This window comes from Tauraco erythrolophus, chromosome 24, assembly GCF_009769465.1.
Source record: "Tauraco erythrolophus isolate bTauEry1 chromosome 24, bTauEry1.pri, whole genome shotgun sequence".
Classification (NCBI taxonomy): domain Eukaryota; kingdom Metazoa; phylum Chordata; class Aves; order Musophagiformes; family Musophagidae; genus Tauraco; species Tauraco erythrolophus.
Genome location: NC_141488.1, coordinates 4,252,536 through 4,321,442, shown reverse-complemented (window position 1 = coordinate 4,321,442; position 68,907 = coordinate 4,252,536). Strand labels below are relative to the sequence as shown.

Genomic DNA, 68,907 nt, shown 5'->3' with positions numbered 1-68,907 from the left:
CCGCGCAGCACCCGGGGTGCCACCACGGATCCTGCACCCCTCCCACCCCATCGCCAGGTGCCAGGAAGAAACCCAGGCATCCAGCTGCCAAATCCCCCTCCCTTCACAGGGAACCCAGCCTGCCCTTTCCCCACAGGGTGGGCATGCAGCCCACCCCCCCCTCCACCATCACCAGCCAGCAAATATTAATAACAACCCCGCAATAGCCTTTGCTTTTATTTCTGCGCCTTCCTGGCCCCCGCTCTGCTGATCTCAGCTCCTTCGGCTCCAAAAAAATTACCGGAGAGCAGAGACCTCTGCAAACCCCCCCTCCCCAGCTGCTCGCCGCCTCCCCCTCCACAGCGGCACCCACACCGGGGCCAGCAGCACCCATGTGCGATGCGGGGAGCTGGGTGCCATCCGCCCCCGTTATTTAAAAGGCGCCAGGCTGGGTTTGATTAAAACCGAGTGAAAACCAGAGCCAGGGCAGAGAAGGGGGATTAGATCGCTCGGGGGAATGTTAATGGACTCCAGAGCTTTCTGCCCGGCCGGCGGCTGGGCTGAATCCAGCCCGGAATGGCAGGCGCAGCCCTGCGGCGGGTGCAACGAGCGCGCCAGGGCTCAGCTGGACCCCAGCGTGGGGAGCGCGTGGGGAGCCCGAGCTGCTGCTGGCGGAGCGGAAAGAGGATGGGGGGGGGGGGGCGAGAATGGACACATGGGGGGTGGAAATAGCTTCCAAGGGCCTGGCCCTTCCTCTGGAAAAAGCAGGGGTGGTCTGGTGCTCCAGCTGGGCCCCGCGCCGCCTCCACTGCCGGCACAGGAGGCTGATCCTGCAGTGGGGACGCAGCACGGCACGGGCCTGGGAGGACGAGGACAGGCTGGGGTGACAGCACCCATGGGGGGGCTTCGACAGGGCTGAAGGGGCTGTTTGCTGGTGGGACAGTGAGGTCAGTGTTGGGGAGGGGGTGTCAGGACAGGGATGCTGGTGCTGGGGAAGATGTGCTGGGATTGGGGCAGGGGTGTCGGTGTTGGGGAGGGGGTGCTGGGGAAGGGGTGTCAGGACATGGGTGCCAGTGTTGGGGAAGATGTGCTGGGATTGGGGCAGGGGTGTCAGTACAGGGGTGTTGGACAAGGGGTGTCAGGGAAGATGTGCTGGGGTTGTGGCAGGGGTGTCGGTACAGGGGTGCTGGAGAAGGGGTGCCAGTGGTCCCCAGGACAAGATGCTCCCCACCCCGGCTGCCAGACACTCTGGATTGCAGGTCTGACGTGGGAAATCGCCTCCCTTCCTCGTTAGCTTGTGATTAGCATGTCAAGTGGTTGAAGTTGGTGGGTATAAAGGATGCGAGCTAAGAATAATGGCTTCAATTTTCTTCACGGCACAGCCATTAATTTGAAGGAGAAGGGGGTGTCCAAGCCTCCCTGGGCAGCTCCCAGCAGCTCTGCTCGCCCCCGGCTCAGTGGGGCGAGGGCAGGGTTCCGCTGCGGCCCCCCAGCCCCCACCATGGTGCTGGGGTGGGTGACACAGCCCGCACCCTGCTCTGGGTGCTGGGGAGCAGCGGCTGTGCCAGGTGCCGCTATTTGGGTGAGCTTGGCACAGGTGTGGGCACCCTGTGTGCCAGGTGATGGTGCAGCCAGAATTGGATGTGCAACACGTGTGCATCCACACACACCATCCTCTGTCCTGGCACGTTGCCCCTCACTCCCCCTGGAACGGGGCATTTCCCCAGCCTTGCCCCCCCTGGATCCGTCCCCATGCCATGGGCAGGAGGGGAGGGCAGGGGGACAAGGGCAAATTCCATTTCCAAGAGGATGGAGAAAGTTGAAATGGCGGCAAAGCCGCCTTCCCCTGGGCACGTGCCGGATCCCAGCAGTGACACAAGTCTCATTACGGCTGCGTTCCCCACGGCACACGCGGACAAAGCTCTGGCTCACCATGACACAGCGGCTCCGGGGTCAGCCCTGGACCCCTCTGCCGGTGCCGGGATGTGGAGCATCCCTCGTCCCACTGTCCGGCAGTATCACCAGCACCATCATCGCCTGCTCCGGCACCAGTAGCACCATGAGAGGCCAGAAACCTCCTCCCAGCAGAGCTGCTTAATTAAAATAATTATTTCCATCCCGAGGAGGCAGCATGGCCGAGCAGGTCCGGCCAGGCGCCCGGGGACCAGCCGTCCCTCTGCCCGTTCATCACCCTGGGCACCATGTGGCGCCGCAGCCGTGCCAGGCTGGCCCCGGGTGTCCCCAAAACCTTTGATAAACACACACTGCGGAAATAAAGAAGTAGCAAAACGACCATTTTCCCACCAAATTTTGAAGTTTTTTCACCTTTCCCCCCCTCACCACTTCCCCAAGAAGCTTCTGCTGGTAAAAGCCAGGTGAGAGGCGGGTGCGGCGGTGGCAACACTGGGCTGGGCCAATAAACCCCCTGCAATCAGCCTGATCACGAGGCTTTTCAGCCTCAGAAACAGCTCAGGCTGCTCGATGGACTTAATTGAGTCTTAAAAAAAAAAAAAAATAAAAAAAAATTAATAAAATCAATAAAATCAAGCTGGGCTCCAAGCAGCCAGCCGTGCCCAGGGAGGCTGCGGCCGTGCCAGGCGGTGCCTCTCGGTGGGATTTTACCCCTCCAGGGGGAATTTCTCTCCCAGCTCGCCCCGGTGCTGCCGTTGGTCTCATGCTCATTTGCGCCCGCCGTGCCCGGGCACTAATTGTCCTCCCTTGATGCCGCTTTTTGTGACCTAAAGCCAAAGAGAGGAAAAACGGGGGGGAAAAGAGCAAATTTGATGCTTGTCGGAAGCATCACGTTGGAGCCAGAGTGGGAAGAGTCACATGCCCACAAAAGACACCCCCCCAGGAGTGGCCAGGCGGGAGCTGGCCTGGGGATCTAGGCTGTCCTCCCCGTGCCTCAGTGTCCCCACTGAACAACGTCACGGTCAGGGTTGTTTAGTGCCCACAAGGTGAGAGCACAGCATCAAGGTGGCCCCCCCCGAGGGGTCACCTCCCACCTCCACCACAGCACCCTCCCTGCCTCCAACCCCCATCCCCTCCCCACCAGCAGCCTCCCAGCACTGCAGCCACCCTGGGGTGGGGGCTCCAGGCTAGGGGTGGGGGGAATGACACTCTCCAGCTGTGCCAGGCGTGAGCAGCATCTCCCAGATCAGCACCAGCTGGGGGGTTCCTGCAACTGCCCAGCCTGGAGGAGACCCCCCAGGCACTCAGTGTGGCACATTTGGGGTGCAAGTGCCCCCTCCCCCAAACTACCCAGCACCAGGGCGCTTGCAGCTAGCATAGCCAGTCCCCAAGCACCCGTGGGACCCCAGGGCAGAGAGGCAGCACCCTCTTGGGGGGAGCCCCCCACCCTCCTCCATCACCTCCACCCCAGCTTCACCCAAGGGCAGGGGACACTGGGGGTGCACAGAGGAGCAGTGCCCCCCCCCCCCCCCGAGTTCAGCCCCTGCAGCAGTATGGGACTCACCTCACCCCCAGCAGCCACACACACCCCCCAGCCAGATTTGGGGAGGTTCTGTGACCCACCAGCACCCAGAGCCCCCTCCCCTGAAGCGCTCAGAGGCACCTGCAGGGCCCTGGGGGGGGCGGGTGGGGTTGAAATACATCCCCCACCAAACGCCCAACCGCCTTCACCTGGGCCACAGGGACCGGCGACCCCCCCGCGGTGTGGGGGGGTGTCCCGCGAGCCCGGCTCCGTGCCCGGCTGGGTGCTCAGGGTGCCCCTCACCCTGTACCTGGGCGGGGGGAGCTGCATTAAACCAGGCTCCCTTGGCGGGGGGAGGATGCTTTACTGATCCCCCAGCCCAGCAAAGAGGGGGGGGTCCCCCAGCACCCCCCACCCCAGCACCGACATCTCCCGAGGTTGTGGCAGCGCTGGCAGCCCCGCTCCCCCCCCCCCCCACCCCCCCCCCCCGCCATCAGTATGCATCGCGTGTTCTTCTCCATAGCAACCTCCTGCCGACCCCCCCCTTCCCGGACCCCCCCCCCAGCGCTGCACAAGCACTTCGCTGCAGCAGCCCTGACCCCGCCGGGATCGCTGACCTCTCCCACCCACAGGTAGCTGCGTCCCCCCCCTCCCCTGAAGCCCCCCCTCGCCCGGAGGATGCTGCAGCCTTCATCCTCCTGCTCCTGGAAGTCGGTGGATTTTTTTTTAATTGTGGTTATTTTATTTTATTTTATTTTATTTTATTTTATTTTATTTTATTTTATTTTATTTTATTTTATTTTATTTTATGTTATTTTTATTTTGTTTTGTTTTATTTTGAATTTATTTTGATTTTATTTTGATTTTATTTATTTTATTTTAATACTATTTTCTTTTATATTTTACATTTTGTATTTTATTTATTTATATTTTTAATTTTTTTTTTTTGTTGCTTATCTTCCTCCCTTTCGCCCCTTTCCGGTGCTGGCGCTTTTCCCACCCGTCCCCCTGAAGCTGCCCGCAGCCCTCTGTGTGTCCCCCGCCCCCCCTCAAAAGACCCGAACCCAGGGTGCTCCATAGGTGCCAAGGAGGAGTGGGCACCCACCCTGCACCCCTCCCAGCAATGCCTCACGCACTCACAGAGCATGAGGAGATTGGGGCGGGCAGCGGATCCCTGGGGTGCTCTGGGTGCCCCCCCAGGACCCCCCGTTGACATTCCCCATCCCGGGGAGAGCCCCAGGACCCTCCCCTCCTTGTGCCATATCACACCCCGATTTGCCCCAAAATTCAGCTTTCTCGCTACAATCCCCCTTAGGCCGGATCCTGGCATCCCACCCCCCATCCGAAGGGGGGGAGGGGGGGGTCAGCCTCCCTCCAGCCCCCCCTGCCCCCCCCGGGCACAGCCAGGCTGTGCCACCCCGAAGAGAAGCACGAACGGGCACGGCTCGATGGATCCGGGTCTTTTTAATATCAAAAAAGTGCCTCGGAAAAATTCCGCCCTGTAGAACACAAAAAAAAGCAGCCGGAGGGAACGGGGGGGGGGCCCGGGGGGGGTGGGGGGTCCGGGGGGGCTCACCGGGGCTGGGGGGGGGGGGGGGTGTCCGATCCAGCCAGGGCACAAGCACTGCCCGGGGCAGCTGGGGAGGGGCAGCACAGGAGGGGGTGGGGAAGGGGGTGGGGGGGCTATTTCGACCGAGTGGGGGGGCCCTTTTTTTTCTTTGTATTTCACCTTTTTTTTTTCAATTTCGGGGTGAGTTTTTCCTTTTTTTTTCCCTTTTTTTTCTCCACAATCCACAAAGCTGAACAGAAGTTGCCGAACTCGGGGCGTGGGGGGACACACACGACACACCGGGGACTCGGGGGGGGAATAGGAGCCCAAAGGCTCCCCGGGCACCCAGGCACGCACCCACACCCTGAGCTCATCACCACCGCCGCTCCGGGGGCCGCGGAAAAGCCGGTGACCCCCCCTTTGCCCCAGCCTGCACCCCAGCACCCCCCATCTCCCCCTCCCCACCAACAGGGTGTGTGATTGATTTCTCTTTTTTTCCCTTCTCTTTAATTTATTTTTCTCTTTAATTTCTTTTTTTTTTTTAATTATTTTTTTAATTATTTTTTATTTTTTTAATTAAGTTCTTTTTTTAAAACTTTTTTTTTCCTTTTTTTTTTTTTTTAATACAAATTTGGATCTTTGGGTGTGTACTGCCAAAACAAAAAAAACCCTCCCGCCTCCTCCTTCATCAGAATAAAAAATAAAACTCAAAAATCATCGGCATCGGCATTAAAAAAAGGCAACGGAAACCCACGGAACCCATGCGGAAGTTGCACACCACAAAACCACAGCAGATGTACAGAATGCAATATACAAGACACGATTTATAATAAAACATTATATACAATAAATAGGTTATTGTTACTTTTTTTTTTCTTTTCTTTTCTTTTTTTTTTTTCTCTTTTTTTTCGTCGCTCGATCTGTAAATAAATTTTTCTCAGTGCATACTGGTGGGTTTTTGCTCTTTTCTCCTGCATATTCACCTCTCGGTCGTTTTAGGTCTCTGTTCTCGCTCATTTTTTGCTTCTCCCTCCGGTGCGTGGCTCTCCTTTTCTATTTTTATTTATTTTTTTGTGTGTGTGTGAGTTTTCAGCTTTTTTAACTTTATTTTTTCCCCTTAAACTTTTTTTTTTTTTCTTTTAACTTCTTTTCTTCAAAAGTATTTACAATTGCTGGTTTTTGTGCAGAAAATGAAAATTAATCAAATAAAAAATAAAAATTCAAAGAGTCCCTCTGCTTCTGGCCGGGAGGAGAGAGAAACGCGGCGCCGGCGCCACGGCCGAGGCGGGGGCCGGTGGGCGAAGTGGGGGGTGACGGAGTTGGGGTACCCCGCCGGCGGCAGCCCCCTCCTCTCCTCTCTGCTCCGGTGGCCGGGATGGGTGGGGGGCGCGGGGCCGAGGGTGCTGTGGCTGGCAGGCGGGCTGTGGGGGGAGAGAGGGGTGAGTGACCCACCACTGGGGCACCTTGTCCCGGCTGGGGGTGTCGGGTGGGAGGTTGGGGTTCGGCACGTGCCCTCCAGCTGGCACCCATGTACCCGGGGATCTGGGGTCCTGCCCACCCCCTGTCTGGCACCCACATACCCAGGGGTCTGGGGTCCCGCCTACCCCAGGTCTGGCACCCATGTACCCAGGGTTCTGGGGTCAAACCCACCCTCCATCTGGCACTCACGTACCCAGGGGTCTGGGGTCCCACCTACCCCAGGACTGGCACCCACATATCCAGGGGTTTGAGGTCCTGCCCAACCCTCATCTGGCACCCATGTACCCAGGGATTTGGGGTCAAGCCCACCTCCCAGCTGGCACCTATATACCCAGGGGTTTGGGATCCTGCTCATCCCCTATTTGGCACCCATGTATCCAAGGATCTGGAGTCCTGCCCACCCCCCAGCTGGCACCCACATACACAGGGGTCTGGGGTCCTACCCACACCCTATTTGGCACCCATGTATCCAAGGATCTGGAGTCCTGCCCACCCCCCAGCTGGCACCCACATACCCCGGGGTTTGGGGTCCCACCTATCCCAGGACTGGCATCCACATACCCAGGGGTTCGGGGTCCTACCCACCCCTCTCTGGCACCCACGTACCCAGAGATTTGGGGTCCTGCCTACCCCCCATCCGGTACCCACATACTCGGGGGTCTGGGGTCCTGCCCACCCCAGGTCTGGCACCCATATACCCAGGGGTCTGGGGTCCTGCTCACCCTCCAGCTGGCACCCATGCACCCAGGGGATTGGGGTCCTGTGTACCCCCAGTTTGGTACCCACATACCCAGGGCACTGGAGCACCCCACATTCTCCAGCTCTGGCACCCTGGGGTCTAGCACACGGCACCCCACCACCCTGGGCTCCCACATCCCACCACCCTGGGGTCCAGCACCCAGCACCCAGACCAGACCCTGCGCCACGCAGACGGGGATCCCCAATTTGATGCTTGGCCATGGGGCAACACCCGAGGCAAGCACTCGCAGCCCAAACAGGGCCAGGGGCACCCACTGGGTGAACCTCACCAGGTGCATTTGGGTGAGAAACTCCACTGGAAAGCGCGGAGCACCCAGCGCACCCACGCTGCCCCCCGCCCTCATCTCCCAGACCCAGCCCTACAGCACCCTCCCAGGGGATGGGCAGCGAGGGGGCTTGGGTGGCACTTACCGGGTGACGGTGGCATCTCCGAGCCCTGCTGGCGAAGCTGCCGGAGCCTGGTGGGGGTCACCTCTCCCGAACACCCATCGCCATCCATCCGGCAAGAAAAACACCCCCAGCAAGCGAGCAGGCGGGGAGGAAAAAGGGAAAAAACCCAAAAATCCCCAACCAGACCCCCCCCGGGGGGAGCCGAGGGGGCTGCCCTCACCCCCTGGGCGGGCTGCGGGCAGGGGGCACCGGCTGCTGATCCCCAGGCCCCACGGCTGCCTCCTGTCCCCCCTGCCCTGGGCTCGGGGTGGGGTGGGGGGTCGGTGCCATCCGTCCGTCCGTCCAGCTGTCCGTCCGTCCGATTGTCCTGCTGCGGGGCGGGAGGGGGGGGCGGCAGTCCGGAAAGCAGAGCCAGGCGCTTGGCAGGTGGAGCGGGCAGGGGGTGAAAAAACAGGGGGGGGTTTCTCTCTTCGTCCATTATTATATTTTTTTTTTCCTTTCGATTCGCTTATTTTTTAACTTTTTTTCTTTTTTTTTTTTCCTTTTTTTTTCTTTTCTTTTTTTTTAGAAAACAAACAAACGGTTCCAATCCCAGTTAAATACAGAACTTGAAAAGTGTTCCAGAAAAAAGTGCTGGCTAAATTACCTCTGAAAGAGAAACACAACACGGAGAGGAGTTGGGGGGGGGACACACGCACGATGACAAGGGTCCGCGGGTGCCCACCCTACCACCCACCCCCTCGCCCCGAGGGGCTCCCCCACCTACCCTGTAACAAAACCTCGTTGTCCGGTTGGCACGTCAGCAGATACTACAATGAGGTGACCGTAAAAGTGTCCTCGGGGTGTTGTTGCTCTACCATGGGGCCCAAAAACCCGCTCTTCTGGGTGGGGGCCATGACGGGGTGCCCTTGGGGTGCAAAACTGGGGTACCTGTAGTTGTCCTGCAGCTGCAGCATTGAGTCCCTCGGGACGGGGGAGATGTTCAAGTCATTGATCAAGGGACAAGCGTAGGGTGCTCGGTGGTGAGCCCGGGCCATCTCCAAGGGTTCCTTCTCGCCCTTGGAAGGGTGGGTGCCGCTTGGGCTGCCCAAGTGGGGGTTGAGACACGGGGGGTCCGTCCTACCCATGAAGTCCACCAGCATCCCGGCCCCCGCTTTGCCGTCGTACGAAGGGCTGCGGGTGCTGGCGTTGGGGGAATACCAGTACGGGGGGTTTTTGCAACTGGGGGAGTCGTAGTGCGGTTGAGGCATGGGGAGATCGCGGCAAGTGAGGTGGGGGGCGTGGGGCAGGGCCCCCCCCTGCATGCTGTGTTTGAGCGAGTCGCAGGCGGGCAGCTTGCGGAGGTCGCCCGCCCGGAGGTCCTCCTTGAAGGCCAAGGTCGGGGAGCAGTTGGGCGAGAAGGCTTTCTGCAAGCCGGCCTCGAAGACAGTCTGCTGGCCAGGGGCCGCCAGCTGGGGCGGGAGGGCGGGGAAGTGTTTGCTCTCCAAATCCGGTTGCCCCAAACCGGGGGAGTCGCTCTGAAAGCCCTGGCCGAAGGTCCCGTCCGAAGGGGTGGAAGGGTTCATGGAGTAGGGGCCAGCGTAGTCGCAGGGGTCCCGCTCGCCCACCCCGAAGCCCCGCGACTGGGAGGGCAGGGGGGACATGCTGCTGTCCCCGCTGTAGTAGTCCAAGCCCAGGTCCGTGCTCTCCTGGAAGAGGGGGTTCACCGCCTGCGACTTGGTGGGGAACTTGGCCTTGCCCGTCCCCCTCTCCTTCTTGGAGGCACAAGCCCCCCGGGACCCCCGGGGCTGTCGGGGCCCCGTGCTCCTCTTGGAGGGGTACACGGAGGAGGAGGAGGAAGAGGAGGAGAAGTTGAGGTGGGAGGTATCGAACATGTCCACCTTCTTCCGTCGGCCCCGACCGGGCTTGGAGTTGCTCTGGAAGAGGACGCTCTGGTTCCAGTTGTAGCCCGGGGCGGAGGACGCCTCGTTCCAGTCCATCATCAGCTTCTCCAGGCTGGAGAGGCTGGACTGGCCCTCGCTGGAGGAAGCCTCGCTGTTGGCACGCCGGTAGCCGGCCGGCTGGTTGAACTGGGTGCTGTCGGAGGAGGACTCGGAGAAGGTCTCCGAGACCGTCTGCTGCTTGGCCTTCTGCGGGGTGTAGTTGGAGATGTCCAGGATGACGTTGGGCTCGTTGAGGTGACACTCAAAGCCCGGGTTGTAGAGCTGGCCGAAGGCCTCCGAGCTCCAGTCCAACGCGCTGTAGCCTTGCCGGAAAGCCCACGGCGCGGCGCTGGGGAACTGCCGGCAATTTTCGGGCGAGGGCTGGAAGGAGGCTGAACCCTTGGGCACCATGTAACCGCCGGGCGAGACGGTGCTGGCCCGGCTGTCGCAGCGCAACGGCGTGTGCGCCGCGCTGGAGAACTGCCCCCCTTGCTCGGCGCTGTTGAAGAAGGCGGCTTTGCCCAGCGGCAGGCTGGGACCCGCCGGCGGCGGCGCGTAACCGGCGCTGTGGGCGCTGCTGGGGGAGGACGGGAGGCTGTTGCCGCTGCCGTAGGCGAAGCTGCAGTCCTTGTTGTTGGGACAGTCCTGCGCCGACGGGTACTGCTTCCCCGGCGGGAAGACGCTGGCGGGTGCCACGCTCTGCCCGGCACCGTAGCTGCCGTACGGGGAGTAGCCGGGGGTGCCGCTGGCCGCTGGGTGAGCCGTGGGGGACCGGGAGACGGCCGAGGGCGGTGCCAGCTTGGGGAATGCCTCAGCCCCACGGCACTCCGACGACGCTTGGGCCACTCCGTAGCCGGCGGCGGCAGCGGCGGCGGCACGGCCAGGTGGGAAAGCCGGCCGGCCCTGCATGGCGGCGTGGAAAGCAGCTTCGGCGCCGGGGGTGGCGGCGGCCACCTTGCCGCCACGGGCTGGGTACGCGGCCATGCCTCGCTGGCCCGGCAAGGCAGCCGGTGGAGCCGTGTAGGCGGCCGCCGACTTGCGGGACTCGGAGCGGGATGCCGAGAGGGCGAAGTCCAGCAGGTCGGAGGAGTCATCCGAGTCCAGTAAGGAGCGGAAGTAGCCGGTGAAAAGGCTGTGCCTCTCCGGGCCGGACTCCGTCTGCGAGGACGGTGCGCTCCCGGCGTAGAAGCCGGCGCGGCCGGAGGAGCCTGACTCCAGCGCGGCGGCGTGGAACGGCCTTGCCTCGGCCCCTTGGTAGCCACCGTTCCGGCCGGGCTGGCCACCGGGGTGGCTGTGGTGGGGGGCCCAAGGGCTGCCCTTCTCTCCGCCGCCCCACTCGGTGATGCCGTCGCCGAAGCTCTGCCCGGCGTCGGGCTCGGGGAAGAGCGCCCCGTTCTTGCGCGCCCGTCGCTTCCGCTTGGGTTTGCCCACGGGGTCGGGCTCCGGCCGGCCCCGCTTGCGCGGGTGGACGGCGTCGGCGTGGAGGGCGGCGGTGGGGGCTTTCTTCTTCTTCCCGATGCCCTCGAAGAAATCGCTGAAGGAGCAGCGGGCGGCGCGGGCAGCGTGGCCGCCCCCACGCCCGCCGAAACCCCCCGCTTTGCCACCGCGCCGGCGGAAGCCCTGGACGCGGTGCAAGAAGTGGGAGATGCTCTGGGTGTCGGGGGCTTGGTGGATGGAGTCGGGCTCGCTGGGGGTCCAGCAGCGGGGTGGCGAGCAGCGCCCCGAGCACTGGCTCTGCCGGTTGAGGAACGCCAGCTTGGCCAGCACGTCCGAGTAGTCCGCCTTGCTGTCGTTGGTGTCAGCGATGTAGGAGGGTTGGGGCGAGGCCAGCTTCTGCTTCCTCCTTCTCCTCTTCTTCACCTCCGGGGTGGGCTCCTTGGGCTTGGCTTGGCCCAGTAGCAGGTTCTTGGGAGGTCTGCCCCGCTTCCGCTTCAGGATGATGGGCATCTCGCCGGGGGGGAAGACCACCACCACGTTGCGCCCGTTGTTCTTCATCTTGAGCAGCGGCGTGGGCTCCATGGAGCTGCTGGCCGCCAGCTCCTTGCCCTCCAGGTTCAGGTTGCTGCTGAGCGATGACACCTTGTAGGTGGTCTTGTTCCTCCTCCCCAGGGACACGGGGATCTTGGCCATCTTCACCACCATCTTCCTCACCCCCCGGCATTTGCTCTTCTTCCCCGTCGCAGGGGCCTTGGGCACCTCGTCGGGGTCCAAGGCGATGGGGGGTGACGGCGGGGGGGCCAGCAGCGGGGCGCCGGGCTCTTCGGGCCCAGGGGGCACCTCGGTGGGTAGGGCGAGGGGGGACAAGACACGGCTGTCGGAGGTGATGTCCACCCGCCGCCCTCGCCCTGCCCTCCTCCGACGGCACAGCATCTTTGGCTTGTCTGTCCGGCGCAGGGCGTACTTGCGGTGGTCCTCGCCGCATCGCCCGGCCCCCCGGCCCCCGCAGGGGCCTCGCTTCACCGCGCTGCCCAGGGGACACCCGCCGAGCCGGGGCTGCAGCCCGTGGGGCCGCAGCGGGTCCCCGGCACCCGCTTGTGCCTCCAGCAGCTCCGAGACGGGCCCCAGCGGCTGCGTCTCCAGCAGTGAGGGCTCGGCGGGCAGCAGCGGTGCCCGCGCGTCCAGCAGCGGCGGCTCCAGGGCTCCGGGCAGCGGCTCCAGCGTCTGCAGCCCCAGCGGTTCCGCCAGCGGCTCCAGCGACTGGAGCTCCAGTGATTCGGATAAGGGCTCCAGCGACTGCAGCTCCAGCGACTCGGAAAGCGGCTCCAGCGACTGCAACCCCAACGGTTCCAGGTTTTGCAGTTCCAGCGATGCCGGCAGCGGTTCCAGGCTCTGCGAATCGAGCAGCTGGGGCTGTGACTCCAGAGACTGGGAATCCAACAGCCGGGACTGGGAGTCCAGCTCTTGGGCTGGCAGCAACTGGGGCTGCGGCTCCATCGCCTGCGATTCCAGCAGCTGCGTCCCCGGACACGCCAGCGAGGCCAGTTCGTTCAGGATGTCCGCCTCGGCCAGGTCTGAATAATCACCGGCATCGGGCTGGGAGCAACCGGCTTCCTCCGCCGGCGCTTTGGAGGCGCCCCCCACGCCCCCGCTATGGCCGGGGGGCTGTGGGGCGCTCCCCCCGCCACCGTCGGCTTCTCCGTCGTGCACCGGGGGCCGGGGGTGCCGTGCCGGTTCGGTTTTGCAGAGCACCCCCCGCTCCTCAGGGCTGCGGATGCTGTTGGCCAGGGAGGGCGAGGAGAAGAAGCTGTACTGGAGGTCGCGGTCGGCGGGCAAGAGGCGGCCGTCCTCGTGGCCACCACCGCTGCCGCGGAGGTTGCCGCAGTCCAGGTGCACCCCGCTGCTCTTGAGGTCCTCGGAGAGACGGTTGAGGTCCTTCATGATGTCGATGAGCTGCACCACGGGGTGGAGGTTGATGTGCCCGTTGCCGCACTTGCTCCGCAGCAAGGCGAGGATGCCGTCGACGTTGCAGCGGCCCGAGGCCAGCGTCGCGTTGGGGAAGGTTTTAGGCGCCCGGTCGTGGGCGGCTGCTTCCTCCGCGCTGCCCCCCAGGATCCGGGGCTCACCGGCACAGCCCAACAAGTCCTCCGCCGCCTTGGTGCCCCCGTGCACGCTCTGGCACCGGTCAGCCGGGTCGCCGTGCAGCAGCGAGCCTGCCTGGTGCTCCCGGCCGAGTGCGGGGCACGAGCCCTCAGGGAAGCTCAGCACGCTGCAGGATAAGGCCTTTTCCGCCGGACAGGCCGGAGGCCGCTGCGCCGGGTGCCCCGGCGGGTAGAACTTGGGCTCTCGGACGTAGTCGGGCGAGCCGCGCACAACGCTGGTTGTTACCACTGGGCCCGGGGGCTTCACGCGCATCCTGACCTCCTCCTCCCCCGCGTGCCGCTTGGCCGAGCAGTTGCTGACATGGGGGTCGGGGAAGGTGAGACCGGGACCTGCGTGGGGCAGAGAGGGGGCACGGTGAGGCTGGCACTGCCTGGCTCCATCCCCACCACCCTCGGAGACGGGGTGCCCGCGTTCACCCACCCAGCTCATCTCTGCACCATCACCAGCGAGAACACGGCCAGCACCGTGGGAACCTGCCCCCAGCCTCCTCCCTCGCCCACCGCAGTGGTGGGGAAATGGGGTCCAGCCCCCTCCCCTGCTCACAGGGGGCTGGATGCCCTCCGCACGGCAGGACCACCCGTGCCAGCCCCAGGCTCGCCCTGGTGCAGAGCCATCTCCAAGGGGAAGCAATGTGGCTGTGTCCGGGGGGGTGTCTGGGCTGCCCCGTCCCCCCGTGGGGCAGGGCTGGGGGGTCCGGGGGAGTCGCGGGGGGGGCGGGGCTCGGAACTTACCCTCGGCTTTGCTGCTGCTCCTGCTATTGCACTTGAGCTCTCTGCAAAGGAAGGGGTGCGGGGGGGGGGTTAGCCCCGAGCGGGGAGGGGGTGACCTGGGGCCCCCCCACCCCCACAGCTGCCGTAGCACCGGTCCCTACCAAGGGACGTACCAGGGGCCGATCCTCCCGAGCTCCCCCAGCCGAGAGGGCAGCGCCCGCCCATCACCCTGGCGTCGGGGCTGCGAGCGGGGCGGGGACCGGGGCGGGCGGGGGTGGGATGAGGGGGGCGGGGGGAGGCTGCCTTCGATCTAGGGGGACAGAGGGGACACGTTTACCCCCCCATACACCACCCTCCCCCCAACCCCTCACCACCACCAACCCCTCCGCGGGGCCGGGGTGCTGGGGGCGGTGGTGGCGGGGGGGGGTTCGGGGGGGGGGGGGGTTCGGCGGGGGCCCTGCGGCCGCGCTGCCACTAGGTGTCCCCGGTGAGCCACGCGCCCGCCCGCCGCCCCGGCCCGGCCCCCGCCGCCCCCCCGCCGCCCCGGCCCGGACGGACGGACGGACAGACGGACAGCCCGGGGCTGGGGAGGGGACGGAAGCTCTTTCCCCGCGGAGGTGGCTGAGTGTGTGTGTCGTGTCCCCCCCGCCCCCCCCCCAGCCCACCCGGGACACCCCGCGCGCAGCTGCTGTCCCCACTCGAGGTGACGCTGCCCGGTGCCAGCAGCCCCCGGGGACCCCCCTGCATCGCTCCTGCCTCAGTTTCCCCTCCTTGGTAATGGGGGCGCAAGCGAGGTTTGCCGGGGGGGGGGAGTGTTGCACAAGCACTGATGGTTGGGAAGGGGTGCCCAGCACCCACTGCACTGCCCACCCTGCACCCCATGGGGCACTGCAGGCACCCCTATTTGCCCCCCACCCCCCCAAGCCAAGGGCTTTGCAAAGCTGCGGAGCCCCCCCTCCCATCCCCAGGGATGCTTTGCAGCCCCTCCACTCCCACCAAGGCAGGGACGGGCAGAGCGGAGGCACCCAGATTTGCTGCCAACTCCTCTCTACACTCCCCACCACCCCACCCCCGGTGCAGCCCCCGCTCCCCGTTCCCGGGGCGAGGGCCCCCCCGGGGTACCTGGGCCGGGGGTGTTTGCAGTGCAGGTTCACTTTGAAGCTCCTGCCGTCGCCGTCGCTGCCGGGCTGGCGAGGGCCCGAGCCCTGGGCACGCGGGAACCACTCGGCTGGCGGGCTGGCACCGTTCTCCAGTGCAATGGGCTGGCAGGCGACTGAGCTCCCATCTGCTCGAGCAAGAACAGAGACCCCCGCATGTCAACCCGGAGACCCCCTCGCCAGGGACAACTCGTTGCCCGGGTTGACATGGGTGCCCGCGGGGCTGGACATGCTGTGTGCCCCCAGTTCGTGCCTCCCCCTCCAAGCTATAGCTCCTGGGGACACCGAGGGACCCATCCCGTTCCTTCCGCTGCACAGGATGGGGGCCATCATGGGATGCCCAGGCACGGGTTGGCATTTTGGGGCAGGACACCCCTTTGCAGCCGTGCCTTTAGCCAGGGGTTGCCCAACCCAGGCAGGACACCTCCCCACCGAGCTGCGGGCGCATGTGTGTGTGCCCACATGTGTGTGTGCCCACACGGATGTGCGTGTGTCCACACGGATGTGTGTGTATCCACACCGATGTGCATGTCGCACACACGTGTGCTTGCAACTCTGCCTGTTCTACCCCCCACTCCCCTCCACCCTGCGGGTCCAGGCACCCGCAGCAGCTGCCTGCCCGCCATGGGGATGCACGGTGGTGCCCCCAACCCATCACAGCCCCCCCCATGCCTGTGTGCCCGCCTGGTCCCCCCCGACTCAGAGCCACGTGTGAATCCCCGCTGTTGGCTCCCTCCCCCAGCACCCACCCGCAGCTGCTTGGCCGCTTTTCCCAGTCGCTGGATGAGCGGGACAACTTATCAACAAGGCAGGGAAAAAATTCCAACCTGTCAGTCCATCTGCATCCCTCCCCTCCCCATCTCCCTGTCAGCCTTTGGGCACCGAGCGGACACGGGCACCGAGGGGATGCAGGCACCTCTCCGGCAAACGCCACCGTGTTGCCTGCGCGGCGGAGAGTTAAGCCAAGGGCAATGTGGAACGGGAAAATATGTGCTGGTCGAGGCTCTGCCGAAGCTCTAACGTGCCCGGAGAGCTGGTGGTGGGGAGGCAGGCAGGAAGGAAGCAAACGGGAGGTTTTCCAGAACAGCCGCTGGGAACCGGTCCCCGCCGCACACGCTGCGCACGGCTCGACGGGGAGGACCGCGGCGGCACGGGACACGGGGCGCGGGTGCCTCGTCTCTGTGCCGGTGTGCCCCCCAGGCGCCTGTGGCACACAGAGTTGCGGAGGCATTGGGAAACCCTTTGGGATGGGCGTGGGCTCCTCAACGGGGTGTATGGCACCCATCGGCATGCACCCATGGGTGCTGGAGGCACTGGGCATGTCCCCCTTGCCTCATCCATCCAGCTCTTACCCCACGCTGGCCGGTGCCAGGCTCCTGCCCTTGGACCCACTGCCAGCCCCACCGCGGCCACGTGTCCGGTGCCAAGGTGGGGGATGCTCCCCGCACCGTGCCGGTGCTTCTCCCACCCCTCAACTGAACCGCCACCATCACGGCGGGGACCACCTGCGCCCCCCACCCAGCACCCACCACCTCACGCCATGGGGACGGGCAGCACCCACCGACCCCACACCACCACCCACCCGCGCGCGGCAGCGGGTGCAGGACAGGAGCCTGGCGCGGGGTCGTGGGGAGGGGGCTGCGGGATGGGGGCACCGGGGCGCGCCGGGATGCTCGCCACGCCGCCGCGCTCACTTTCACCTCCCCGCTCAGCCCCAGGCAGCCGCCACATGTTTCACATTAGGCTCTCCGGACTTCGCCATTCCTGGCTCCCTCGCCAGGGGTAGGGCCTTTTTCCTTCGGATTTTTTTTAATTTTTTTTCTTTTTCTTTTTTTTTTTTTTTTCCCCTCCTCGCTGGTTACAAAACACCAGCCGAGACCACACAAGCGAAGAGGGATGGAGGGAACACGACGGGCGAGAGGCGGCGAGGCTGGGTGCTGCGGCGGGGCTGGAGGAGGGGGGGGGGGGTCTGAAACAAAGTGGGGGGGGGGAAGCAGACGAAATTGCAGTCACCTCCGCTTCCCACCTCCTGACCCCGCAGCCCTGCAAAGATAACAGCCCCCGAAGACTGCTGACTCGCCGCGCAGAAATCCAATATCCTCGCCTGGTGAACTAATCGACTACCTGGGCTGCCACCTCCCCTGCCCGGCCTTAATCCTCCTGCTGCAAAGCTTTAATTAGTTTAACGGTTTCGGGCTTGACGGAGGGTTGGCGGTGAGCGACGTGGCCCGTTCCGCCCCCCCCCTGCACCCAGATGGCTCCCGCTTGGGTGGCAGCGGTGCCGTGCGCTGGGAGAGGCGGCACCCTGAGGGTGCTGGAAGCTGCTGTGTACCCCCCTCTCTGTCTCCAGGTCCCCTGGCACCCAGGCCTGACCCCCAGCTGGCGCTGGGGGGGGGGGGGGCGGCATGGAAGGGTTTGCTTGGCACCGGCATGGCGGCAGCTCACAGCGGTGGGATGGACCCGCAGGACACGGATGTGGTTTGGTGCCCAGCTCTGAGGCCACCCAGGCGTCAGGGTGGGGTTGGAGATGCCACCGGGAGACAGGGAGGTGGCGGGGACCCAGCCGCCACGCAGATGGGGACACGCCGGCCCACTGCCAGCCCACCCCGCCGGGGTGCCACGCCGAGCCGCCCGCGGCGGCAGCGCCGGGGACAGGGGGTTCTGCCCATCCCTGGGCACAGCGGGGTGTCGGGAGGGGTCGGAGTGGCCCTAAATAGCCCCAGGTGGGTGCAGTGGGGTCTCCGGACACCCCCACCACGCGTGTTCTGCATGCACAGCTGTCCCTCGTGTGCATGCACACATCTGGGGCAGCACGGAGGTGCCCCCCCACCCCTCCACCCAGACAATGTGGCATCGGGGGGTGTCCCCCTTCTGCCTCTGCCCTTGCACGAGCGTGGGGCTGCCGTGGCGGTGCCTCCCCCTTGCACATGTGCTCACACTCGCCCACAGCCGGGACATGGCAGAGATTTTTCCCCCCTTGCACCCCCCCTGCCCAGCTGCTGCTGTCCCCTCGCACACTCCCACACCCCCCTTGTTTGCTCCCACGCCCCCGGCCCCCCCCGCCCTGTGAGTCCCCCTGTGCCCGTCCCGCGCCTGCTGACACCAGTGGAAAATCCCCTCCAGTGACAGCTTCCTGGCAGGCGCTTTCCAAGGGTTTCCGTGCTCCCCCCCCAGCCCCCGCCTCCCTGCGCCAAGCGGGGGGCCGGGCAGGCAGGAGGACCCCCCCTCCCCTCCGCCTTCACTCCTGCCACCGCAACCTCCACATCCCCGTTGGGTCGGCGTCGCGATCTCCCACCCCAAAGCACGCAGGTCCTGCACCCTCCTCTTCCTCTCCATGCCTTGGCACCCTGCCTGCACCCCACTCACCGGGCATCCCCTGCCTGCCTCCACAACGGGGGCACCCACCAGCACCGGGGGTGCTTGGGATCCCACCCAGAGACCCTCCCAGGGCACCCACCCACCTTGGGGACCCACCGCCCCACGATGCCGCTGGGGACCAGGGCAAGAGCCAGGGGTCCAGCGGGGTGGGCATGGATGGGTGCTGGGGCACAGGGTGTTTGCAGGCAGGGGTGCAGGGTGTGTGTAGGCAGCCCTGACCCCCTCCTTCGGTTGTCACCCCGCTCCCGCCGCGGTTTGGACCCGGCCATCGCCACGTCCCCCCACCGCCCTGCCCTCTGCCACGCTGGTAATTAGGAGACGGAGCAGATGGCGCCTGGGTTTCATCTTAGGTAACGAGTCCAGCCGAGCTGCTTTGCTGCCGGTTCCCTTTGCGGGGACGTTGGTTGCTGGGGTGGAGGTTTTTTGGGGTCCCCTCGCAAGGAAGGAGCTGGGTGGGGGACACATCCGCCCCAGCATGGTGCCAGGATGCAGCACTGCTGCAGGAGGAGATGGTGGTGCCGGGAAGCGCTTGGCTGGAGTCTTGGGCAAACGCACCCTGGAGATGCAGCCTCAAGGAGAGCCGGGGCTGGGAGTCACCCTCCCACGGCACCCCAGGGTGCCACATCCCCAGGGCAGGCTCTGGCACCTGCCCTGGCACCAGGGAGAGGGCTCTGGGCTATAAGCAGGGGGTACCTGCAGGTCTTGGCATCCCCCAACTGCCCAGTGCTGCACTGAGGTGAGGTGGGAGGCTCGTTGGCAAAACAGCTCCGAAATCCTGGCTGGCCCTGGAAGTGGGGATCCCGGGGGACCCCGATGCCCCCACGCTGCTGGGGACGACGCTTAGCCGGGGGACACAGCCCTTCTCCTGGGCCTGGCCCTGGGCGTGCTGGGGTCTCCTGCAGCAGTCCCCACTCAGCTGGTGGCACCTCCCAGCCCACTGCTCCCGGAGCTGGTGGGACCCGTGATGGGGTCAGCCCTCAACCCCGTAATGTGTTACAGTGCCCTCGAGGTGGGCAGGGCTGGGAGTGCCTGGACCAGTCCCAGTCCCTACTGCCCCTGCTGCAAGAGACCATCTCCCCTGCAAGGACCATCTCCCCCACAAGAGATCATCTCCCCTGCAACAACCGTCTCCGCTGCAAGGCCCATTTTTCCCCCAAGAAACCATCCCCCCTGCAAGAGCCATCCCTCCTGCAAGGACCTTCTCCCCTGCAAGGACCATCTCCCCCACAAGAACCATCTCCTCTGCAACAACCATCTCCCGTGCAACCACCACCTCCCCTGCAACCACCACTCCCCTGCAGTGACTATCTCCCCCTTCAACAACCCTCTCCCCCCACAAGAAACCATCTCCCCGTGCACGGACCCTCTCCTCCCCGTCCCCATCTCAGACCGGGCTGACCGCAGCCTCCTGGGGGGCATGAACGCGGGGGTCACGCTTCCTTCCACGCCAGGTACCCCCAACCCCAGTGCCACCATCCAGCATCAACGCACCCCTCCTCCCACCCCAATCCCCCCCTTGGCCCCAGAGGGGTCTGACCCCCCTCCCCAGCTGGGAGGGGGGCAGGAGGCGGTGGTGGTGATGGGGGGGTCGGGGGAGACGGGGCGGCGAAACCGCTCGACAGATGGACGGCAGAGACGGTGGCACCTCGGCCGGCTGGAGCCCGGAGCCGCGGTTCAGAGCGAGCAGGGAAACGGGCTAAATTTAGCCGCTTCCCTCGGTGCCAGCTTTGTTCCCCCGCCCCGCCGAGCCGGCGCGGGAGGCGAGCAGCCAGCTTGGCCCCCTCCCCTGCCCCTCTCTCCCTGCTGGGGGGGGGGGAGACACCCCCAGCCTGCATGCCAGGTCAGGGTGCTGGGGGTGCCCCTCGGGCTGTCGGGTATTTTCACCCATGCGTCTCGGTGTGACGGGTGGCACCGGTGGCGCCGTGGGGTGTTTTGCCCCAGTGTGGCGAACGTGATCCCCCCCCAAAATAAAAAAAAAAAAGCAAAAAAAAAAGCATCGGCAGGCCTGAGGCTGCGCAGATGGTCACGGCCCCCCCTCTCCCCGCTCCCCGTTATAGCCACAGCGTGAGTCACAGCCCCGGTGCGTCCCTGCCCAGCGCCGGCCACGCCGGGTCATGTAACACCCGCAGCCGCCCCGGCGCGGTGAGGGGCTCCGTCCCCCGCCCGCGGCACCCAGGCAGCTCCGCACCCCCCTGACACCCTGTTAGGGGACCTCCAGGGTGGGCACAGAGGCGATGCCGAGCACCCCCCAGCCCATCCCAGCCGGTGCGCTGCGGGTTAACGCCGAGCGAGGCCGGGATCCTGCGAGGCCAGGAACATTTGGAAGGCGCCAGATGGCCGCGTGCCCGTGCCGAAGGCTTGCTCGGCACAGCCACGCTCCCCCGGCGCTGGAGCTGGGGTGGTGTGAGGGTGGGGGGGCTGCCCAAAGTAGCAAAGGGGCACCCGTCGGGATGCGGCCCTACCAACTACCTACCCACCGCGGGGGTCCTGCACCACCCTGGCACCCACCTGGCACCGGACACCACCCTTCGCCAGGGAATGGCGGCGGCGGGGTCCAGGTGCAGCGGGTCGAGGCTCCGGCATCACCGCTGGCACCCCTACGGTGCCAGCCCCACGCCGGGGCAGCCAGGTGGGAACCGGGGATGACGGAATTAGGGGGGGGGGGTCCGGGCACAGGGTGGGGGAGCAACCAGTTGCCTCCCTTGGCCAATTTTAGAAACTGGCTGGACGAGAAACGCCGGGCAGGATTTACAGCCGGGTTTGTGTCCGGGTGGTTTGGTTGTTTTGGTTTTTTATTTCTTTTTTGTTCATTTTTTTCCTTTTTTTTTCCATTTTTCCCCTTTTTTTTCTCCATTTTTTCCCATTTTTTCCCATTTTTTTCTTTTTTTTTTTTCCCTTCTTCTTTTTATTTTTTTTTTTCCCCCCTAGTGGGAGGCACACACGAGTTGAGCGGCAACTCCTGGCTCGGGATCCTGTTTCCTGGGAGATGCGGCATTGGTGCGAGGCCGGCTGGGGCCGAGCTGGGGTGTGGGAGCCACTGGGGACGATGCCAGCGCCGGCGTGGCGGGGCAGGGGTGCCGGGGAGGGGGAGGGCAGCCCCTGGGGCTGCCCTCCCCCTCCCCGGCACCCCTGCCCCACCACACTGGCAGCTTGGCACCCTGCTCACACCCATCAAAGGGAATGGGTGCAGGTGTGCATGTGCACGGGGCTGCACATGCACGAGGTGGTTGTGCACGTGCAGGGGTGTGCACAGGTAAGCGCATGGCGGAGGGAGGATTGTGCACCCATGGGAGCACCCATGGGGGGGACGATTGTGCAGCCACGGGAGGAGGATTGTGCATGTGTGGGTGCACCCACAAGGTGAGGATTGTGCACAAGCAAGTGCACCCATGGAGGAAGGATTGTGCACACATGGGTGCACCCATGGGGAGATGATTGTGCACAAGCGAGTGCACCCACGAGATGAGGATTGTGTACACGTGAGTGCACCCATGGGGGGAAGATTGTGCACATGTGGGTGCATCCATAGGGAGGACTGTGCACAGGCGGATGCACCCGTGGGAGAAAGTTTGTGCACACACAGGTACACCCACGGGGGGAGGATTGTGCACACGCGGGTGTGCCCATGTAGACAGGCACAGGTACAGGTGCACATGCACACCCGTATGGGTGCAGGTGCACACACAGGTACGGGAACATGCCCGGGCACTGCTGGGCACACGGGTGCACATGTGGGTGCACATAGGTCCGTACAAGCAGATGTGCTGGCACAGGGATGGGCAGCACTCAACCCCTGTGCACCCACAGGATCACATCCACTCGGGGGTACAATGCCCCAACAAGCACCCTCTGTCTGAGGGGCATCCAGGCAGCACCCATGGGCTCCCACAGTGCAGGGACTCCCTGGCCCCCCAGTACGGCTCGGCTGGCACCGTGGCCCCCCATCCCACACCCCAGCAGCAGCAGAACCAGGCAGCCATGGACGGCCCGTGCCAGGGGTGGGGGCACGCTGGGTTCCATCTTGATCAGAGCAGGGGACCTCAAAACACGATTCACCCTTCCAAAAAAATGGGTGGCCCCCCAAAAAATCGGAGCATCTGCATGGCAGAAAGGTGCAAGCAGATGGAAAGCACCGGGGTCTGGCAGCGAGACGCAGCGGGGGCATGGGTATGCATGGGGGAACTGAGGCAGGGAGCAGGGCGGGCAGCACCTGGCGTGCGGATGGAAACACAGAGCTGCAGCCAACAATCCCAGAGCACCCAGGCGGCCCGTGCCACCCCAGCCCCCCTCCAGCTCCGCTCCCACCCACCTGCCCTCCCGGCTCCGGTTACCGCCGCGGCTGGGCCAGGCTGTGGCATGACGTGTCCCACAGGGAGGGTGGATCAGGGCACCCATGTCTCCCCCCACCCAACCACAACCCACCACCGTCGCTGATCCAGCTGTATCCAAGCCTCGGAGCACAACGCACCTATAGACACGCGTATTTTATCCGCCCCCCCCCCTCCTCGCCGGGGAGTTTTCCATTAAAATTGGAAGAACGCGAGTTGCCGGCACAGCCCCGGCGCGGCGCGTACACAGCCTGTCACTCACACATCACTTTGTAGATGCCCATAAATTGCTTCATTACCTCTTCTAATTGAGGAGAACGCAGCTGCTGGGGGGCGGTGATGGAGCTCCTTCCCTTTGAAGGATGCCTCGCTCGCCAAAGCCGGGTCCGGCAAAGCCGCAGAGCCCCATCGACATCCCAATAATAATAATAATAATAATAGTCATAATAATGCTAATAACAGTATCCAAGTGAAATCCCTCGGCAAAGGGCAGCGGGGGCTCACGTGTGCCGGAGCCCGCTGGTGGGAGGGGGCTGAGGTGCTTCTTGCGCCGGTGGGGAAACTGAGGCACGAGCATGGTTGCCCCACGTACGGCAAGAGGGCGGAGGTGCGAACCCCCCTGCATCACCCCGAGGACCTTTGGGCGGCGGGGTGGGGTCTACGCCAGGATTTAGGGACAACCTAAATCGAAGCATCCCCCAGGCCTGCGGCGGGAATTCGGGGTGGACGGCTGTGGTGGGGGGGAGCATCCCTAGAGAGTGGGGGGGAACTTCCCACCCTGCTCAGAGGGGCTACATCCTCCCCGGCTTCGCCGGCACGCCACCCTGGGTGCCTGCCACCCTCCTGACGTCCCCGGCCCCTGCACCCTGTCCCCCCCCCGGCTTTGTCTGGCAGGCGGCGAGCGGCTGCGGCTGGGCTCGGGCCCCTCGCAGGATACTGCAGAAGGATTTACTGTATTGCAGCTTGTGCTGGCTGCAGCCCAGCGCACAATAGATTAGCTGTAGCCCAGGGCAGCACGTTGCGGGGGGGGGGGGGGGTGGAAAGGAAGGTGGGATTCGTTGGGCTGCGGATCGCAGGGCATTTGCTGCAGTATCCTGCAGGATCCAGCCACTGGCTCAGGAACCCCCCCTGCCTTTGCCACCATCCGGCTCCAGCCCTGGCAGAGGGACTCGGAGGGGTTCACATGTCCCCTCCTTCTTCCCCGCGCTGTCGCCTTCGCTCAGTTTTATGGTACGGATGGTTGGTGCGGGCACGGGTGCCCGCGCGGGCTGGGGGACAACTCGCTTGGCCCCTGGCCCCATCCCAGGGGGTCCAGAGGGGCTGTGGTCCCCGATGGTGCCTGGGTGCTGCTGGGGACCCTGGGACCCCCCTCGGCGGAAGACGACGGCACAAAGCTGGCGCAGGGAGGGAGCCGGGGACTGCAAGCAGCACTAATTGATCGCGATTAATTCAGCTCCTGTCTCCCCGGGTGGCAGCGAGAGATGCTGAGACACAAACCCAGCCCCACAGAGCTCCGCAGACGGGCTCTGCTCTGCCCCCCACACCCACTCCTTCCCCCAGTGTGGCCACCCAGGCCTGGGGAGACCCACATCACCCATCCCCGGGGACCTGAGTGGGCTCTGGTGGGTGCCCGGCTCTTGTTGCCGCCCTAGAGGTGCTGGGTGCCTGCGGGCATGTGGTTTGGGGACAGGTCCTTGGGGTGGACCCACCTCCTCGCGGTGCTTTTGGCTGCTGGGGTGTGTGTGTGGGCGTCTCGCTGGCACCCCACACCTCTCTCCCCCCCTCCGGGGGGGCAGCACGGCAGGAGATGATGCTCAGGCAATGGGCACAGGGGAGCGGAGGTGCCAGGGGTCATCAACGGCCTCATGGTGACATGGTGGCACCTTTGGCAGCGTCACTGGCTGGTGGGTGCAAACCACCGGGACCCAGGAGTGCTGTGGCCACCTCTGGCACCTGGCCACCGCCCCGCCGGGGACAGCAGCACAGGTTGGCACCACCGTGGGCACTGCGGGCAGGGGGGCTGGCGCAGAGGGTTGTTGGGGGAGACCCTGGTGACCACCCGGATTTCGAGGGGAGTTCAGAGCCTGCGGATTCCGGCTCCATAATCCTCCGGGGGATGCAGTTTCCACAGCAACAGCGGGTCAGGGGGCAGCGAGGGGAGCCGGCTGCTGCGCTCAGGATGGCGACCGTGCCGCTGCCACCGAGAAGGCGTCGGGGCGAGGTGCCGGGCGAGGTGCCGGGCTGGCCGGCGAGGCCGTGGCGGCGGTGCGGGGGCCGCGCGGGGCGCGGGGGCGGCCAGGCTGGTGCTGCCGGGGAGGCGGCGAGCGGCTCAGTGTGGCGTTGTCAGCAAAGATGTCACTAATTGTCTGCAGGAGCAGCAAACTCTCGTTAACCCTTGGGCAGCTGGCGGCGGGCACATTGCTGAGGCTGGCGGCACCCAGGGACCCGCTGTCGAGCATCCTGGGGCGGTCCCACCTCCGCCACTGCCCCACTTGCACAGCCCTGGGCAAGTCACCTTGATGGTCCCACACCCACTTTCCCCCAGGGTGGCTACTGGGAGTCCAGCGCATCCCAGTTGGTGACCATGGGCAGTGGGGTGATGCCAAGCAGCCCCTCTCCTTGTCCCATGGGCTCTGGCTTTGCTCCCGCTGCCTGCAGAGGCAACAGCACTTGGCCAAGGAGGAGCACAGAGGTAAACGCTGGCAGCAGCAGGGCCACTGGGGCAGAGCCACCTCCATCCCTGGCAACCTCCATCCCTGCCACCTTCACCCATGGCCACCTCTGTCCCTGGACACTTCCATCCCTGGCCACCACCCATCCCTGGTCACCTCCATCCATGGCCAACTCCATTCCTGCCACCTCCACCCATGGCCACCTCCGTCCCTGGACACTTCCATCCCTGGCCACCACCCATCCCTGGTCACCTCCATCCCTGGCCACGCCCACCTGTGGCCACCTCCGTCCCCAGCCACCGGCCCCACTGGCACCCCCGGCAAGCACAGTGCGGCACGGGTGCGTGCAGAGGGGGACACAGCACCCACACCATGGCCACCACCCAACCCACGCCACGCTGCGCACCCCACCACGGCTCTGTCCCCGTGGCAAAAGCGCACGTGGCCCCGCAGTGATGCCCGGGGACGAGGCACGAGCACCCACCCTGCCCAGGAGGCTTTGCCATGGCTGGCAGAGCCATAAGTGCCGGGGAAGAGGCAAAAATGGCTTTTCCATCTCCCGGCCGGCTCCTCTACCTGGGAGCGCTGCCGGGAAGCGCTGACGTTGGCAGGAGCGGGTGGGGGCCGCGGGGGGAGGCCGGGGCAGCCGGAGCAGGGTCAGCAGAAAGCCTCCGGCTCCGCTCGCCCCTGCCAGCCACCCCGCAGACCTTTTGTTCCCATTCAGCACCTTTCCCAGCACCTCTCAGCTCCTGGGGCTCCTCTCCAGGGTGAGGGGTCCAGGGCAGGGCCCCCCCACCTCAGTACCATGGTTTTCAGGGAGCAGATGCGTCCTGGGCAAGGCGGGAGGTGCCCAGTGTGGCTCACGGCACGGGGGAGCCATGTGGCGATGGGGACGTGGGCACATCCTGCCCCAAGGTGGGGGGACCAGGGGGACGTAGTGGCTGCTCCGCGTGGGGGGTTTGGACCCGAACCCGAACCCGAAAAAATGAGCCCCCGATAGCACCAGGATGCGGTGGAGGGAGGGGGTGAGGGGAGGAAGCTCCCCATCCCCACGTCCCTGAGCATCGCCCGGGTCCTCAGCTACTGCGCTGAGCCCAGGGGAGGGGACAGATCCTGCCCTGTGCTGGGGAATGGGTACAAAACCAGCGCTCTCACCATGGCACTGGGAGGGCGCAGCCCGCTGCCCTCACCCCCTGGCACCCCAGCACCCCAGCAGCACAGTGGGGACACCGAACCGCCATCCCCAGTAAAGCCCAGCCGCAGGGTGACAGCACCGGGGACCCCAGGGGAGCCGTGGTGGGGTGGTGGGTGCAGCTCTCCCGTCACCGCCCCCCGCAGCTGCTGCCAGTGCCCGGGCAGGAGCCGGGGCTGGGCAGGTCTGTACAAGGCTGGGGACTCTCCCAGCCTCCAAGGACTTTCGGTTGGGATTTCCTGAGCGGGACGCGCGTTTGCGGATGTCGCAATGTTCCGCCATTTCTGCTCTGCGACCTCCTTGGACCCACGCACACAGCCAGCAGCCTGGCGGGCACCCATGGGCGAGGAGTCCCGCGGGTCGCACCCGTGGCCACCCAACCTCTTCCCTTTTGCTGAATGCCCAGTGCTCAGCGAGCACCAGTCCCAAACTCCTGGGGTAGCTCTGTCAGATAGGGCTGCGCCAGCAGCACCCGGCCCAGTAGGGCTCACCAGTCATACTGGGCATCCAGTGGGCACCAGCTCTTGGCAGCTCCCCCAGTGTCAGCACAGCCTGGGACCTCTTGTGCCCCGGCGTCCCACCATGCACCCTCCAGCTGGGGTGCAAACCCACCCCTGGATGCAACTTGTCCTTGGGAGCAAATGCAGCTCCAGGTGCAAAACCCTCTCTGGGTGCAAACCCCTTCTGGGTGCAAACCCACCCCTGGGTGCAAAACCACCCCTGGATGCAAACTCATCCTCGGGTGCAAATGCAGCTGCTGGTGCAAACCCCTCTCTGGGTGCAAACCCATCCCCGGGTGCAAATCCATCCCTGGGTGCAACCCCCTCACCCCGGGTGAAAATCCAGCTACAGGGTGCTGCACCCATCTCATCACCTTTCTGCCAAGCCCCAGCACTCCTCTCCCTCCCCGGCTGCCCCATCCAGCCCAGTGCCACCCCGTTCCCCCCACAAAGTGCCGCAGGTCTGTCATCCCCCCCCCCCGCCAGCCTCGCCCTCCGGATCCAGCAGACAGGTCTCTTCCCCCCAGGCTCCCCGCTCGGCGTCTGGCTGAGCTAAGCGTATTTAGCGCTTTTAATTGTTCTTAATAAATCAATCCCGCCAGCCCCTTAAATCATTTTTGTGGCTTCCCTCTCAGCCGTCCCCGCGGCCGCGCTGCCGTGGAGCCTGCTGTCTGCAGTGCTGCCGGGGGGGCTGGCCGGCAGCGGGCTGGGGGGACTGGGACACATCCTGCCCACCCCAGCACCCACCTCGCTGCTCTTCACCCGTGGGTGCAGCCCAAGGGTGGCTGCGAGACCCCAGCAAGCGGAGCACCCACCTGGGAGCTGGGTGATGGGGTGCCGGTGCCTCAGTTTCCCTTCCCTGCATGGAGTGCTTTAGGGATGCGCCTCTCCCTGCTCTGCATCGGTCACCCCAATATTGCTGCGTTTTGGGGGACGCTTTGGGAGCACAAGTCCCTTCTTTTGCTGTGGTTATGGGCTGGCTCCACACCCCATGCCCGGTGGGGCTGCAGCGGGAGCCGTGCCAGCAGCACTCTGCCCATGCACCACGTGCCTCAGTTTCCCCAAAAGACGCAGCCTCAACAGGATAAGCCCTCGGTCCCGGCTCTCAGGCAGCAGTACCAGGGCTGAGCAGGGGCTGCAGGGGGACCCTCGCCGAAGCTGAGGTGGTGACAGTGGATGGCACCGATGTGGCACTTCTGTCCCAACCTGGTGGTGCCCGCTTCACCAGCATGGACGGATGTGCGCCTCCCCCTCCGAGCCCCCCAGTGCTGCCGCGGAGCCCAGGGCCATGTGCCATCCCCCTGCCCTTGGCTGGCCATGGGATCACCCAGTGCTGAGCCACCAAGGGCACAGGCTGAGGCCAGCAGCACAGCCCCCAACCACCTCCGCGTGACTTCCCGGGTCTTGGTGCGCGCAGGGGTGACGGTGACACCCAGCGCTCCTATTTTTAGGGACACTCCACACACACTCCCCACAGCATCTCTCAGTGCACTCAACCCTGTGTCCGCCCTCCATCCCACCGTCCGACCCCCTGCCCCATCCCACCACCCCACCACTGCTTCAACCCCGCCGGCATATTTTCCTGGATTTGAGGGCTGGAGCACCTCTGCTATGGAGACAGGCTGAGAGAGTTGGGGCTGTTCAGCCTGGAGAAGAGAAGGCTTCGGGGAGACCTTCCAGCACCTTCCAGTACCTAAAGGGGCTACAGGAAAGCTGGAGAGAGGCTTTGGACAAGGGTGTGGAGTGACAGGACACAGGGTAATGGCTTTAAACTGAAAGAGGGGAGATTTTGATGAGATCTAAGGAAGAAATTCTTCCCTCTGAGGGTGATGAGACACTGGCACAGGTTGCCCAGAGAAGCTGTGGCTGCCCCATCCCTGGCAGTGTTCAAGGCCAGGTTGGATGAGGCTTTGAGCAACCTGGTGTAGTGGAAGGTGTCCCTGCCCATGGCAGGGGGGTTGGAACTGGACGATCTCGAAGGTCCCTTCCAACCCAAACCATTCCGTGATTCCAAAGGACGAACACCCAACGCCCAAAGCCGGCGGGGAGGGGTGAGGAGATACGTCACCGAAGAGCCTTTGGGTGCAAAGCAGAGCCGGCGGGGCTGGGAGGCAGAGCGCTAACCTTGACACAGTTGCAGCAGTCACTAATCGCAGGCAATACGCCTGTTCTTGGGGGACTGTTGCAGTTGCTAAGATACTGGCAGCCGTGTGAATGGAAATGGGTCAGTAAACCTGTGGAGAGATAGTGTGACACTGGAACCGGCACAGCTGTTGCAGCCTACATCGAAATCCCACCCTTTCAATATTTATCACTCTCCGCCTTCGGTTCCTTCCTCCCAGCAATTTTCCACATTGTTGTTGTTGTGTTTTTTTTTTTTCCTGGGGTTGGTGAAAACATCTCCCCCCAAAAAAATAGGGGAGAAGAGGTGGTGGAGATGGGAGATGGGGTGGGGAAGGCGATGGGGAGGGAAATCGAAGTGTCCTCCCGCCCCACTTTGGGTTCCGTGAGCAGGATGGAGCCAGTTCTTGGGAGAGATTGCACAGGAAACAGGCTGTAATCCCCCTGGTAGGAAAAACGGGTTAAAAGGTCAATTTACTGCTGTCCCTCGTTCAGGCACTGTGGGGAAATTACACACTCGCAGGAGCCGCTGCGCGTGGTTGGGAGAGGAGCGAGTGGGCGGCCATGGCTGTCCAGCTGTCCGGCCGCGCTCCCCGTGCCTTCCCGGTGTGCCCCGGAATGCGAGTGGTATCCACGCAGCATCCATGCAGCATCCACGCGGCCCCACGAGTGGCACCTGCACAGCACGGTGGCTCACTCCGCGTGGCTCGGCACGCGCGGTGCACATGCACGTGCACCCGCAAGGGACCCGCGGGCACACGCGGGCACCATCCCGATCTGTCTGCCCGCGGCACCACCAGTGCGGGAATTCGGCTCTGCTGGCTGCCCTGGCACTGGGGTGGGTGTAAACCAGCAAGGAGCACTGTGTGTCTTCCACATGCTCCAGCATCCCCCCCAGGGCCCCAGCACCCCCACCCCAAATGCTAAAGCACCTCCCTAAATGCTCCAGCAGCCCCTCTAAGGCTCCAGCATCTCCCCAAGTCCTCCAGCATCCTGCCAAATACTTCAGCAGCTCCCTAAATGGTCCAGCGCCACCCCAGAATACTCCAGCATACCCCTATGGCTCCAGCATCCCTCCAATACTCCAGCATCCCCAAAAAAAATGTTCCAGCATCTCCCAAAATGCTCCAGAATCACCATCTAATGCTCCAGCATCCCCCCAAATGCTCCAGCATCGCAATACTCCAGCATCCTCCCTCCCCAAAATGCTCCAGCATCCCCCCCATTGCTCCAGCATCCGCCAATACTTCAGTATCCCTATCCAATGCTCCAGCATCCTCCCAAAAATGCATCCCCCCCTACATACAAGCCCCAGTGCCACAATCCCATCTCCCATGTGTTGTCCTGGCACACATGGGACCGAGGAGCTCCGGCCAGGCTCAGCTCCCTGCTGTGTTTGGAGTTGCCACAGCCCAACTGGGGTGGGACAGGGGGATCCTGGGGAGCACGGGGAGCCAGGATGCAGCCACGTGTCCCCCATCCCCGGTCGCCACCCAGGTGCGGGGCAGGAGGAGGGCTGGCGGTTGGCAGAGTCCGTCTGGCGCGGCCGTGGTGAGTGGGCTCTGGCCCGGACCCCACCAAGGGGGAGGAGGGTGAGAACATCTGGTCGCAGGGAAGAGCGACAGTCCAGGGAAACGTGCAGAGCTGTTGGAAGAGGCCCTCGCCATGGAGACTGGGGTGCAGAGAGTCCTGGCATCCTTCCCGTGCTGCAGCTGTGCCAGGGCTCGGCAGGGAGCAGAGGTGGCCAGTGGGCACAGGGGCACCAGCCCAGGCAGGGACTCGCTGCTCCCCAGTTCGTCCACCGCGGCGAGGGGAAACTGAGGCATGGCAGAGCCAGACGATACGATTCAGGGTTGCACGCGCCACCAGCACTGGAGTCACTCCCTCGTCTCCCAGCACGTTCCAGGTGGCTGGTGCCTGTGCCACCGTTTCTAGCCTGGGGTCTCACACCCCGGGGGCGAGCAGGGAGGGGAAAGGGGGGCTGGAGGTGAGCGAGGGCGAGCAAGGGCTCCTCCTCCCCAAAGGCCTCCCTGCCACCCCCCTGCAGGTGGCTGGAGCAGAACGGTTGATATGGAGACAGGGAAGCACAGACTGTCTGGGTAAGGTGACATTCGACAGATGCCAGGTTCAGACTTGCTCCAGCCAGTATCCTCCCCCCCGGCCCCCCCCCCACCACCGCCACCATCACCGCCATCGCCTGCCTCCGGCCCCCATGACCACGTGGCCTCGCCGCCAGCCAGCCCCCCCAGCAAAGGCATGGGGGCGCAGGGGGAGCTGGGGAGACTGGGGCACCCCGCAATCTGCTGATGGGAGCACAGTGACACCCCACCCTGTGCCCATCCCGATGGTGGGTACCGGCAGCCTGCCTGTCCCCTCCTGGCACACTCTGGCTAAAGGGGCGGTGGAGGAGCATGGCTGGACCCCGTGGTGCAAGCGAAGGTGCCACATCCTCCCCCCACCCTGTGGGCAGCCCACAGGGTGTTTGTGCCAGGCATCCACCCAAATCGATGGGGGACACTGCCCCATGCCAGGCAGGCACAGTCGGGATGGGGCAGATCTGGAGAAAGCACGAGGAGGACCCCCCCCCTCATTGCTCAACTTTGCAGAGGGGCTAATTAGCGGCCGACACCTAACGAGAAACACCCCAACCTTGGGGTGAGCATAGGCTCAGCGTCTCCTGCCCAGGCAGGGTGACACTGTGCATGGCAGCCCCTCATCCCCATGTTTGTTAGCCAAGAGTGGGGGGTCCTGGAGTGTCCGACCCCCCCCAGCCTGCAGCCTCATTGCTCTGTGCCCCACTTGGGCCCCTCTAACCCCAAAATCGCAGGGCCGGGAGGGATTCCTGCCATGCAACGGGCACTGGGGTGGGCATGGGCACCCACCCACCCACCCTGCACCCAGATCAAGCCTCCAGCTGCCCTCCCCCACCACCCCCCGCCCCGGGGCTGCTGCTCCGTGACCCCCGGTGCTGGGGAAGCTGGCTCCTGCTAATGAGCTCAGCCCCTTCTCAGCCCCTCCAGCCCCGGGGGGCCCTGGCAGGTGCGAGGTCACCGCTTGCCCCGGGATGGCGGTGGTGGGGGACACGGGGCGGCCTGGAATCGGTGGAAACCAGAGGCCAAGCGGTGCAGGGGCTGCAAAGCCTTCAGCGTCGCCTGGCCGGGCTCCAGCATCGCTCAGGGAGTGATGCCTCCTCTTCATCACCCTTCAGGGTTCCCTCCCCTCTACCCAAATGCCTCCGATGTGGTTCGCTGTGACGCTCGGTCGGGACACTGCATCTACCTGGGGACACCCAGCACCCCAAAATGGGGGGGGGGGCTGCAGCCCCTCTCCCTCCCGCTCCCTTCGCTGCCTCTTTCTCCTTCCTCTTCCTCCTCCTCCTCCTCTCTGCCCTAAAGCCAGGCGTTTTTTCCCCGCTCTGCTGAGCTTCAAACTCCACTTCCAGATTTTCAGGGCGACCTTCTGGCTACCTGGATCCAGCACTGCAAGATGCCCCCTCTGATCTCCGCCCCCCCCCCCTCCCCTCCGGCCTCCCCCCCCCCATCCCCGGGGGAGCCGGCGCTGGATGCAGCCAGGAGCTGGATGCAGGGGGGTGGCCGAGAAGGAGAAGGAGGAGGAGGGAGAGGTCGAGCTGCACCTGGATGCGGTGCTGGCCCCGGGGGCTCGCAGCCTGCCAGGGGACTTGGGGTCGGTTGTGTTTAACCCAGCTGAGCCCAGGGAGAAGCAGGAGCCAGGACCGACGGGCGCCTGGCAAACTCGTTACATGTGTGAGAGGTGCCACTGCGGCTCCTCGGGCAGCGTTTGCCCTCGCTGCCACCACGGCGGGTCGCCCCCTGGAAGGATCCCCCCTGGAAGGGTCCCCGCTCTCCCGTGACACCGTCCCTGTAGGGATGTGCCCACCCTCCACGCTCCTCCCGGCTCCCCCAGCCCGGATCGGGCCCCACGGGAGAGGCTGCGGGCCCCCACACCCCACCGTCACCCACCCGTGCGCCCCCCCACACCCCGCCAGATAACCGGGGGGGGCAAGAAAGAAGGGAGGAAAGCTGTAAAACCCCCCAAAATACACCAAACCCTGGGCACAGGCGGCACTGCAGGGCACCTTCGAAAAAGCAGCAAAAAAATAAAGCCAAAAAGCTAGAAAAACCCCCAAAGCATCAGTTTCCCCCCCCACTCCCACGCTACCCCCTGCCCTCACTGCTGTCCCCACCGCTTATTTCAAGCCCTTTGCTTGAAGCCCCCCCAAGTCCCCCCGTCCCCCCCCGCCATCCCCGGCACCCCGCTCTGCTCCGCTCGCTCTCGCGTTCTGGTATTCGGCGTGTTCCTCAGCTGCAGGAAATTCCTGATGCTCTCCATCATGCAGCCTGCGCTCGCATCCCCCGCCCTGCCCAGGCTCCCCTCCAAAGCCCGGCCATGTGCCGGACAGCCAGCACCGCCGCCGGCATCGCTCCCCTCCCCGCTGGGAATTTGCTTCTCCCCCCCTTTTTTTTTTTCACCTTCTTTTTCTCCTTCAGCTCTTTGGATTCCAAACTCTAACCCTACCAAACAAGCCTTTCCCCCTCCTCCTCCTCCTCTTTCTTTCTCCTTCCCTGCCAGGGGTCTGAAGCCGCCCAAGCCCCGGCCGTTCCCCTCTTCGTCTTCCTCTCTTCGCCGCGACCGCTCCTGATCTTATTTTAATTCGTCTCAGACGGTGTTGGAGTGTTATTTTAAGAGAGAGGATATGCACAGACATTGTGTTTTCTGCTTTTTTTCCTGGCCCCGAGCCAGGCTCTCTGGGCTGTCAGCTACCCACTGTGTTGCAGTCACGTGTGGGAAGAGGCAGCCAGAGCCAGCCTCGCAACTCCTGGTAGCAACATGGAAATCAAGTGTGCACTTTCTTCCCTCTGTATGTGTCTGTATTATTAATAGCGTCTCTCTCTGTGAGTTATCCATAATGTATCTTAATACCTGTCCGTCTGTAAATGATGTATTACGGTGCGTGCGCGCGCGCAACGGCGGCGGGTGCCCGCGCCGGCGGGGCGGGGAGGGGGGAAAAGGCGTCGCGACAATGGTGGGTGTCACCCCCGGGGGATGGCGTGGGGATGGGGGACGGGATGCGGGAGTCGGTGTGTGGTGCTGGTTGGGCGCCAGCGTGCTTGGGCTGTGGGGAACGGCGGGGTGCTGCGGGAGGATGGGGCCAGCCGGCGCCAGGACAGTGCTGAGCGATCCGCATCAGTGGCCAGGAGGTGCTGGGGGACACCGATGTCCCACCCCATGGACACCAGTGCCAGGTTCTATGAGCTCACACAGGAACACAACACACGCACCTAAAGGACCACCCAGCGATGCTTGCACACGCGTGTGCAAGGCGAGCACATGCAGGCAGGACATGGGTGGGCGGCGGGGAAGGCGCAGGCTGGATGGACACAGCTCGGTACGTGGAGGGCTCAGGGTTGGCTTTAGGGGACACAAACGTGGCCCATGAGACTCTGCTTCAGCTGGGAGGGATGGGCTGCCCCGAGCGATGTCGGGGCTCCCAGCCCTGGGGGGCCGAGCAGGGCCTCGCCCCACAGCCACACGCCTGTGTTTGTGCATGGCACCCAGCACCCAGGTCCCCATGGACATGGTCAGCTAGCGCTGCCCGTCTCCGGGGTGCTGGGGTCCCTTGTCCCCTCCACGTCCTGCGGATGGGGACGCCAAGGCAGAGACAGCACGGGAAAACACTGCAGGACTGGGGTCCTCCCAGTGTGCACCAGTAACACTGAACATACAGACTATACACTACCAGTACACACGGTGCCCACACTCCCCTTACACCTACATAGCGCACGTGTCCGTGCAGGAGTGCATGTACACGTACACCACACGCCCACCCTTGTGCACCATCGAGACGCACAGATGTGTGCAGATGTTGTCTGAACTTGCCTGTGCACGGTGATGCTTGTGGTACCCCCTGCCCACGGTACCCCCTGCCCACCATGCACCACTGCTGCCCTCACCATGCACATCCCCGTGTGCTGGGCACCGTGCATGGGTGCTGCAGCGTGCAAAGACACAGGAGCACCCCAACCCCACGAGGTGCCCCGCTGGGCCAGCCCCGCACCCTGACATGGCGGGAGCAGCATGGGTGCCCCATGGCCAGTGCCCAGCCGGCGTCCCGGGGCCGCGGGGAGCAGGAATCCAGGAAGGCAAACCGGAGCTTGAGGCTTCGCATTTCTGGATTCTGGTTCCCGTTTCTGCTCCCGGCTGTTTCCATGGAAACTGGCGTCGGACCTGGGAAAATAAGGTTAGGGTTTGCAGAGGAGGCCCTCCACCAGCACCCGCCCACCTCCGCGCCCCGCCGGGGGCACGCGCCCTGGCACCCACCCGCTCCCTCGCCCAGCAGCCATGCTGGGGTTCGGGGGCTGAGCAGCACCGGCACCCACCGGCATCTTCCAGCATCCACTGGTCCTTCTGCCCAGTGACCCCTGGGAGCCCAGCACACACTGGCTAATTTGGAAAGTGGCACCGCCGTGCCGCTCCCTGGCACCCAGGCGAGGGGTACCGCTCTCCTCGGGTGCAGCCAGTGGTGGCCCCCAGCGCATCCATGGCCCTTCCCCACCATCCTGCTCTCCTCCCTGACACTCCGAATCCAGCACAGCTCAGCCTTGATGGGAACTTTCCACCAATGCCTGTGAACCCACGACACCCCATTGGCCCCTCTGGGATGGGGGATGCCAGGATGGTCCCCAAAAACCCCGCTGCCACGTCCTCGGGTTTTACAAGGACCTGGCGTCTGCCAGCAGCATCACCCTCCCCTTTCCCGGCTCAGGATCCCCAATTGCTCCAGGGAAGGTGGGGAGTCGGAGGGGGGAGAGAACCAGGACACGACACCTCGGGGGAGCCGTGAAGACTAATGAATGGAGGCTTTTAGAAAGCACTTTGAGTGAGAAGTGCTATAGTAGGAACTAATTATTCCTCCCGCCCGCGTGCACACTCGTACGCACACGCGCGCACACGCGAGCTCGGGCGCAGGCGCGCGTCTCGCTCCCTCCCGGACTCGCAGCTGCAAAATCCCAGCCAAGCCCAGCGCCCAGCACCGCGGCAGCCACTGCCTCGCCAACCGGCACCGTGGAAGATTTCCTCCGAGGCTCTGGTCCTCCTCGTGCCCCCCGTGTTTCCGTCCCCCGCTAGTGTGGCTGTGAACCCCCACTTTGCTGCCGTCACCCTCCCGGTAAAGCCGGTGGCGCTGGGCCAGGGGTGCAGGGAGATGCTCCCCCTCCTCCTCCTTGTGCTGAGGTTTTTGGGAGTTTCCTTTTTTATTAAAAAGCCACCATTTTACAGCGATGGAAGGCCGGGCGGCGGTCTCCAGAGCCGCTTGGCGACAGACGGCACCTGGTGCGGTAGGGTGGGTGGCAGAGCCGGTGTGGCCCCCCCCCAGCCCCTTGCAGGTGTGACCCCGAGCCCTGGCACAGCCCGGCTGCACCGGGCCAGCGGGACCGACCCTTCGGCAGTGCAGTTAGGGGCTGGCTCGGAACAGCAGACGCACATGGGGGGCTGAGCCCACTCCCCACGCACCGCCCCACATCCTCAGCCCCACTAAACCCAGAGGGTCCCGGTGCCACCAAACCCAGAGCTTTGGGGTGACTCTGCCGTCGCTCCCCATCCCTCTTCAGTCCTCCAGCAGGACCCGGAGTGAGCCCGTCCCGCCGTCCCGGCTCTGTTCGCTGCACCATTTTGCATTCTGGTGCTGGCCGGCCCCGCTGCCCTCCCACTCCCACCCCCACCCCGGGCTGCGTTTCAGCTGTTCTTGAAATCTGTCCAGGCTGGATCCATCACAAGGGCCCTCAAGCGGCTGCAAACAAACAGAAAAAAAAAAAAAAAAGCGAGCGGGAGCGAGCAGAACGATCGATCGGTGCTGGTGGGGGGGCCCCGAGTCCCTTCGGCGATGCCGAGCCCACCCCAAATTTCACCTCTTCAAAGAGAAAAGGGGCTGAGGATGAGGGGGATGGAGAACACAATGGCCACCAGCTCCCGGCGCGCGCCGGCGAAGCCCTCGCTCACGGTGCCGCGGTGATGGGCGGCAGGGTCGTGGTGACGCTCGTCCTTCCCAGCGGAGCCGGGCTCGTACCGCTCCGAAACTTCCCTCTTGCGGTTACCACAGTTAAAAAAGCAAACAGGAGGCTCGGGCGCATTAAGAAAGAAATAGGAAATCCCGCGGGGCGGATTGGATCAGAGGGCGGGGGTGCCCGCGGAGACGGGGTTCGCCCAGCACCGGCGGCACCCAGGCCAGGATGGGTGCGGGATCGGAGTGCTCATCCCCGGGGCTGGGCGAAGGAGCCCACACCCCAGCAGAGGGGGAGGTGAGGGGGTCACCTCGCCTGGGACCAGGTGCTGGGGACATGGTGGCCCCATCTCCCAGCCAAAGGATGGCTGGTACCAGCGAGGGAAGCGAATGCCAACACCGCGCCGGTGGGAATTGCCGTCAGTGGAGCCCGTGGGGTCGAGTTGCTGCGCCTGGGTTTTTAAGAGGGGCTGGATAATTTTTACCACCACTAACGATCCCATCTGTGCCTGACACGCTCCAGCTCCGAGCCCCGTGCTCCGGCAAGGCTGCCCCACCTCCCTGCCCAGCCGTGCCGATTCGCCTCCCCCTGCCTCGACTGCTGACGGCATCAGGGCACGGATACGGGCATGAATACGGCCCAGGCACGGTGCCGGTGGCTAAACAACGGCACCAACATGGCAACATGCTGGGCACCGGGCAGGAGGGCGGCTACAAAGGTGCCTTCAAACAGGATCCTCCCTGCTGGCTGTGCCAAACCCAGCTCTGGCGAGCTGGTGAGCGGAGATTTACTGCTGATTCCCGGCACCGCGGTTGTGCTCGCAGGCCTGGGCAGGATCAGGGCACGGTGGGGCTGGCGGAGGCACGAGGGGCAGCCAAGCACCCAGCTGGGCACAGCACGCTCCCGGGACATCTGGTTGCCACTGCTGTGCCTACACATGGTGCTCTGGGGACGGTGGGTGACAGTGGGACCTGTGGGGTGTGCAGCACCCAGCGGGGACGGGGCTGCTGTGCAGTTGGGGGACACTGAGGGACCTCTCTGGGTCACATAAGTGAGATGCAGGTAACGGGGGCCTGATTCTGCCCCCCCCGCCACGGCCAGCCCTGCACTGGGCGCAGGGTGCCACCAGCCGCCCTCCCTGCCCAGCGATGAGGAGCCCAGGATGCGCCGGCACTGAACAAAGGCCCACCGGAGGACGGTGCTTTTTTTGGGGACGGGGTTTGCAGCACCCTCTGACCTGCCGCAGGAACCCCCAGCCCACCCAGCCATGGCCCGGGCAGGAGCAGAGGGGCACAGGGGGCCGGTGCCCGCAGCGCGGGGCTCCTCTCCCTGCAATGTCAACCTGCCGCTCGCCGCATCCGCCAAGGCTGCCCTTGGAAAAGCTGTCGGCTGCGCCGGCTGCTTTGCCAAGCCCAGGACAAGCTCTTTAGCTTGACTCTGCCAGAACAGATGCCTGGGTGACCGTAATTCTTCCTAGCATGGACTGGGGCGGGGGGGAGTGGAAAAAAATCCCCCCAACCTCATTTAAGCATTACAGCACGTAACATCGCCCACCGCAGCACCGCGGCACTGCAGAGGGTCCCCCAAAAGCTGGGGAGGGGTGACGGAGGGTGGTGGGTGATAGACCGGGTGATGCCAGGAGGGGTGATGCACGGCAGGACGGCCGGTGCCCGGGGGGCAAACGTGGCTCTGCTGCCAGCTGGGGAGGAGGGAGCGACCGGCTGCAAGGACAAGCGGGAAGCGCAAGGTCCGCGTGCCACCGGTGTCCTTGCGGCCGCTCGCCGGCTCCGTGTCGACGCTCCCCACCAAACGACGCTCCCGTTCTCATGGCGATGTCCTCTGCCAAGAGCGCGGCGCGGGGAGGACGGCACCGGAGGAGCCGCGGCCGCCGTCGCGCTCGGGAGGCTCCACGCTCCTTCTCACGCTCTCTGCAAGTTTCTCCTTACGCCAAAAGTCTCCCTTTGCACCCAAACCCCCCTCCCCAAAAGCCGCCTGGTAGCGGCGGGCAGGAGCTGCCGGAACAGCCCTGGCACTGCGCGGAGGAGGCCGGCAGCATTTCCACACAGATATTTTCTTCCATTGGCTGCAGTGTGGGGCTGCCAAAAGCCAAAACAAGAATGGAAACATCCCATTTTTTTGGCAAAAATTCAACACAGGGTTTTTTGGTTTGGGGTTTGGGGTTTTTTGTTTTGTTTCTTTTTTTTTTTCTTTTTTTTTTTCTGTTGTCTTTGGTTAGGAACGGAAATTCCCTGCCACGAAAACATGACGAAACCCCAAACCAAAACACAGCTCGGACCGAAACCTTCACCCCATTCCCTGGGGATCCCACATGGGGCAGGTCCTGGGGCTGGGGCTCACCCCTATACGGCCCCGGGACACAGGACCGAGCCTGGACCCCAACGCCGGCCACATGCAAGGCGAGGGGACATTGTGCTTTGGGATCTTTCTGGTGACCTGCTGTGATTCCCACCTTGGGATGCACCACTTCCTGGCCCTGCGCTGCACCACAATGGCACGCAGGAGCCAGCACCGGGCCTGGCAAGGCACTAGTTTGCTCATGGGGAAGCCGGTCCCTATGCATGGTGCCAGGCAGGGACCGGGACTCATGGTGCCGGTGGCTCCGAGCACAGAGTTACGGCAGCGTTTGCTCCCGGGAAGGTGCCCGTGCATGGCTGCCCAGAGCTCCCTGCAGGTCCCAGACACCTTTGGGATCCTTCGCAAGAGCAGTTGCTGGGAACAGCCTCATCCAGCCCATCCCAGGAGACCGGAGCTAGCCGAGCCTCAGGGCTCATCCCTGTGGCACCCCCAGCATTCCCCCCTCCCCAGCCCAGCTTCCCACCAGATGTTGGGGTCAGTGGATGAAACGGCTCTTCCCACCCCAGTCCATGCCGTGTCTCGCTCTGGCTCCTGTTCCAGAGGCTGGATCCGACCACGCTGGCTGAATAAGGCTCTGCCTTTGTCCAGCTGCCCCTGTCGAGGGAGGTGTTAACTCTTCTCCTGCTCCCACTCCAGAAACCCCCGGAGCCGCCGTCGCCCCTTACAAAGCACCGCCAGCACCTTTCCTCCATCCCTGCCTGCTCCCCAAAACCAGGGCACCCTCCCTCATCGCTCGGTCCTGCACCCCAAACTGCCTGGCTGGGCACCGCAGCACCCTCTCTGCATCCCCCATCTGCTTCTCTACCCTGAGGGGGTCTGAGCATCCCCGGGGGGGTCCGAGCATCCCCGGGGGGCACAGTCAAGGCAGGGGCTGGGCGAGGCGGGTGTCCCGGGGGGGGAACATGGAGCCGGGCGATCTGTCTGCAGAGCTCGGAGCGCAGCAATTAACCTCGAGAGAGCAGCCGCGGCTCCTGCCAAGAACCACATTAGGTGTGTGTGGCAGCGTCTAGACATGCGAGAGAGCAGAGGCCTTGATCTGGAGGAAGGCGGCTCCATTCCTTCCCCTTCCTCACCCACCTTCCTCCAGGGACCCCCTCGTAGGCGCCCGGCCAGTCCTGGGGCTGGAGCATCGAGCAGTGGGGTGGGTGGGATGCGGGACGGGAGCGTGAGGTTGAGGTCAGCCCCTCTGCGTGGGTGTGGGTCAAAACAGCTCCATGCTTGGCACTGCATGGTGTGGCACAGCATGGCATGGCATGGCATGGCATGGTACAGCACAGCATGCCATGGCATGGCACAGCTGTACCACCACACATTGCATCTCCATGGGCACCAGATCCCCAGGTCCCCTGCCATGGGAGGGAGAGGAGGAGGAGGAGGAGGAAGGTGGCTGCACCCCAGCCATCTCTCAGCCAGATGAAACGACCAACCTGGGGAGCTGGCAGCAAACCCTGGCACAAGCCCTGGAGCCAAGGACGGAGCTGTGAAGAGACTCAGCTTGCCACCTCCCTGTGCCCATCCTGGTGAGCAGGCGGGTGCCACCAGCCCGTTCGCCCAGGCAGGTGTGGCAGAGCCGGGGGGACATCGTGGGGGCCAGGCTCCCTCCTCGCCGGTGCCCTTCACACCCGCGACACCCCCTTGCTCTCATCTCCCGGGTGCAGCCACCCCAGACGGCTGCAGGATGCTCAGGAGAAGAGATTTTCCCGACGTTAATTAATTAAAATAAACAGCAAATTAAATACAGCAAAATTAAAATAGCTCCGGAAATTAATTTTCAACAAAACCCACCTGGAAAGGCTGGATATTTAAAGAATTAATGGAGCCCTCTGAGACCATAAAGAACCGCCGAGCTCCCGGCATCCACCAGCCCCCTCCGAGCCCCCCCAGGGACTGGGGGCTGTGGGGAAGCCAGGTTGGGACCCCCGATCACAGCTGGTCCCCGAGCCCAGCTCCTGCGTCCCCATGCTGGACACCTCTGCACGCTGCCCGCGCGTCCCTGCTCGCAGCCGCCTCGTCTCGTCACTGCCCGCACGTGCCTGCATGTGGCCATGCCAGCGCGCCACGGTGATGGAGGGATGCAGGCGAAGGATGTGGGCACGCTGCTGTGGGCACGCCAGAGGCAAGCACCACCACCAGCCCTGGCATGGCTTGGCACCAGGCTGCCAGGCTCCTGGTGGTCCCCGGTTGGTGGGACCCGCTCCGGCGCGGATGTCCCTGTCACTGTCCCAGCCAAAACCCGCTGCACCGAGGGAAATCCCGACCTCCAAAAGCCGGCTGCCCGCCCCGGACCCCCACAGCTCTCCCCAGGCGTAATCCCCCCGGCCAAGGCGGGATTACCGAGCAAACAGGCTGCGGGCAAAGCTCCTTACCAAGCACGACGGGCAGATCGACGGGTTCCCGAGGGCCCCGGCGTGGCACAGGCAGAGCACCGGGATGGCAGCAGACGGGGCAAGGTGCCGGGGAGCATCCCCGTGCCCGGTCGAGCTCCAGCCCGAGACCAGGCACAACTCGTTGCACGGTTGGGGTGTGTCGAACCGACCGCGGCGGGAAGTCCCGTCCGGCGCGCGCCGGCCCTCCCACGGCACCGGCGGCGTTTCCTCTCCCCGCGCATGGGTGTGTGCACAGGCGCAGCGACAGAGACACCGGCGAGTGAAAAAAGGCTCCGGAAGGAAATGGAGAAAGCGAGAAGAAGCCGGCAGGTGGAGAGCAGGAGGGGCTGCCACCGCCCCCATCCCAACATGGGGTGCAAAGGGGCACCCGGGGCTCCCCACCTCACTGGGCTGCCCTGCTGTGCTGCCGGCACCGGGCTGCTCTGCAGGCAGTACTCCACCTGGGGAAACTGAGGCACGGCGGCACACATGCAGGAGCTCCGCATGCCACGGTCCCTGCGCAGCCCCTCACCCAGCTGGGGAGGGAAACGCTTCCCCTCGCCGTGGCCGGGATGACACCAGCTCCCCGGTCTCCTCCCGCTCCACCCTGTTCCTGCAGGAACCCAGGAGTCCGGGCTCCGGGCAGGCAGCCAGCGCCGCGCTCCTGCCCGCGCCTCCCGCCCTGCCCGCACCACGGGCGCCCGCCGCCGGCTCCGGCCCTCGGCACCCACATCCCCAGCCCGGCTCGCACCGGCCTCCCTCCCCGGGCACACACCTTCCCGCGGCGTGTCAGGGCGACCTTGGAGCGCTGCCACGGCCGCTCCGTGCCAAACTTCCTGGCGCTCGGCGGCGATGCCCGCGGCAGAGTGGGGGGGTGACGGAAAGGGTGGGCAGGGGGATTTTAATTTTTTTTTTCCCCCCATTTTTTTATTTGTTGGGTGAGTTTTTTTCCCCTTGCTGGAGACAAAGGCAGCCCGTGCGCCCGGCCGCGGGGTTCAGTGGGTGCTGGCGGTGCCGGGACCTGGCGGCGATGCCGGGCCAACCACGCCGGGGGCTCTGGGTGGCCGGTTTCCTCTGCACACAGATGGCTGTTTCGACTCAGTCGAGCGCTTGACCTAAATCTCCTCCTGATCCACGGGAGCTGCAGTCCCTCAGCAGCACAGCTCAAGGCGAGGAGGAGGAGGAGGAGGAGGATGAAGAGAGGGAGGGGGGAAACCGAGGCCAGCTGCGGACCGGCAGGAGGGTCGTGCCGAAGGGCCCCCCCAAGCCGGGTTTGGCAGCGGGGCTGGCGGAGGCGGTGGTAGAGGGAAGGAGGGAGGGAGTGAAAAGGGGAGGGGGGGGGGAAAATCTCCCACGCTTCAACCTCCAGCGCCGGCCGCCCGCGCCTGCGTGCTGCATCGCCGGGGCCAGGGCAACCGCCCCACCGGGCTCGACGCCCCGGCAGACCACTTCCTCGGAGAGGGGCCCCGGCGGAGGAAGCTCCAACGGCTCGAAAGTTTCGGCTGTGACTCAACTGCTGGCTGGGGTGACCAAACCGACCCCGGCAAAGTGGGGGCCCTGTGGGACCCCGGGGCTTCAGGCAGCAGGGTGGGGGATTTTTATTATTATTATTATTTTTTTTTAATAAATTTTTTTTTTTTGGGTTCCCCAGACAAGGGTTTGTCTGCGAAGCATCGCGCTCCACCCCCAGCGTCGGAGCAGCCCAAACCGGCTTCCCAGCGACAGCAGAAAGCTTTTAAAATCCCCTACGCGCGGCATGACTCACTCCGGAGCCAGTGCCCAAAAAACAAGCTCCGACACGGAGAGGAATGGCGAGAGGAGAGATGCTGGGGGCGGGCAGGAGGGGCTGGGGAGGGCCGGGAGGGGGGAAAGGGGGAGCCAGAAGGAGGGAGAGAAAAGAGAAAGAGGCAGAAATAACAGCATCTGAAACTCTGCCTGCTGGAGGCTAATTGGTTCCGGCACAGCCTGGTTTGGTTGGCAATGTTTCCTCTAATCCTTCAGGCTCCCAGCTCCCAGCCCCAGGGACGTGGGGGCATCTCGTCGCCCGGCCAGCGCCTCTGCAGCACTCCCGGTTTTCGGGGGGGGGGGGGGGGGGGGCTGTGTCCTCCCCGTCTCACCACCCTGGGATGCAGCGGGGGTGATGCTGGGAGCGGTTCGGTCCACCCTGGGGTCCTCACTTTGGGGTTGTACCCTGCCATGGTGACAGCCCAAGGATGGGGTGTGTGTCCCCCACTTACGCGGTGCTGGGTGCGAGGATGCTCAGAGGACTGGGAGGACCGGGCAGGCGACGGCAGAGGGAAGAGAAGGGACGGGAAGGGAGGGGAAGGGAAAGGGGGGGCCCCCACGGCCCAGCATGGCCGAGCCAGAGCACTAGCCAAGAGTCGGCAGCTTTGTTCCAGGTGCCGGCTCCCTTTTTTTCATTAGGCTAATGGGATGCGGATGCATTATTCCATTCCACATGCTGCTAATGAACCACTCAGGCCAGTGCATTTGCATTAATGTGCAAAGCACTGGAGGAGGGTGGAGTGGCTGCATCTGGCCAAGGCTGACCTTCCCCACGTCACCCAGCCTCCCCGCAGCCCCCCGAGCCACCGCCGCTGCCTCGGACCCTCCATCTCCCTGGGACGGCTCCGACACATTCCAGGACACATTAACCAGCCCTGAGCAAGCCCCAGCAGCTCGCTGCCCGCTGCCTGCGCTGCCTTCGTGCCCGCCCTGTGCCCCACCAGCTCCCCCACTCCTCCCCATATGGATCCCGGATGACACCCCGCTGCCTGCACCCCACTGCGCACCCCAACCCTGACACCCCATAAGCAAAGGGGACTGCAGCATCCCTCCTGCGCGCCCCACCGCTCCCCAAAAAGCCATCGCCCCCACGTCCTGTGAAGAGCCGCGCTCAATGTGTCCCCCCCCTCCCCAGTTATTTTTCTGGGAAGCTCCCAGCACCACCCCAAACCTCCTCTCTGCACCCCAGGGGGGTGGGGGGCTGTCTCCCAGGGCCACCCCTGCCCCCCCAGTGCTTGCAGGCAGCGCCGGGCGCGGGCGTCATCGGAGCCCTTGGGTTGTTTGTTACGGCTCCCAACTGCCTCCGTCCCCGGAGAGGTTTCGAAGGCGAGTGACCCACGAACTGGAATGCGCAAAGCCTCCAGCAAACAGAGCCAGCTGCCTGCGCCCGCGCAGGGGGGGCGGCGAGGGGAGAGCAGCCGGCCCCGCAGCACGGCACAACACGGCACGGCACAACACGGCATGGCACAACACGGCACGGCACAACACGGCACGGCACAACACGGCACGGCACAACACGGCACAGCACGGCACAGCTCCGACGTGGACGCTTGGCCCCGACACGCTCTCCCAGGGTGGGCAGCCGCTCAGCTGGGGTGTGATGAGAGCAATCCGTTGGCCTTGGCATGTCCCCAGAACTCACAACATGTCCCCTGAACCCCCGTGTCCCCCTTCCCACCTTCCTCCCATCCTTATTTTTGGCACCGTGACACAGTGCCCGGCTGCAGGGGAGCTGTACCAGGACGATGCTTCGCCCCTCACCTGGCTGCAAGACACGCATCCTTGCGTGGCCGAAGGACCTTGAGGACAGGGGACAACACGGTGGCAGCGCCATGTTCCCCCACCTTGGCCAGTGCCCCCCTCCCCAGGTGCTGGGAGGGCTCCTGACCAGTGGCAGTGGCGACGGGCATGGCCCTGCCTGCCCTGGGGGGCACAGCGGGGTCTCGGGCAGCTCCATGCCCGACGAGCATGAGAAGCCCCCGCGCCCGAGCGCGTGCACGTGGGTGTCTGGGTTTGTCACAGCCTGGTGAGCAAGTTAATCTCAGGCTCCCTGACACGTGGAATAAAATCGCGATCCCGTAATGGAATTCATTCGTCTTCCTGTCCAGGCGGAGAACAAGCCCCCCGCCACTCGCTGGGGCCGGGGCCGGGGCCAGGGCAAGGCAGTTGGTGGGCCAGCACCCAGTTGGGGGTGTCCCTGCCTGCACCCACTCTCCTCCCTACAACGGGACCCTACCAGTGCAGGAGGAACATTCCTGAGAGCGTCTGCCCAGGGATGCGCAAAATACTGGGTGATGCAACGTGTCCCCTTCCCAGGGCACCTCAGCCACGTCCATGGCAGCAGCTGGGGTCACCGAGGTGGGTTGAACCCCACCAGGGTGATGTGGGGTCCCACCATGCCGGACGGCAGTCACGGTGCTCACAAGGAGGGAAAGGGAAACTGAGGCAGATGGCAGCGCTGGGTGCTGTGGGAAGGGCAATCATGGTGGCACGAAGAGGACAGGGAATAACATCCCTCTGTCCCTGTGGTGTCCCTGTGTCCCCATGGTTCCTTCCTCACTCCCAGCGGGGAGGACACATCCCAGGGACCCCACAGGGGTGGCACTGCCTGGGGCACCCACGGGAGAGCCCAGCGCATCCCCAGGGACCGGCTCACCCGCAGCATGTGGTCCCTGCCGATGCCACGGGTGTGAGCGACGGAGAAAAGCCCTTGCGGGAGCCCAAGCAGGACACGAGGCCACGGGGCTGCTGTGCTGTCCTGTGCCTCAGTTTCCCTCCAGCACCCACAGCAAAGCCACCCCCAGGCAGGAAAGCGGCCCCGCAGACGGGGAGAAGGAGGAGGAGGAGGAGAAAAAGGAGGAGGGCTGCTCCTTCCCGGGCACACAAAGCCCCTTTCATAGGGGCAGAGTTTGGATTTCCTCCGCCAACCCAGCACCTCGCTGCCTCCTGCCCTGCCAGAAACGCTGCGGTCGGGCTGGGGGGCTGGCGGGTCGGACGCCTGGGGTAGGGTGGAGGCGGGGACCGGGGACCTTGGGGTGGCTTCATCCCTCGCCCCGACCATCCCCGTGATTTTTCCCCTCCTGTCAGCTTTTAATTACACCCCTAATAAAAGTCGCTTTGCAGGGAAACGGGAGCTTTGTTGCTCGGGAGCTCATCTGCTCCCGCTGCTCCTTCCCCGCTTTAAACCGTAATCCTCAGCTGGGGACACCGCAATTAGCCACCGCCGAGCCGGGCACCATGGCACGGAGGATTAGGGCTCCCTTTGGCGGGGAGCTGGGGGACCCCAAAGGAGGGGGATGAGCCGAAAGGTTCCCCCCAGCCAGGCAGCCCCCAGCCCCGCTCCTCCAGGGTACCCGCAGATACGCATCCCTGCACCGCATCAGTGCCACTGGGTTGGTTTTGGGCTACACAGGAGCCACAGACCCTCGACCAACCCCCCCTCCCAGAGCCCCCCAGTGCAGACAGAGCCAAGGAGGGCTCCCCAAGTGTCGGGTGGCTTTGTACAACGTGACTACGGGGACAAAAATGGGGCTGGGGGACCAACATGAGCCTCAACCTGCGTCCCCACGTGCCCGCCCAGCCCCGGCACCTACTGCCAAGGGTGCTGCGTCCCTGGGAGGGGAAACTGAGGCACAGGGCACCAGGTGCCCGTGATGCAAATCCCTCAGCAGCCCCGCACTGAGGAGCCGGGCGACACGTGGCGCTGCCATGTCTGCGCTTGCCTGGAAGGCCGGTGCCAGCCTTCAGCCCCCTCCCCAGGTACGGTGCTCTGCGGGCAGGCAGCTGCTGTGCCACCAGTGCCCACTCTTGGGCTGACAGATAACGGGGCCACAAGGGCTGCACAAGCCGGCGGTGCTCCCCAACACCAAGCTGGGTGACCACCTGGCACCGGCACAGTGACGGTGACGCGGGACCCACGCGCACGGCGCAAAGGCCACGGCAAAGGGACAACGGACGTGGGGGTCACTCGACCCCTTCGAGTCCCCCCGAAAGGAGCCCGTGCATCGCTGCCGGGTGCCTGCTCAGCAATGAGCCTCTTCCTGGGGTTGGGGAGGCGAGGGGGGAGCGTGGGAGCTCGTTAGCAGCCGCTCATTAAGGGCCCTCCGGGAGAAGGAAGGTACCCGGGGCACCTGCACCTCTGTTTAATGAGCTGCAGCGCCATTAAACGCTGGAGGGGACCATGGGCTTGGGGGGGCTACTGGTGCGGAGGGCTGACCCCCACCCTGACCCCCACCCAAACCACGGTGTGGGTCTCTGTGCCGGCATGGCCAGAGAGGGGAAAAGGAGGGATGGGGGGAGTCGAGTCATGGTGACAAGCGCGGGCAGCAGCGGTGGCGGGGCGGCGCGGCACCTGCTGCCAGGAGCACCCCGAGCTCCCCACCAGCCCCAGGGGGAACCCGGCTGTGGCTGCATCCCCCCCTCACACACCTGCACCCACGGGTGCTGCACGGGGAGAGCGATGGTGGCTGGTGCTGGACAGCGGTGCCATGCGCTGCACCAGTGTCCGTGCGGAGGTGGGACAGGACTCCTGAGTCCTCGGGGTTGGGATTTTCCCACCATGGGCATCCTCAAGCTGGGGAGGGGATCCCGGCACCCTGTCTCCAAGGACCCTGCCCAGCACCCAGAGCTCCCACTCTGGCCATGAACACGCAGCCTCATGCAGCACCCGGAGGGGACCCAGGTGTCCGGAACGATGCTCCCACATGCGCCCTAAGACACATGGATGACCCCACGACCCCCATCCCAGCACCCAGTCCTGTAGGCTGCCTGGGGCCCCGGGGCCCCCCACCCTCCCACCCACCCGGCATGGGGCTCTCCCTCGTTAATGTTTACTCGGGTTCGTTAGCAGCACATCGCCATGGCAACCGTGCAAGCTGCGCGCCGCCATCGGCGCCACCGCCACGAGACGCGGGGACGTCCCCGCGCGTGGGGTCACCGCGGGCATCCACCACCGCCAACACCCACCCCGGGCACGTGGGGCTGGGGGATGGCATGGGGAGCAAAGGGGTGCAGGGACACTGAGGCTCACCTCCTCCCCACTGGCACGGCGTGGCTCGGTGTCACCCAGACAGGGTGACAACACCCGCCGCTCGCCCCCAAAGCGCCCGCCGCCGTGCCGGGGCTGCAGGCGTGTGCATGGCGCTGCCAACACGCCTCGGCACTGCATTATTTATAAACCGGAGGAGCAGAGGCCTCGGCAGCAGCTGCAGAGCCCTCGCGGGCCACCCTGCCCGGCGTCACGCAGCCACCGAGCCTGCTGGCATGGTGGCACCGCAGCCCCGGCGGCTGGGAGGGACAACAGAGACAAGGCTGCCCATGGGGCTGGCAGAGCCATGGGGTGCCCAGATGCCACCCTGGCGTCCCCGTGGGGACATTCAGTGCGTCCTTGTGTCCCCCGCGCCGCCTTGGCACCCTGAGCCGCCTCCTGCCACCGCACAAGCCCATTGCGGATGGGTTTGGGTGATGGCCAGCAAACGGGTACCCTCACCCAAGACCCAGCCCGCCCATTCCACCCAGGACAGTCCTGGCCATACCACGGCACCATCTACCCAGAGCAGGATGCAGCCCCGGCATCCGCTTGGCACCACTGGGCTCGGTTTGCTCCGGCAAACAGGTTTTCCTTAAGCTTTGCAGAATCCTTTCGCCTCCTCCCCCCGCTGCGAGTCCCACCTCCGGGCTGGGGTGGAGTGGAAGTGGGGGGGGGAAGGCGAGAAGGCTGAGTCGGGGGCTTTTAATTTTTCATTATTAATTTCTCATCGGCGCCGAGAGGCAGCGGGGCTCACCGAGCCGCCCCCGGCATCGCCCCCCGCGCTCTCCTGGAGCTCTGCACCGGCTGAAGCCGAGCCAGGCTGCCGATAGGATTAATTCTGCATGACTGCCCAGCTCCGCGGGGGGATCCGAGACCCTCAGGCCTGCAGCAATCTTTAAAATTCCTCCAGCCCAACTTAATTCCCTCTTCCTGCAGAGCTGGCGCATCTGCTGCAGTCAGGCACGGAGAGAGGGAGACGGAGGGAGAAGGCAAGGAGCAGGGGGGGATGAAATGCCGGCACCCAGGACTGCAGTCGGCTTCGGCGTCGGGTGGTGGCCCCACTACGGTGGTCGTGGTGGGGGTCAGCGTTGTCAGCATGGGGGTCAGTTGAAGCCATGTTGGTCACCCATCCCAGTCCCATGGGTAGTGGCGTAAGGAGAGGGTTTGTGCTGGGGATGGGGAAACTGAGTCACGCTGAGGGGGACAGCAGCTGGACCTGCACCATGGTGCCAGAGTGCCCCCGCCACGGCTGGACTCCCCAAACCAGGATGCTGACTTAAAACCAGGGGTTTTCAAACACCCACAGGCTCTGTCTCTCCAGGGGGGGCTTTTCCAGATCCCCCCCACCCCACTCTCACCCCCCACAGCCCTGAGGGACAGACACCCGGGGTCAAACATCACCGGGGGGCACTTGGAGCCCAGGGTCCCTGGATTTTGGGATGGATTATGGACACACCACTGCTGCTTGGGAAACAGCCCCGCACCCCTAAGCACAGCCCGGGGGGGGAGCAAAGCCCCCCCCATCCCCTCTTCCAGGGGACAAGGGCCCCAGTGTCACCCGGGGGCTACGCACACCCAGAGCCGGCACCGCGGGACCCCCCCGCCAGCGTGAGCCGTCACCGAAGAGCGACAGGGTGAGGAGCCCGGCCAAGCCGAGGGTGCTCCCCCCCAAACCCCCGCCATGCACCGCGGCAGCCCGGGGGACGACGGCGTGTCCCTTCGCTTCGAAGGCTCAGCCGCCACCACGCTGCCGAGGCTGGCAGCCAGCGGGCAGAGCTAACCTTCGGGGGGGCAGAGAAAGGCAACAGCAAATGGGGGGGGACGTGTAGCCACTAAACTCCAATTGCTGCCAGCACCCACCGTCCGGCAGCATGGGCACCATCCTGCACCCACCATCCAGCAGCACAGGCACCATCCCGCACCCACCATCCAGCAGCACAAGCACCATCCCACACCCACTGTCCAGCAGCACAGGCACCATCCCGCACCCACCATCCGGCAGCATGGGCACCATCCCACACCCACCATCCAGCAGCACGGGCACCATCCCGCACCCACCATCCAGCAGCATGGGCACCATCCCGCACCCACCGTCCGGCAGCATGGCACCATCCCGCACCACCCACCGTCCAGCAGTATGATCACCATCCTGCACCCATCATCTGGCAGAACCGTCATTATCCCGCACCCACCATCTGGCAGCACGGGCACCATCCCGCACCCACCGTCCAGCAGCACGATCACCATCCTGCACCCATTGTTCGGCAGAACCGTCACCATCCTGCACCCACCATCCAGCAGCACGGGTACCATCCTGCACCCACCATCCAGCAGCACGGGCACCATCTCACAGCCACCGTCCGCAGCACAGACACCATCCCGCACCACCCACTGTCCGGCAGCACAATCACCATCCCGCGCCCACCGTCCAGCAGCATGGGCACCATCCCACACCCACCATCCGGCAGCACGATCACCTTCCCTCACCCACCGTCCAGCACCATGGGCACCATCCCGAGGTTTCGGCAATTGCCAGAACCAGGAGGACCATCCTTTTTGCCTTCTTGCCTGCAACTTGCCTGGCCCTCCTGGCAGCCGGGATGAAGAGCGAGGAGTACGACCCAGCCCAGCTGCCGGCGGAGCTGCGGATACACGCATTTAAATCACTTATATCTTTACTTTCTCCTGCACTGGCTGTGAAATGGGCTTTTTTTTTTTTTTTATTTTTTTGCATGCGTAATTAGGGGGTGGAACAGATGGCGGAGGGTTCGTTTAAAGTAATGCATCCATTAAAATAACCTTCGCTGTCGGGGACTGCGCTCCGACAAGGGGTTTGTTTCACCGGAGGCGGTGGGGAGAAGTAAAAAAGGAGGAGGGGGGGGCTTTGTTCTGCAGGGTGGGGGTGTCGGACCGTGATGTCCCTTTGGGATACATCATCTCTGGGATGACGACGGTGGCGATATATTGTCACGGATGGGGCGGATGGGAGAGTTAAGGCCAAATTGGGGCTCAAACTGGGCTCAAACTGGGATTGGAGCGGTCCTCTCCGAAGCTCGGTTTCCATAGCAATACGATGGCAGCAAGATGATGGGGGGGGACACACATGAAGCCCAGCCAAGGGCCAGCGGCCAACCCTCCGGCATCTCCCACGCTGGGGAAGATGCCATGGGGCGGGCACGGTCGCCACGGTCCCACGGCGGGCATTCGGTCCCACGCCACGGGACCGTGGCGACCGTGCCCGCCTCGACCGTGCCCGCCTCTATGTCCCATGTATGTGTGTTCTCCGTGGCCCACCCCCCCCCCCGAAACCCAAAATAAATTGGAAAAGGCCATTTCACACCAAACTGCCTCTCCCGTTTCAAACCCCCCGGATTCCCGGGAAAGGCAGGAGGGCTTTGTTCCGGCACCGGAGGAGCGGAGGCCAGAGAAAAGCAGGAATGCCCTGCCAGCTCTTGTGTTTCACTCCCAAGGAATGCCGGGGAGGGGAGGGAAATGGTTTTTTTCTCCCCCCTCCCGCCACCTTTTCCCAGCTCCGATGGGCGCCCAGCCCGGTTGCAGGGTGCTGAGACTGGGAGGAAGAGGAGGGGATGAAGGATGGGGCAGCTGGATGCCACGGTACCACCATGTGTGGTCAGAGTGGGGAGGGTGGAGAGGGGGGTGACATGACACACATGATGCCACTCACCTCCCCGAGGTGGCATGGCGATGCCGGAGCAGAGCAAATAATTCCGAGTGAGAGCCGCCGAGCAAATATTACGCCCTTGTCTTGGAGGAGAAGCCCCTGTGGGTACCCCGTAAATCTGGGGGGGGGTCCAGAGAGGTGGATGCCAGGGATGGGGCTGGGGAAGGGTGAGAGCAGCAGCGAACCCGAAACCACCCATAAACCCAAAGCCACCTGTGCGTGTTCAAATATTTAGTGTGCACTTGCTAAGGTGCTTCTGCTGCCTGCGGGGCATCGCCGCCTTGGAAGCATGGGAGAGGTGGGAACTGCGAGGGGGGGAATGGGGATGGGGAGCAAATGCCAGGGCTGCACTCGGAGTGGGGGTTCTCTCCAGCCTGGCTTCGCCCTGAGCTGGGCAAAGGTTGGCCCCTGCCTCGTCGCCCCCTCCCCAGCCACAGCCCCCAGGCCCTGTGGGGTTGCCTTCCTCCTCCTCTTCCTCCTCCTCCAGCCTCTATGTACCCCACCGGTCTTCCCACTCTGCCAGGGTGTCCCCGAGCACTGGTGTGGCCCGGGGGACAGCCGACGGCTGCAGCAACGTGGCAGCTGATGCCGGCAGCGGGATGGGGCCACTGCTCTCGCCAATGCCTCCGTGCCCGGTGCTGGGGGCACAAAGCGAAACACTGACGGCAGCGGTGACATGCCAAGGCGGCAATGGCGGGCACTGGGGCAAGGGACCAAGGAGGCACACGGGATGGCGGCGATGGGCTGAGAGCTGCCAGGGAGATGCCAAGAGCCAAGAGGGATCACAGTGGGACACAGACCGTGGGGTGACGGGGGTGCCCAGGCCAGAAAGGGAAGAAGCCCCTCCAGTTTGCCCTCCCCGGCCCCACGCACACGTCGAGGAGCAGCCGCTGCGCCTGCCAGCCAAGGGACACCAGGCTTCGCCCCGCCACCGCTGGCACAGCCCCATCCCCGCACCAGCCCCTGGCCACCGAGCCCCGGCTTCGCCGCCCCCCCATTCCCCCGGCTCATCCCTGTTCCCCTCCCCGGCTCACCTGCCGTCACCCCCACACCCCCCCGCCAGGCCCTGCCACGCCGCCCCTTTCGCCTCCCCCAAAATTCCGGCCAGTCCCTTTGGCACACCCCAACGCCCTGAGCTCTTCCCACTCCCCAGCCGGCAATTTGCCGGGAAAACCGGTCGGGAAAGCCATCCACGCCAGCTTGGCGGGTCTGGGGGGGCCGCGGGCTGGCCCCCCGCTCGCCAAGAACAATAGCGCCTTGTTCCAACCCCGCTCCGTCCTCTCCTGCCGGCTGCGAACCCCTCCCTGGGCAATGCCCTGGCCACTCTCACCTCTACGTCTCTCTCGCTGTTTCCCAGCTCCCTCCTGCCAAATCCCCGTTCCCGATTGCTTCTCCTCCCCGCGGGTCCATATTAAGCTACATTCTCCTTTCAGCTGGGTGGAAAACAGCAGTAATAACCATGTGGAGTGAGCCGTGCCCCCCACCTCCACTTCCCTCCCACTTCGGGGTTCAGATTTCATTTCAGCAAAAAAGCTTTTCCCCCGCCTCCAATTTCTTCCCCCAAACCGAGTCGCTGTCGTCTCGTCTGATCTCGGCAGGGGCCGTATGGATGCTCAGCTCCTCCTGGTTCAGGATCTGCTGCCAATCTGGACCTCGCAAACTGGTTCTCACACGGCTCCCGCCTGGCACCTCCCTCTCGGCATTTATTGTCCCTCCTCAGCCACCCAGCTCCAGCTCGCTCCCTGCCACCCCATTCCCGTCACCCTGCGCCCCGACACCCTGCTCTCCATGCCACCTGGTCCCTGACACCCTGCTCCCCATGCCACCATACTACCCTGTTCCCCTGTCATCCTGCTCCCTGCCAGCCCGGTGCCCATGCCAGCCTGGTTCCTACCACCCTGGTTCCGTCATCCTGCTCCAGTCACCCTGCTTCCCTGTCACCCCACTCCCCTGCCACCCTGCACCCTGACACTCTGCTTCCCATGCCACCTGGTCCCTGACACCCTGCTCTCCATGCCATTCTGCTCTCCTGACAGTCTTGTCACCATGCCACCCTGCTCTCCATGCCATTCTGCTCTCCTGACACTCTGGTCCCCATGCCACCCTGGTCCACATGCCACCCTGGTCCCTGCCACACTGTTCTCATCTCCCCGCTTCCCTGTCACCCTGCTCCCCTGATACTCTGGTCCCCATGCCATGCTGGTCCCCATGCCACCCTGGTCTCATCGCCCTGCTGCACTATCATCCTGTGCCCTGCTCCCCTGCCACCCTGCTCCCTGTCACCCAGTTCCCATGCCACTCGTCCAGCAATGCATGGGGTGCCACACTCCTCTCCTTCCTCTGCTTCTGCTCCGGCGCATCCATCCCAAGCCAAGCCACCGATTTCAATTTATTCCCGGCAAATTCCCAGGGGGCCAGCGGGGCTGGCAGCCGGCGGGGAGCAGGGCGGCCCCGTTGCCTCCAGCCGAGCAGCCTCCCCTTCTCCCGCAGCTGCCGAGCTCATCTCCCTCGCCCAAGGCGCTCCGTCCTCCTCCAGATATTTTAGGCCCAGGTTTCGCGAGGAATGTACAGGCGCCGAGCCCAAGCCGCGCGCTGAAGTCAGCAAGAGGCGAAGAGCGTGCGCGGGGCTCGGGGCCCCGGGGACGGCGGCGGTGCGGGGATGGGGTGGGATGGGATGGGATCCCTCCGCCTGGATCTTGTTTAGCAGTGGGAAGGGCAGAGGCTGGAGCTGGTGGATGCCAGAACGGCTTCGCTCTCCCTCCGAGAGGATCAATACCACATTTCGCCGCTCCCCTGTCTCCCCGCATCGCGCCAGGCCAGGCTGCAGCGGCGCTCGTCCGCGTTCGCGCCTGCTCAGGGTGGGCTTTAGTACTGGGGAGGGGTCCCCACCGCTCTCCGTCCCTGTCCCCTTCGCCTAGGAGGTGTTTTCGCCACGGTGCCGCGTCCCTGCCAACCCACCTTCACCCCCCAGCTCCGTGTGCCAGCCCTATCCCTGTGCACCAAACCCTGCCCGCGCACCGAACCCTGCCCGTGCACGTGCCGACACCTCCTGCCAACACCCCCTCCTGCCTGCCTGCACCCCCCAGACCCCCTGCATCCCCATCCGAGCACCCTCCTGCCATGGCAGCTCATCGCACCTCCCAGCCCCGCTCGACGTTGCCGGCGTCGGGGGGTTCCCGCTGCCGCCGAAGGAGTCCCCGGCACGCAGCCGCCCTTGTCCCGGCCGCGCTGGCACGCGGGCGTCCGACGTGCCCCGACAGGTGAGCCCCCCCCCGGGGGCAGCGTTCCTGCCTGGGCCGGGAACTGTCCCCACCGGGCAGCCGCTTCGCAGGCATGTTCCTTCCCAGCACGTCCCTCCCTCCTTCCCCTCCATATCCAGCCTCCCTCGGCCAGCGAAAGGGGGGAGCCGACGGATTTTAATGAGCTCCCCGGAGGCAGCGCTCTGCACCCCCCCTCCCTCCCGCCCCCCGCTTTTCCGCCTCTTCCCGCGCCCGGGAACCGATGCTCTGAAACACAACCCTCGGTGGCAAGCCTGGAAAAAAACCACAGGGCACATTTTCCAACCCCCCCATCCTCCCTGACGCCGCCGTCCCCGTCCCCCCCCGCTTCTTTCCCTCCTCTCCTCGCCTCCCCCAGCTTTTTCGCTCTCCTGCCGATGCCAAAGACCCAGCCGGGCTCTTGTGCTTTCACTCGCAGCTGCAGCTGCCGATTTTCGCCGTAAGCCCTTGTGCCTAGAAGGCCCAGAGCGAGGGATTCTGGGACGCGGTGATTGAAGACAGCACCAGCGCGGAGACCATTGCTCAGACTTTCCCTGTCTGTCGCCCCAACGCTCAACCCACAGAGAGGGAGGGAAAAAGGAAAGGGAAAAAAAAAAAAAAAAAAAGGAAAGAAAGGAAAAAAAAATAATAAAAAGATGGAGAGCTAAAAAAAAAAACAACAAGCAACACGCAACGGACTGGCGCTCGCCCCTTCCCACCCACGCCGAGCGGCACGCTCCGCTGCGCCGGCACCCTGCGCCCAGGTCAGCCAGCGCGGGGGGTCAGGGTGAGCTTCCCAGCCCCGCGACACCCCGACCGAGCACCAGCTGCTTCGCTTTGCAACGCCGAACCCCACCGCGGGCGCGCCGGAGCCCTCTCCCGTACGTCCCCTTAAAAACTCACAGCAGGCACCTCGGCGGTTGTTTCCCCTCTTGTGTTATTTTGAAGGAAAAATAATAAAAACGCAGCTTTCCAGCCACTGTTTGCGGCACGGGGTACATATCAGGGCGTGGGTGCGAGGGGAGGCGAAGCCACGTGCGATGCCGGGTCCTCGTGCGAAGCCGACACGCTCACCCACAGCGGTGGGACCGTTGGGATGCACCCCAGAGCTGAGCAAACCCCCTGGGCACACATCGCCGCATCCCCTCTCTACATGCAGAGACCCCTGAGGAAGGGTCCCCAGTGCCCGGGTGCACCTGGGGAAGGTGCCACAGGACCAAATTCCTGCCCACACCACACACACGCCGGGCCAAGGCATCGCCAGCATGTACCCCCCGAGGCCGAGTAGGAACAACTCCAGCCCGGACAGACGGACACGCGGCAGGGAGTGGGAGAACCAGGCTGTGACGCCACGGACCCCGTGTCGGCAAGAGGAGGGGGTCTGCCAAGCATCTCCTGGCAGCCGAGCCCTTGCACCCTGAAACCGCCCCCCGCCATCGCCGGCTCCCCAGGGACCGCGGCTGGACCGCACGGGCGCATCCCAGTTCCGAAGTTCGGTGGGCGGCGAGGCTGGGGAGGGGACGGCGGGTGGCGGAGGGAGGGGGGACACACATCTGCGACGCATTCAGGGGCCACCCCGCATCCGGCCAGCCCGGCCGCAGCCCAGCACCCAGCCCGCCAGCCCTGGGAGGGGGAATCCCTGCCGTATCGCCAGGCAAAAACCCCCCTCCCGGCCCTCCCGCTCCCCACCACGAGCCCGGAAGAAGGAAACAGCCCTCCCCACCGCTGCCCTGTTACCAAGAGCTGGTTCCAAGCACTCGGGAGAATAGCAGGAGCATTTCAAGGCCCTGTTTCCACTCGGCTGACACACACTATTATAGAAGCCCACAATTCTCCCAGAGCTTTCCTCGGGATCTCAGCAGAAATAGCCCGCCCCGGGTCTCTGCTGCCTCTGCTAAGGAGGCCAGGGCAGCGCCGGCCCCCCCCGGGCTTCCCGTAACCTTCCACGGGCTTCCATCGCTTCTCCTCCGCCAGCCGCCCTGCTCCCGCCACGTCCTTGGCTACCCCGTCCCTGCCACGGTGCCAAACCCTTCGCCTCTAAACCCATTCCCCCCCCCCCCAAAACCCCCAGCCATCTCCACCTCTTGCCGGATCAGTTCCCGGCGGGTGCGCGGTGGCTCCGGTTGGCGTCCGCTCGCCGGACGGCGGAGGGAGGGAACCGGACTGGGGTTGATGGGGTTGTGGGGGGCGGGGGGTGAGTGGGTTTGGGGGGAGGCCAGCAGTCGGGTGAAAGCCACCTCCCGCCTGACTGCATCGGAGCGCAGCAGAGCCCCGGGGGACTCGCACCGGGGATGGAGTTGGCCTATTCAGGTTACAGAGACATGGCAGAGCGGAATTTGGCGCCGCGCCATCCCTTCTCCAGCCCCCCCCGCCCCCCTTCCCCCCCTCCCCACCACCACCACCACCACCCTCCCCTGCAAATTCCTCAGCCCAGCAGGAGAAGCCAGTGTAAGGGGACACCTGGGGTGGGGGGGGACGGCGAGGAAAGGAGGTGGTGGTGGGAAACATGGGGTGGGGGGGCCCCGATTCGGACCACGCGCCCCCAGCGCCTGGGTCGAAAGCGAGCGGGCAGGATCCGTGCCCGTCGCCCCGGGGGTTCGCTTCTGCTCTCTGTCACGCCAGGATAAATCTGGAGCGACTCCACCGCGCGCCGGGGTCCGCGGCGGCACACAATGAGCCCAGCCCGTGGCTTTTTGGTGGCTCTTTCTGGCACCCACGGGCCGAGGGGCTGGAGGCACGAGGCCACCTGGTCGCAGCTGGGGCCACGTCCTCCCCCCGCACATAAACAAGCGGGGACCCAGGTGCTACCACCTGCCCCGGCCTTGGGGACACCGAACGCGGTGGGCAGAGGGTCCGGTGTTAGCATGACCCCGGGGAGGGGGTGACTCCAGTCCCCACTGAAGCCCCCGGTCCCTTGTGGTCCCCGTCACCGTGCAAGCACCGAGGGGCCGCGCCGGGGGAGCGGGGGGGGGATGGATTTAAATCAGCTGATCGATAAAAACAAATCAGAGGGGGGATGACAGGCACCGAAGTGACAACAGCTCGCACCGCGGACCACGCAACTTCGCCGGCGGGGCTGGGGTGCGACCCCCCCCCCCGCCACCTACACCCACCCACCACGCCCCCCCTCCCACTTCCCTCCACCCCCCCGGCGCTGTCCCCCACGGGCCAGCCCGCCGCTCCCCGGGGCCCGGCTGCCAGGGGAAGGGCGCGGGGGGGATGCTCTGCCCGGGGGGGCCCCCCCCGGTCCCCCGGGAAGCCCGGTGAACCCCCGCCGTTGTTGCCACGCTCCGTTCCGGCGGCGGGCTGCCTTCTAGCGGGCACAGCCCGCTCTGACAGCTGTCACTCAGCGCTCGCAGCCGGGGGGGGGGGGACACAGCCGGGGGGACGGGGAGACGGCGGGGAAGAGGGGGGGACACACACACGCACACACGGGACGGGGGCCGGCCGAGGGGAGGCGGCAGAACTGGCGGAGATTGCAGCTCCCCCCCTCGCCCCCCCCTCCGTCTCCTCCCGTCGGGGGCTCGCCCCGGGCCCCCCTGCCGCCCCCCGCACGCCCCTCCCCGCCCCAAGTGCCATTAAACTCCTGCAATTTGGCACCAACTCGCCGCGCAACTTCAGCGGAGGGGACGGCGCGGAGGGGGGGGACGACGACGACACAACACACCGCCTCCTTCCCACCACCCCCCCCCGCTCTACCCGAAGGGGGTGTCCCGTGTGTCCTCCCCCCCCTCCTCCTCCGCTCCCCCCCCTCCTCCCGCCTCCCAGCCCCACACAAAGGCGGGGGGTCCCCGGTACTCACCCGCCGGCTGCTGCGCTCCGAGCCCCTCGGAGCCCGCCCGCTTGGGGAGGCTCCTGCCGTCCGGCGGGGCTACCTCCTGACCGGCCGCGGGACTCCCGGAGCCTTCGGCACCGCTCGCCACCTTCAACGAGAGCATTTCCAGCGCCTCCTGCTCACATTCTCCCCAGGCAACTCCGCTCCTGCCAGCCCGCCCCCTCCTCCGTCCCCTGCTTGCTCTTTCCTCTCCGCTTTCCTCCTTCCCTCTCCAACCCCCCCCTCCACCCCTCTATTTTTTTTTTTCCGGGCTTTTCTCTCCCCTCTGCCTTTCTCTTTTTTTTTTTTTTTTCCTCCTCCTCCTCTTTTCCTTCCCCCCCCCCCTTCGCCTCTCACACACACACACAAAAGGCAGCGGAGCGGGAGGCGGAGGGGAACCGACCTCCCCTCTGCGCCTCCGCCGCTCGCCGCCTGCGGAAAGCAAAGAAAAGACACAGCGCAGCAGAGCCCTGGCTTGCCGCTGCCTCCCCCCTTCCTCCTCCTCCTCCTCCTCCTCCCTCCTCCTCCTCCACCTCCTCCTCCCTCGCTCTTGCCTTCTGCCGCTCCCGGCTTTGTGGGGGCTGGGATAAAAGCGGGGTGGGGGGTAGCGGCGGCGGCGGCGGGGAGGTTTGGCGGAGGTGGGGGGGAAGCGGAGCCGGTGGCGAGGCGCGCCCTGTCCCTCTCTCCTCTCCTCTCCGTTCGCGGCGGGGACCGCGGGTTCTGCTTCGCTCCGCTGTCAGCGGCACGGTCAGCATCCGGCACCCCGGGGAGCCGTGCAGCACCGCCGGGGCATGCCGGGCCTTGTAGTCCTTCCTTTCCTTCCCCCCCCCCCCCCTTCCCTCCTCCTCCTCCTCTTTTTTTTTCCCCTCCTTCTTTTCCTCCCCCCCAACCCCCCCGCCCCTCTTTCTCCTCCCCGCCGCTGCGAAGCGCGCAGGGAGGGGCGCAAACGGGTGCGCCTCTGTTGCGCGCTGTTTGGGAGGGGGATACTTCAGGGGAAGGGAGGGGGGGAGCAGCGCGGGAGGGGGGTCAAACCACCGAAGGTCCCGAACCTCCCCCCCCCACCCCCCGAGGTCCCAATGGGATGCGCGGGGCATTGCTGCCCTCTCCCGGGTTGCACCCGCACTGCGCACCCCCTCTCCTTTAGGGGTGGGGGGGCTGCAGGGGCTCTCTGTGTCTGCCCCCCCCCCCGCATCTGGGGTGCACACCTGCACTTCATCACTCTCCGTCTCAGCACCCCTGCACCCCTGCAAAGCCACCCAAGCCCCCCCCATTTATTTTTTTAATCTCCCTACTTTTAATTAATTTTTAGGGTTTTTTAAGTGAAAGCTCTGTCTGGGGCCTGGAAACTTCCCCACTGTTTGGTAACACCCTTCTCCTCCACGTTTTTTGGGGTGCTGTGTCCCCTCTCGGCCAGGGATGCCAGGAGGGCAAGTGGCGACTGAGACCTTTTGGGACAGTGGGGAGCTGCCCCCCAGCTCCCTGAGCACCCCGTGACCACCCTCCCCATGGCTCCGTCGAGCATCTCTCCATCTCCTTCCCTCCAAGCCTCCGCCGATGTTAATATTCCCGGAGCCAGGTAGATACAATATAATTAAAGTAGATAATACCACTGATGTTTGTTGTGACATTGTGTTTTTGTGAGTGATGAGCGAAGGGTTAACTCCAGGGAATTGGGAATATTGCTTGGCTGTTAATAACACGTGAGTCATCGATGAAATAGCACATGGGTGCAGGGAGAGACACAGCACCTGGCTTTCCAGCAGCCCTCCGCCTCTCCCACCTCGTGCAGGTTGGGGTTTGATGGATCAACAGGCAGCCGGGAGTAAATCTACGCTCAGGATATGCACTGGGCACTCTGGCTTCACCACCAGACTGGGATCAACTGGTGAACCAGGGTCAAGCTGAGAGTTGTCTTCCAACGGGGACCTATTGCACCCAAAAAGCCGGCGGCTCCATCCCGAGTTCAATACACTCCAGTGGGATCAACTGGGGATGGATCGGGGACCAAGTGGGCTCTGTACACCCCGGATAAGGATGGGGGGACCAGTCTGCATTGCTCCTGGAAGCGGTGCGGAGAGGAGGCCCTGGGCTCCAGCCCGGTCAGCAGAGGAATCTGCACACGCAGACAGGATCGCTGCAATCGCTGGTGGCTGAGTGAGCAACTTTACAGCCTTCCTCGTCCCCTTGCCCTGAATGTCAGCTTTGAATTTTCTTGCTATTTTTAGGGACGGTTCAAAAAACCGAGGAGGATCCCTCCCTTCTCGCCTTGCAGGGCTTCACGCCCTACGAGTATTGCGAGGCCGTGTATCGCTGTACCTGCGTGCGCACCGGGGGAGCGGGACGGGGGGCACGGTTCGGCCGTCTTGCACGGGCAGGGAGAGAAAGAGGTCGTGCGAAAAAAGCCGTTACATCGCCAGCAGAACGGGTGAGAATGTAAAAGATTTATTAATTTAATCCGAAGCATTAAAAGGTCATGTATTAATCAAAGAGATGCTTAAAACTGTCAAAGTCCTTTGTCAGGTTTGAAGTGCATCTCTATAGTTATCATAAAATATATATATCAGCCTGGCATGGAGCCCTCGGCAGGGCTGGGAGTGAGGATGAGGAGCAGAGCGAGGCGCTTCGCAGCAGGGTCCCTGCAGAGAAGCACCTACATTCCAGCCCTGCCAGGCTCCCACGGGTGTCCAGCACCCCTGTGCTGAGCTGGGTGTCATAGGGTCCCCCTGCTTGTCCCCAGGCCTGGGTTTGTCCCCCCTCGAGGTGGGCTTGCTCCCCGCCGTTGTCCCCAGCTCGGCTGCACGGGGTGGTTTGGGTTTGAGATGGAGGCGGGGAGGGTGGATGCGATGGTTTTGGGAGCAGGGTTGACCCCCCCGGTTCATGGAGCCGCCGGTGGGCACGAGCAGCTCCCCGCCGCGGTGGGCAGGATGGGGACAGGAGAGCCGTGCCCACGCCACGTGTGCCACAACTCCGCGGGTGCTCAGCCCCGCCGGCATCTCTTTTTACCGGGGGAGGGGGGGTGGAGGAGGCGGGTCCCAGGGCCACCCGGGTCACCCGGACACCCTGTCCCCTCTCGCAGCCAAGTGCTGTGTCAGCAGCGCTGGCGTGGACTAACGCTACCATCTAGTGGCTGCTTCACCGAGCCGGGGCCACCGCTGTCCCCGGCTCCCAGCCCGTGCCCCCGCGTCCTGCGGGCGCCCGCCCGGGGTGTCCAACCCCCCCCTCCTCAAACCCGAGGGGCAAAGACCCCGCTCGCCATCACCTCCCCAGGAGCAGGCACCCCTGGGTTTGTCCCGCGAGAGCTTGGGGGTGGCGGCGGTTGGCACCCCGAAAGCTGCCAGCTCCCCAGGGTGGGAGGAGCAGGGGGTTTGGAGGCAGTGGGGTGCAGCGGGGTGCTGCGGGGGAGAGCTGGGGTGCGCGGACCCAGAGGGGCGAGGGGGACAGCAAAAGATGTTTGCTGAATTGTTGAGACGTAGGAGCTGCCTTGTGGAGGTCCAGACACCCCGATTAGGGTTGGGGGGAACCTGCCCCTCCCGTGTCTGCGAAGGATTGGGGCCAGCCAGATTTTACCTCGACAAATGTAACTGCAGCAGCAGAGCCCCATCCATCCCTGAATTCCAGCCCTGTGCTGCCCCGGAGCAGCAGCAAAACCATCCTGGATTTTTTCCCAACACGGCCATTTCCGAGCAGCCCCGTGTCCGGGGCTCCCACTGCGCCTCCTCCCCAGCCCCGTGTGTCTGTGGTGTCACCCGACCGTCCTCACACCTCCCCTGGCCCGAGAAACCTCCGTCCCCAAATCCTGCTGCTCCCTGGTCGCTGTCACGGATGCTGCCGCGACGGGTGCACGGCTCTTCCCAAACCTCAGTTGTTTTTTGCCTGGAAAAAGGCATCCATGTCCCCTCCCAGCGACTGGTGCTGAGCTTCTGAGTGACTGCGGATAAGTCCCTCCGTGCCTCAGTTTCCCCTCTTTGGGACACAGTCCCTGCAGGCCTGGACCAGCAGTCCCAAGCCTGATCAAGCTTAAAACCACATTTTTGGCCACCTTCCACTGTTGTCTGGCCGTCGCCGCTGCGGAGACGCGGCTCTGATCTGTGACCCAGGAGCTCTGTGGGCACTGCCAGTCCCTGGGGGAGCTTGGGCCCAAGAGGATAGGGACAGACCCGGTCCCCAGGCCTGTTTCGGGTGGGGATGGCTCCTTCCTGGTCACGAGGGAGACACAGCTCCCTGCAGCAGCTCCGGGTGATGGGACCCCCCCACTGGAGAGGGTGACAGTGCCATGGCTCCCTCATGCCAGGGTCTGCAGCGCCGGCCATCTGCAGCGGTCTCACACCTGCGCCCACCGCACGCTTGGCACCAGGTGGGCATGCTTGCTCCAGAACCCCCCCGCCCGCAAGCTCCCGTCACGCTCCCGCCGACCAAAGCTGGCACAGAGTGGGCAGAGCAGCCAGCCAGAGCAGGACCGCATGCAGCAGGCAGGGTTTGCAGGCGGGAGCGGGGAAGACAAGTCTGGGCACGATGGGGATGGGGGGTCCTGGGGAGCATCGGGGGGGAACTGACGTGCTGGATTCGGCCCTGGGCTGCAGGCGGGGAAGGGCAGAGGAGGTGACACTGAGCTGCTTTTGCCTCCTCTCCTCTCCAGAAGATGCTGCAGCCAGGGCTGGGCTCTGCGGTGCTGCCTGCGCTGCTGCAGGGACCCGCTCAGCCGGGAGGGGAAGGGGCCAGAGCCCCCCCCGGGGTCTGGGTGCTGAGCTTCGCCCTCCTCAGCACCCGCGGCCGCGTCCCCTTCAAGCACCCAACCCACTCTCTGCAGCAAAAATGAGCCCTGCAGCACCTTAGGAGGGGGTCCCAGTCTCTTTTCCCACCTCCCCGTCGCTCCTGGTTAGGGGCACCCCAGGGTGGACCCTGCCCTGGGCTGCCAGCAGCCCGGGGGGGCCTGCGGAGGGTGACCCCAGGAACGGGCGGGTGGCCATGCCCTGTGTCAGCTGTCCCTTCATCCCTGGTCGATTCGGCCCAGCATTAACATAAAATCAATGCCCCCTCCCCTGCCCAGCCTGCGGTCACCCCAGGGTGAAACCTTTTAACCCCTTCGTCCCCACTTCGGGGCACCCCTGGAAGGAGAGTGGGGACAGACAGAAGGAAGGAGGCCAGGATGGGGGTCCCTCCCTTCAGCCCCTTCACGCAGGTCCCTGCAATCTTGGGCCCCACTCGCTGTCCCCAAGACCTTTCATGCTCATGACACCAAAGGAGAAAATTGGGGACAACCCGCGGTGACATGACCGTGGTCCCACAGAGACTGCAGTGGCACAACCACTCTTAAACGCACAAGGGTCCCCAGGGCACGGCATGGCCAGTGCAAACCCTGTGCCCTGGCCCTGGAGCAGAGCAGGGAGTGCCCACCCGCTCTGTCGCCGGCACCGCGTGAGATGGGGGTCCCTGGCTAGGGACACAAGGAGGGGGCACTGCTTCCATCAGGAGGGCAGGATGCGGCCCAAGCTGCCGGGAGGTGAAAGTGGAGCATCAGGAGGGTGGCAGCGGGAGCCTGCATCGCCAGCCTGGCCCCCTCAAGCCAGCCCTGCTCTAGGAAACCTCCATTTTCAATTAAGTGGGAGACTTTAATTACCAGGGCTGAGCCATGGATGGACCTTGCTCAGTGTCGGTGCCAGGGGCACAGAGGGGTACAGGGGGACCTCTGGGCACCTCTGGGCAATGTTGCACTGAGCACACGCATGTGAACCCCCAGCACAGGCAGCACATGTGTGCACACGCGTGCAATGAACACACATGTGTGCACATCCAGCACGGAGGCGAGAGGAGGTGGGGGGCAGCCGGGTGGGCAGAGCAGGCAGTTCTGGGGGAGGCGGCACAGCCCCCAGACCCCTGCTGGCGTGGGGAGATGTGGGGTGACGGAGACACCGTCATGCCTGTGGGGTGCCTGTGAGGTGCCCATGGGGTGCCCACGGGGTGCCCAGCCCCAGGCATGGGGATGGCCAGAGCCGGTGGCTGCAATCTGGCACTGGGGGCGGGGGGGGCTTTGTCCGCCACGGACCAGTGCCAGCCGGCTCCTCGCCTGGACTGGCAGTGCCACAATCTGCTCTCCTCGCCTGGACCTCCCCGACCCACCCCCAGGCACTGGGCATCCTGCCACGCTGCCCAGTCAAGCCTGGCCCTTCTCAGAGGGGTTTTTCCCCCGGGATGGGGAAGGGGAACGGTCTCATCCAGCCCCGCTCTGTACCCCTCTGCCCGGGGGAGGGGAATTTGCAGAGGAATTGGGGTGAAGCAGGAGCTGGGAGATGGCACCCGGCAGTGCCCAGGGATGATGACATGTCCCCAGGCCCCCTGGCTTGTCCCCAGACCTGCTGGCATTGGCCCTGTGCCCCCCTCCCCACCTGCCTGGGGCCTCCTCCTCCTCCTCCAGCCTGAGCCCCCCCTGGACGGGGCCCGGGCCAGTCCCCCCTTCCCATCGGTGCTGGGGAATCCATTAACCGGCCACAGCTGGGCCCTGCTGGGGGGGACAAGCTGCACGAAAAATTAACCTCTTCCTCCCCAGCCTCCAAGCACAGGACCCCTCCCCACCACCACATCTTGGCTCGCACGGGGTGGGGGGAGGCGGGGGGGGAGGCAGCAGCTCCCCCCAGTCAGACACTGCCCAGGGACCCCCCCACTAATTAAACCCCAGGCTGCTGCCTCGTTAATGCACGTGTCCAAGGGGATGCTCCCCACCGTGGGGACACTGGGTGCAGTGGGGGGCACCTTTGCAAACCCAACTGCTCCCAGGCTTTTCCAGCCCCACTTTTCCAGGCTTTTATTTGCAAGGGGAGCTGGTGCTGCACTCCCAAATGGCTGGGGGGAGGCCTGGGGGGGCCCTTGCTCTGCTGTCCCCCATGGAGATGGCCCCCCCTGGGGCTGGAGGGGGTGAGGATACGGCCTTCAATTCTGGTTTGACCCAGCCTGGGACCCCCCCTGGGTGCGGATGGGTGCCCCCACCCCAAATCTTGCAATCCAGCGTTGTCCCTTCAGTTCTAGCACCCCCTGTCAATCCCCTCAGCCGGTGCCTATCGCCCACCAGGGCAGCCCCTCTTCCTGAGGGGGGGCGGGGGGCAGAAGGACCCACACTCCCCCCCAGTTGTTAGAAAGGTTTTATTTCTCTCTATTTACAGACTGGATTTAAAAAAAAATAAACAACAAATCCCCCCCCTTCCCTCCCCTTGCCACCCACCCCCCATGACACCGCCCCCCACCCCAGCCCTGCCCCATGGCTGCAGGGGAGCTTTCTGCCATGGGGCCAAGCCTGGGACTACAGGACCCCCCCTCCAAAGAAAGGGGGTGCCCGGGGGGGCAGCTGGCCCCCAGCAGCCAGCCGGCAGGGTGGCATGTCCCCCCCCCAGTGCCATCACATTCACATTGTGCTACGAGTGTGTCCCCCCCCCCAGGCCCCGGTAATGCTCACCGCAGGGGTTCGAGCCAAGCTGCAGGTGGGACCCCCGCCCCACCCTGAGCACTGTGGAGGTGATCCCGTCCTGTACCCCACTCCCGCCCCGGATGGGGCAGTGGGAAACAGCCCCCCCCCCCCCCATAGCCTGAGTCTTTGCTCCCAGCCCTGGGACCCCTTGTCCCCCGCTCAGGACCCCCTGTTCCCCCCCCCAGTGGTTTATGGCTTTCAGGATTTGGCTCTAAGAAGGAGATAAGATAAAGGGGGAGGGGGCAGGAGATCCCCCACATATAGGGATCACTGGGGGTGGGGGGTATAAAACCTTATAAATTAAAGACAATACAAAAAGGGGGGGTTTGAGGTGACCTTCCCCAGGTCAGTGCCAGGATTTAGGGGGCTGAACCCCCCCCAGGTGCGCAGAGCTGGGCTGAGCTGAGGGAGGGGAGATTGGCTTGCGGGGGGGGGGGGGCACCTCTGAGGCCTCTGCTGCTGCAGGGCGAGGGGTGTCTGGGGGGGCACAGTGGGGTACCTCACCCTCCCTTCCCCAGCCAAAGCACTTCTCAGGTTCAAAGCTGGGTGTGAAGGCAACGAGAGAGGGGCTGGGGGGGGACAGGGGACGGGGGGGGGGGTCACAGCTTTGCCCCCTCTCTGAGTCCAAAATCCTTGTGCAAAGCCCTCCGCCCTCCCTGGGGCATCCCGAGCACCCCCAGCAGGTGGGTTTTGGGGGGATACAGGCAAAAGGAGCAACAACCCCTCCCCCTGCAAAAAGGAGGAGATTCACCCAAAAGCCACCCCAGAGCCCAGCTGGGGGGTGCTAGCGGTGTCACTGGTTGTCCCCCGGCTGGTACTGGGGCTCGGTGGCAGTGAAGTAGTCCTCGAGGAAGGACTGGAGGTACTCGAAGGTGGGGCGCTCCTCGGGCTCCCGCTTCCAGCACTGCACCATCACCTCGTGCAGGGAGGGGGGGCAGTTCCCAGGGCACTGCATGCGGTACCCCCGCTCCACCTGCTCCAGCACCTCCCGGTTGTTCATCCCTGTGTGATAAGGACACCCCCCTACTCAGCAACCAGTACCCCCAAGGGGAAACTGAGGCACACTGAAGGACCTGGCGCCCCATGATTTGGATAGGGAGTCTGGCTTAGTGCTGCTCTGTCTGATGGGGAAACTGAGGCATGGGGCAAGCCATGCTGCGGAGGGTCAGCCCCTGCTCCGCCTGCACCCCATTGCCCAGCCCACCCCAAGGGTGCCCTGTACCTGGGTAAGGCACCCGGCCTTTGGTCACCAGCTCGGTCAGGAGGATGCCGAAGGACCAGACGTCTGACTTGATGGTGAACCTCCCAAAAAGTGCTGCCTCCGGGGCTGTCCACTTGATGGGGAACTTGGCCCCTGCAAGGGGAGAAGGGGAGATGGGTGAGCTATGGCCAGGGCACCTCGCTGCACCTGTGCCCAGGGTACCCCCCAGGTGGGGCACTCAGCACTGGGGACACCCTGCACCTGGGGCACCCTGTACTGAGGATGTCCTGCATCCAGGGTACCCTGCACTGGGAGAATCCTGCACCGGGACACCATGCACTGGGGTACCTCTGCCTGGAGGACCCCACACATGGCCACCCAGCATACAAGACACCCTGCTCTGGGGTCACCCTGCACCTGGGTTGCCCATCATCTGAGGCACCTATACCCTGGGACACCCATCACCCGGGGTACCCATCATCCAAGGCATTCATCACCCAGGATGCCCATCATCTGGCGTACCCATCCCCTGGGACACCCATCCCCTGGGACACTCATCACCCTGGGTACCCATCATTGGAGGTATCCATCACCCAGGATACCCATCATCTGGGGTACCCGTACCCATCCCCTGGGATACCCACCAGCCAGGGCACCCAGCATTGAGGGTGACCATCCCCAGGCGCGGGGTGGGACGCAGCACGGAGGGGACAGCGCAGCGGGTCCCCACAGCAGCAGGCCCCCAGCCCGGCTC

At 64.7% G+C, this 68,907-nt stretch overlaps 2 protein-coding genes across 3 annotated transcripts in view; both read right to left on the bottom strand.

Annotated features, from left to right (window-relative positions):
* Nucleotides 1-8,398: 8,398 nt before the first annotated feature.
* On the bottom strand, nt 8,399-59,620 carry AHDC1 (AT-hook DNA binding motif containing 1). Of its 2 annotated transcripts, none has more exons than XM_086626232.1 (4): nt 59,485-59,620; nt 14,944-15,106; nt 13,843-13,883; nt 8,399-13,440 (listed from the first exon to the last, which is right to left on the bottom strand). In XM_086626232.1, exons 1-4 carry the CDS (start codon nt 59,618-59,620, stop codon nt 8,399-8,401), a joined length of 5,382 nt encoding a protein of 1,793 aa, XP_086482358.1. The 2 variants fall into 2 exon arrangements, with proteins under 2 accessions (XP_086482358.1, XP_086482357.1); XM_086626231.1 differs by lacking the exon at nt 59,485-59,620 and adding an exon at nt 53,756-53,945.
* Nucleotides 59,621-67,745: 8,125 nt separating this feature from the next.
* Nucleotides 67,746-68,907, bottom strand: part of FGR (FGR proto-oncogene, Src family tyrosine kinase) — a 4,570-nt gene continuing 3,408 nt past the window's right edge. Inside the window, exons 10-11 of the mRNA XM_086626293.1 lie at nt 68,175-68,306; nt 67,746-67,954 (exon numbers count right to left, since the gene is read on the bottom strand). Of these exons, the coding sequence (XP_086482419.1) occupies nt 67,746-67,954; nt 68,175-68,306 (341 nt within the window). The remainder of the gene's footprint in view (nt 67,955-68,174; nt 68,307-68,907) is intronic.

What these genes read in the sequence shown, in the direction of transcription:
- AHDC1 (XM_086626231.1), bottom strand. Translation starts at nt 53,945, where the DNA reads ATGAAATCTGAACCCCGAAGTGGGAGGGAAGTGGAGGTGGGGGGCACG. An exon ending in ACAGCGAGAGAGACGTAGAG is followed by an intron (nt 15,107 to 53,755) that starts GTGAGAGTGGCC and finishes TTGCTCGAGCAG; the next exon opens with ATGGGAGCTCAGTCGCCTGC. An exon ending in GAGCAGCAGCAAAGCCGAGG is followed by an intron (nt 13,441 to 13,842) that starts GTAAGTTCCGAG and finishes TGCCCCACGCAG; the next exon opens with GTCCCGGTCTCACCTTCCCC.